This window comes from Drosophila elegans, unplaced genomic scaffold, assembly GCF_018152505.1.
Source record: "Drosophila elegans isolate 14027-0461.03 unplaced genomic scaffold, ASM1815250v1 contig_119, whole genome shotgun sequence".
Lineage (NCBI taxonomy): Eukaryota > Metazoa > Arthropoda > Insecta > Diptera > Drosophilidae > Drosophila > Drosophila elegans.
Genome location: NW_024545483.1, coordinates 381,128 through 436,472, shown reverse-complemented (window position 1 = coordinate 436,472; position 55,345 = coordinate 381,128). Strand labels below are relative to the sequence as shown.

At 37.5% G+C, this 55,345-nt stretch overlaps 1 protein-coding gene and 2 long non-coding RNA genes across 10 annotated transcripts; 1 reads left to right on the top strand and 2 right to left on the bottom strand.

Annotated features, from left to right (window-relative positions):
• Nucleotides 1-8,497: 8,497 nt before the first annotated feature.
• Nucleotides 8,498-30,105, bottom strand: LOC108140340. Of its 4 annotated transcripts, XM_041708438.1 has the most exons (5): nucleotides 29,952-30,105; nucleotides 27,206-27,468; nucleotides 19,699-22,093; nucleotides 16,750-17,315; nucleotides 10,998-11,107 (listed from the first exon to the last, which is right to left on the bottom strand). In XM_041708438.1, the coding sequence occupies exons 3-4, from the start codon at nucleotides 21,957-21,959 to the stop codon at nucleotides 16,805-16,807; spliced, it is 2,772 nt and encodes a 923-aa protein (XP_041564372.1). In that variant the 5' UTR covers nucleotides 21,960-22,093; nucleotides 27,206-27,468; nucleotides 29,952-30,105; the 3' UTR covers nucleotides 10,998-11,107; nucleotides 16,750-16,804. The 4 variants fall into 4 exon arrangements, with proteins under 4 accessions (XP_017118522.1, XP_017118521.1, XP_041564372.1 ...); XM_017263030.2 differs by lacking the exon at nucleotides 27,206-27,468; XM_017263033.2 differs by lacking the exons at nucleotides 19,699-22,093; nucleotides 27,206-27,468; nucleotides 29,952-30,105 and adding an exon at nucleotides 8,498-10,805 and having other exon boundaries at nucleotides 10,867-11,107; nucleotides 16,750-16,849.
• Nucleotides 30,106-31,456: 1,351 nt separating this feature from the next.
• On the top strand, nucleotides 31,457-34,309 carry LOC121467127. Of its 5 annotated transcripts, none has more exons than XR_005977270.1 (6): nucleotides 31,457-31,473; nucleotides 31,539-31,616; nucleotides 31,680-32,005; nucleotides 32,068-33,201; nucleotides 33,268-33,709; nucleotides 33,768-34,309. It is a non-coding gene; the product is annotated as an uncharacterized LOC121467127 (long non-coding RNA). The 5 variants fall into 5 exon arrangements; XR_005977271.1 differs by lacking the exon at nucleotides 31,457-31,473 and having other exon boundaries at nucleotides 31,484-31,616; nucleotides 32,068-32,355; nucleotides 32,418-33,201; XR_005977274.1 differs by lacking the exon at nucleotides 31,457-31,473 and having other exon boundaries at nucleotides 31,484-31,616; nucleotides 31,702-32,005.
• Nucleotides 34,310-36,394: 2,085 nt separating this feature from the next.
• On the bottom strand, nucleotides 36,395-37,089 carry LOC121467124. Its single transcript, XR_005977261.1, has 3 exons — nucleotides 36,820-37,089; nucleotides 36,600-36,754; nucleotides 36,395-36,517 (listed from the first exon to the last, which is right to left on the bottom strand). It is a non-coding gene; the product is annotated as an uncharacterized LOC121467124 (long non-coding RNA).
• Nucleotides 37,090-55,345: the final 18,256 nt, after the last annotated feature.

Genomic DNA, 55,345 nt, shown 5'->3' with positions numbered 1-55,345 from the left:
AGAAGTACTGAGGTAAAAAATTAAATTGGCATAAAAACTGGTAAAAAAAATGGGAACATATAAACCTTTTTGATTGTAATAATAATGTTGCTCGTGACGCCGAGTGCAGGAGTGTGTGGAAGTGTGTAGTTAAATCAAGTCTAAAAGGGCTTGCGCGCTGAGTGCATGTCCTTCCGTCGAACACTTTTAGTACAGGTCCCCTCACCGCGCACTGCGCTAGCCAGCTTACAGTCTCTCTTCGGTCCTCGGCCCCATATCCAACCCCTCGTATCTGAAAACTAGGACAAGAAACGAAAGTGCATAAGCGCTTAACATTTGCGTACACAGATTATGTATTTTATAGCCTAGTTACACACACGAAAGTTACCTATCGATATCGGACTAGACGCAATGACGCAGAACTGCCTTTTACACTTGGTACATATACATATACGAGAATATGCGTCTGCCTGAGAAAAAAAGCCGTTATTTGTTTTGATATGTAAATGAAAACTAACAAAATCTGGGAACGCAACAATAAAGCTAACAAAAATGACGATTTATAGCAATGAAAACCTTGGCAATGATGAATTTCATTATTTAATGGGGTATTCTGGTCTAAAAGCCTGAATTTTAAGCATTTTTTAAGTAAAGCCTAGTACTCAGATCGACGAACAGGTTCGCCAGCGAAAAAACTTTATTTTTTCAAGTAAGACCAAAGTTTTCTGTGGCTTATCATAAAAACATAAGCCTAGTACTCAGATCGATGAACAAGCGAAAAATCTTTATTCTTTCTAGTGAGACCAAAGTTTCTGAATATACTATCAGATTCACCCACATTCATTCGTGTGCTTTGGTCATACTGTCAATCAGCTGTGTTTGTTAGCAAACAAATTATTGAGAAACCACAATCAAAGATGTTGAATATAAACGACGCCAGAGGTTAATTTGGTATTGGAATGGTGGCAGATACGCGGCTTTTTCGTGTTTTTGTCGTTTTTCGCTTGCAAGTTCAAATCCAACAACGCTAGGGCCTGACAAACATTCATCGAAAGTTCATCACAGACGTCTGGCAACACTCTGCACTTTTTTAGTATTCCATCGATCTGAGTACCGACGTGCAAAAAGGCACTGACGAAAAGTGTTTGCCGGTTATTTGCCTCTCGCTCTCTCCAATAGGCGGCCAACGGTTATCGTCGCTCTGAGTACTAGGCCTTGCCGGGGTCTGGCGTACGTTCACCCAAAGAAATCTGGCGACGCTTTGCAATTTTCTGGTAATTTTTCGGTCTATTTGAGCACCGGGGTGAAAAATGGCGAAAAGTGTACGCTCATAGCTGGCATACGGATTTCGTCGATCTGAGTACTAGGCTTTAATAATACGGGTATGACTTTACATTGATCGCCCCATTCATTGACGAATTAATTGAAGCTCAAAGACAGAGACAACTATATGGATACGGCTTGAGATTTTTTTGGTTGTTATAATAACGGTCACCCTGTCTTTTTAACGTTAAATTCAAACTTTATGGTTTTGTTTATTATATTGTGTTTATCCCGCTTATTTTAACTTTTAAAGGTTTTCAGTTGTAACCTTTTAATGGTAAAAAATATTTCGTATACATTTATCTCGAATCGCTTTTTTATTTCGCTTTTTCGCCAACTCCAAAAAATAACCATAATTGTACTTTTTAAATACAATTTTGCTCATTGATGTATCGGTCCGCTGGTATTTCATCGAATGGTATTTTTATACCAAAATCCGGTTCATATTTCTAACTATCGGGTATCGGTTCTGACAAGTTTCCTCATTCATTGCTCATTGGAATCGTCATAGGTTGTCTTGCTTGCACTTACGTAAAATCGTATGGCTAAAACAAAAAATGAGCAATGAATGAGGCGATCAATGTAATGTCATACCCGTATTATTAAAGCCTAGTAGTGCCATTAACAAAACCAGGTTGATAGGGTAATATTATTTATTTATTTATTCATTTATTCGCCAATGGATATATCCTTATCTGGCTATCAGCTAATAGCCTGATTCCATTGCCGCATTAGTGGACTTTTTAAATGTGCCTGATTCCATTGGCGCATTAGCATTTAGCAAATGCTACTCCGACATCTGATTGGCACTAACAGCTGATCTGGGCTTGTATACTTTTGAATTTTGGCAAATCCAAACGAAAATAATTAAAATTATTGAACATGAGTGAGTTTACTAAACTCTGTAATGCTCAGCAGGACATCCATATTGCGACCGAGACATTTGCCAACTTGGACGACAAAGAAGAGAAACTGATTGTGTTGTTATGACGGGCTTGCAATGGAGACCACCACAGTTTCTAAGAAGGGCAAGGATCTCCGTATATGTGAGAGTTATTTAATGCCAAAAATCCAGCAGTATTCCATTGTGGTACTGCGAGTAGAATTTGAAGCGTGCGCTCTAGGTTTCAGTCATTTTTATACAAAATAGATTTTATATTCAAAAGACATTAAAAATTGCGCCAACCTTGCTTATAGAAAACAGCTGTTGTAGTGGTGGCACGAAGAAAATATCGTTAAACATCGGTATTTTCCGGTATTTTTTCTAAAAACTTTCGGGGCGAATGGTTTTTAATCGCATTTAAAAATCGCATTTATTTTAAATGCGGCATTTAGCCTTATGGGATTCCCTGTGTAAATAAATGCGCATTTGGCTAAATGCGTTTTAATGCGGCTATAACTTAACTTAAAACTAAGTATTAATTAAAAAATATTCCCTAAGTAACTGCCTAAGCACATCCTTCTTGGATCCCCAAACCAATCGAATACTTAGTGGCAAGGAGTTAAAAAGTCTTAAAGTTCTTAATGAGCCATCATTACGCGCATAATTAGTCCTCGCAGCACTTTCAAAAAATGGGATGATGGTACGGAGACTCCTGACAGGGATATTAAATTTAATTGAGCTTAATATTAATGGACTATATATATTACCAATTATAACATCATTAATAAAGAGCAAGCTCGCTATCGAACGGCGATCTTCTAGACTGCAGGTATGCAGAAGGCAACATTGGCTAGAGTAAGCTGGCAAAGGTACCGAAAAGTTTAACGGCTGAAGTGCAAATTTTAGGTACTTTTTCTGCAGCCTCTCAATTCTATTGATATGGACAGCACTTGACGGGTTCCAAATAAAGGAAGCATATTCCACTCTTGAACGCACAAAAGCTGAGAACACTATCAGTCGTGAGTACGGGTCCTTAAAAAGTATGGTGTTTTTTTTTGACAAATCCGAACATTGCATATGCCTTCGGCAGAACATGGTTCATATGGTTAATAAACAAAAATGTACTGTCGAAAATGACCCCAAGATCCATAATCTCAGTAAGTGCAGAGAGTGAACGGTTATTGATAACATATGTAGAAAGAATATTTAAGATACATTTACTATAGCGAACAACATAACATTAATTTAGGTTGAGAGGTAAATAGTTCTGAATACACCATAAACTGATTTTGTTCAAGTCCGATTGTAGCAAATAGCTGTCATTTAAGGAATTCACTCGCATGTATATTTTAAGGTCATCCGCATAAAGAAGATACTTGGCAGATTGAATGCAGAAACAAATATCATTAATGAAAATAATGAAAAGCAAAGGACCAAGAGAACTGCCTTGAGGAAGACCAGAGGTTGCTTCAAAGAGGTTAGAAACAAACCCGCTCACCTCAACATGATAGGATCGGTTTGCCAAATAAGAAGAGATCCAATTTAGAAAAGAGCCGTGAATACCAAGCTTAGAAAGTTTTGCTTGCAAGGCAGAGTGAGAAACCTTATCAAAATCCTTGGCGAAATCAGTATAAACTGTGTCCACTTGGGAATGTAACTCAAAGGCTTGTATGCAATGTTTAGCGAAAATAGCTAAATTCGAGGTAGTAGAACGACCAGGCATGAACCCGTGCTGATTAGGGTCAATATAAGTACGTATCAGTAAGGATAATTTTTTAACTACAATTCTCTCGAATAGCTTGGCAATATTGCTTATTTTAGCAATCGGCCTGTAATTAGAAACCTCAGACTTGCTTTCGCCTTTATGAACCGGTAAAATTTTGGCAATTTTCCATCTAAAAATAAATTTACCCTGAAGTAGCGAAGACGAGAAGATCATCTTAAGGGGTTGAAGAAGACTGTGATAAAATTTTTTAAGAAAAAATGAAGAAACTCCATCAATGTCCATTAAGTCGTCAAATTGTGAAATAGCTTCAGAAATGTCATCATCATTAATTTCAAGGGAACCAATATTACACATTTCTGGAATGTTATTTAGAATTTGCTGGTCATTCCAGTCACAAGCAGGCTCAAAATTGGCCGAAAAAAGGAAGCAAATAAGTTTGCAATAGTTGTACCAGAATTAGCTGTAGTATTGTTATATGACGCAGTTGACGGTATGGAAGAGTAAGATTTCTTCGAATTAATAAAACGCCAGAACACATTTGGATTTGACTTTAAGCTATTTTCAATGTCGGAAATGTATTGATTATAAAGAAATTTATTAAGAAACTCAAATTCCCGCTTATGCTGTCTATATCTATCACGATCCAATGGATTACCCCATCTAATGAACCGCTTATAGAACTTATTTCTTAGATTTTTATATTTCTGGAGACCTTTTGTATACCAAGGAAGCCTATAGGAACCCCGTATCTTGATTGAACACGTGCTGTCATGAATATTTTTTAAAGCGACAAGAAAGTTATTGTAATTGGCCTTAATGCAAGCATTTGATAGCAAGGAAACCCAATCCATAGACATGAGGCAATCACTTACGGCAACCAAGTTGGCATGATCAAAATTATACATAGGAATAAAGTTAACAACTGGTAAGTAATTATAAAATTCAATATTAAAGCATAAGGGCTTATGATGAACATCACAACTAGAAATACTAAATTCAGCAAGATTTACCGAGGAATGAACAATAGAATTGATGAATATTAAATCTAGTAGCCTATGCAAATCATTAAAGATGTAATTTATCTGGGTGAGGCCCATACTATAACAATCATCGATAACAATAATTTCATGTGGTGGCTGGTGTACATTGCCAGGCACCATAGCAAGGAATTGCGGATCACATGACCATACAACTGATCCCAAATTAAAATCTCCTGCCACAACAAGACCAACAGTGTCATCTATGCTGGCATGTAGGCAGGCAATGTTATTCATATGCGCCTGATAAAGCGTAAAGTCACTTCCAGGGGTAATATAAGAAGCAACTATTTCAGTCTTCCCAGACAATCCAGATACCTCAACAGCCAACTGGTCCAGAACAGAGTCCTCGTTTGAAAGTACAGCTGCGCAGCAGGAGAAGGTACGACGAACAGCCACAATGACGCCTCCACCTCTCTCGCACTTCATTCTGCTGAAGTATCTATCCTTGCGATAGACATGGAATAAATTAGTATCGAAGAACTCATTTGAGTTGAAGTTGAGGTTGAGCCAGGTTTCAACCAATATTATTATGTCGTAACCACTGTTGGAAGTGCTCATGAAGACAGACTGAGTTTTAGTTCTCATTCCAGATATGTTTTGAAAATAAATTTTAAGGCAATTAGTTCCAATTCTTTTGACTGATGAATTCTCAGAAACTTTTGCCATAGTTTCATAACGGAAGTCATGAAATGGTATCGAAAAATCCACATGCGGCCTTTTCCTCGCAAGTCCAAAAAAGCCATTCAGAGCCGTACGCAATATTCCAGTCCGGATACGTATTGGTAGTGGAAGATTATCATTACGAAGGTTATAGTTGCAATCCATTCGTCCAATCGTAGAAGACCAACTTGCAGATACTTCCAGAGTCGATGAGTGCCCTTGGGAGCGCAATGCAGAAAGCGCCTCATCAAAGAGAGGCAACAGAAGAGAAACTTGTGGAGAGAGCAAGCGTCCGTTAAAATGTAAGATTTTAAAATCCCCCGTTGGCAACCATGAGGAAGTGAGCGGAACTCCAAAAACACCAGTAAACCATCCAAACGTCAGCCGAAGCGCCGATGCAGCGGGAGGTGAAGGGAGCGCAACGCGGAAGAGAGCGCTATATAGCAGCGGACTCTTTCAAGTAAGGAGCTGCATAAGGAAAAGGGCAATGTCATCCGAATTTGTTGTTGTTGCAAATATGGGTGCGAAGAGAGTGATAATTCAACGCAATCGCTCAGCCATCCACGAGTAAAGCGAAGCAGCGAGGCAGCAGGAAATGGATAGAGCGCCAACATGAAGAGCGCGCTACTATCATATGCATTGGGTACATCAGAAGAAACAGCCGTCAAGAGCGACTGAGCGTATGAAGCTGCATGATGATGAGAGAACGAAACTCAGAAAAGAGCGCCGTATTGTTGCTTAAGCATTTGTTGTTGGTGAAGAGGTTGAGAACTGCAGTTATAAATGATGCACAAAAGTGAACCAATAATGACGTCAGAGCCAGTGACGTCGATTACTGGGGGTTTTTTGATTGAAGCTTGGCAGGGGTAGATGTACGCAATGGTTCACCACGCAATGTGTTCACCACGGTCGACTCCAAGTGCTCTCTCTCCCTGTGGATGAATCGGCTCACCTTAACTGATTGTGGCCAGAAATCACCGCTGAAGACAGTCTGATAATACTGCTCCGGGACTCCAAGCTTAAAGTTAATGAACTTCAGTGTGCTGAGATCTACATCTTTTTTTGTTAATGAATAGCATGATATGGTGTCAGAATTTACTTTTAACTTGTCAGAAACAAACTTGCACAGCGCCTCTGGCTTTGTGTTTACAGCGAATTTGCCAATATGCAAAAATCTTTTGCTGGGCAATACTGCAAGTTGATCACAAGCGAGCGCCGAATCAATAATATGCTTCTTATTGTTATTATTTCTCTTGAAGACAACCGTAAAGCCCTCATTGGGAGGGTTATGGTCTGACACAACGGTATTGGTATGATGGGAAGTAGATGAAGCCGGAGGTTTATTGGCAACTTTTTCCTTCTTCCGCTTGTTGGTGTTAACATTAGCCGGGGCATCCACAGATTCAGGAAAAGTGATTTGAAACAATGTATTTAAGTGCAAGTATAGGCTTTTAAGTTCACGAAGTTCTTCAATGATTTCGTCTGTTTTTGAGTGCGAATTATTGCTCACTACACAGCTATCACATTGCCATAACAGATTTGGCATAATAGTTAGCAATTTTATTGCCTCTTCAGGCAAATTAACACAAGAAGTGTGGAAAGTGCGATGACAAAGCGATGAACATTAAACCGCCTCAAAACCACGAAGTTGCGCATGCGTAACGGCAACATTGCACTCAGAGCACGTAAATGGGGTCATAACGAAATGAAAAACGCGTCTGCTCGCAACGAAAGCTGATCAGAGACTGAAGCGAGGAACACAAATGTTTCAAGCGAAAAGTAAAAATGGGCTCAAATGAACTTCGGCTTGCCGTAGAAGTACGCTGCGGATTTATAAAAAAAATAATATGTCACCCACTTTTAATTACATTCTTAAAAATAGTTGTAGCTGATCGAGAAAATTATGGATTAAGAAAAGGTTAGCATAACGAAGAGATTTTGTTAAAATTTTTTTCGATATTATTCTTAGTTCTTTAATTTTTCCCTGATATTATCTGATAGTATTTCGGCGGCAAAGCTTTTACGATTCCTTTCCTTCAAGGACGAATGATGGTGTATTGAAGGGGAGAGAAGGGTTTTTAATTTTTTTTTGTTTTTAAAGAATCTGAAGAACAACTGCACCCCAATCGCATTGACACTTTAGACACTATTTCTGTACACTAGCTACGAGTTGTTAAGTTTTTTAAATCTGGTTAATATTTTTATACCGATGCATAGGGAATAATTTGTCCAGTCAGAAACTTACAACGCAGTCAAGGAGAAATTTCCGACCCTATTAAGTATATACATTATTTATCAGCATCACCAGGAGAGTCGATCAAACTAGTCACTCAGTTTTTAAGCTATATGGATGAAACTTTCCCAAAAAATGTCTTCCTGTTGCAGGTAGAATATAAGTCGGAAGGAGCCGAATCGGATTGTTTATATTTTTCACCCTTATTAAATTCTTTAAGATGGTAATGGATTAATAATTACGCCTTTAATTTTATTATAATCCGAAAACGTCAAAATATATATTCCATAGAAAATCGAATAACTGAGCTGAAAATCATTATAGCTTCAATGTTTTTGAACATATGCGTATATAAATCAAAATTTAGATGCTTAAACAATATTTAATTTTTGCAATAACTGCAAGGGTATATGATCTTCGGCTTGGCGAAACTTGCTCCTTCTCTTGTTATTTTAAAAATTGAAAAGTAGCTTATTAACACTTATTAGAAAACCAATCTGATGAAATATATATCGACAAATTCTACATTTTGTAATCAACTGGATGTGACTATATGTACCCTTCCTTGCTGTCTATTACAAGAAACACTTTTTACATATTCTTTCCCTTGACCACTTGATGTGAATTGAAATAAATTTCGAAAAAACGTTTAATTATAATTTAAACGTTAATTTAATCGCAAAACATTTTGGGTACACATTTATACATTTATGTATATATACGCTTAGGTTTTAAACAAACATGCATACAAAAATATTGATTTTTGTTCCTTTAAATTTCCTTTTTTTGAATTGGCTTTCCAGAAATACCTAATATGATAAAATAATTTATTTTTCTAGACTAAAAAAAATATTAGTATAGGTATCACATATATTTATGTATATATCAATACATAATTTTAGCGAAATATACGGTTTCAAAAGAATCATTGATAACTCATTTAAATGAAATTGATTTTGCTTTCTTGACGGACTGTGCCAAGTGTATCCGTACTTGGGTCGGCCTGTCTCTTAGGTTGAGCTGGAACTTAGCAAAAGAATCACATTCTTAAGTGGCAGGAACCGATACCATACAAAGACATCGCTCGCATTTAACTTAAATTTTACTTGTAATCCAATTTTTTTGATTTTAATTCTCAATTGTTTTCAACTGCTGCTAACTACTAGTCAAAACTATTGTTTCTGAACCGTATTTAAAATATTCAAATCGAAAATCTGATAAAGTAAATATTTGATTTAACGTTGAGCCACTAGTTTAGTGAGTTAAATGTGTGCGATATGTACGACGTTTCCATTAAAATTGCCTAGTGTATCGCATTTAACATCGTATTTAACATTGATCATTGAAACTGTATATGTACATACATTGCGAAATCGTGATACAAGGATAATACAAGATTTGACGCAGCTATTCGTAGACAAAAATAAATAAATATTATGCACGAGTATCGCTCGATGCGCGTTAAGCTCCTGTTCCCAAAGTGTGTTTCAAAACCGCAATCCTGTTACTGTCTCGAAACTTCTTGTAGAAACAATGTCGAAATATGGTAAACACACATGAATAGTTAGGAACCAGCGCAGTTCGGTGCGCGCTTACTAGCACACGTTGTCCTTAAGTATACTTTGGGATTAAAATATATGTGACCTCAGGCGAAAGTTCAAATCCTCTTTGGATAATGATCAGGGTCATCGTCTTGATGAATTTCACGGATGCAGCTCCACTCAGCACTGGGTCTCGCCGGAACGCAACTGCTCGCGACTATCGCCCCGCTCTATGTACCAGTTATTGTTGTTGCGCTTCTGGGCGTGCTTGTGGCGCGCGTTTTCCCGCTGCTGCATCATCCGCTCGTGCCACTCACCGCTTCCGCTGTCATTGTTGAGGTCGCGCTGCTTGCTGTTTTCGTCGGAGTGGTCGATGGGCTTTTTGGCGTTCTTGTTGTAGCGGCCCCGGCTGGACTGGTCGTAGTACTTATTTTTGGCGTGCTCCTTAGAATGCTCCTCCTGCCGGCTTCTGCGATCGTGAACCTGCTTCTGTCGGCGCTGCTTCCTCTCGTGCGAGTGCTCCTGCTTGTATCTTGGCTTGAAGCGCTCTTTCGAACCATCCGCCAGCTTTGGCTGGCCGTGGGAAGTGGCTGCTTCTGGCCCATCATCTGACTTAAAGTCCTTCGCACCCGGAGCGGCACCAACGTCTTCGTTGTCGCTGGCAAAGGTGCGCAGCTTCTCGGTGACCTTTTCAAACTCTTGAAAGGCTCCAGACTGCTGTAGCACGTCGTTTACTTCATTTCCGATCTCATCTGTCAGAGCATCTAAAGGCACCCGGTTGTTCTCCAAGCACATGCCAGCGATCTCAACGAACTGGCCGTCTGGACACTGGAACGGCTGCTTTAAGTCAGCCTTGGTTATGTCCACTGGACTCACAGTGTCGCCGTTGCCAGGCCATGCCTTAAACGTTTTGCCCTTTAAACGCCCTTGCCGCTGCACCGCATCCTGGCCAGATCCGAGGTACTGCAATTTCTTGGACATAATATCGATCTCGGCCCGCAGTAGGTTATTCTGTAGCTCCAGCTCACCCACCCGGCGCTCTAACTCGGCCAGGGGCTTGTACTCGCCCAGGACCTGCCATTCTGGGTGACGCAATTTGCCTACAAAGGCCAGGACTGCCAGGGTGGCGGCTACATAGAAGAAGGCGGTCAGACCGTTCTGCACCAAAGGGAAAAGTTGCAGTTCCAGCTTGGAACGCACCACTGTCGCAGAATCCTCCTGCTCCTGCTCGGGGTACTCCTTCAGCTGCTGCCCACTGCAGACGGGGCTCGGCGGCAGCTCGCCGAAGCCCAAGTCGACGAGGGGCTCGCGCAGAAAAAGATTGGGCGAAATACGATCTGTACTCTCGCAGTCGCTGATTATCGAAATTCCATCGGAAATGTCGTCCGCATGTGGATCCTCTGCAGCAGGCCTGTTGCATCTAATGAAGAAACATATTCTGTTTGAGTACCGGGAAGTGAGATGCCATCAGGCTGTCTCACCTCTCGTTTTTTTGCTTGTCCGCTTGACTGCTGGTCCTCAAATCCGTCAAATCTTCGTTCTTCTCTAGCCCGCCTTCCTTCTCCTTTTCCTTGTCCTTTGTTACCGGCAAAATAGTCCACGAGTTAAGTACTGACGACGACGAACTGCTCCCAAGAGAGTCCTCGCTGCAAGTGTTCCTGGTTTCAGATCGCCCCATGTCTTCTCTCCTTCTGCCCTCCGTCTCCATCTCTGCGATGTCGTCTGCAAATTAGAAGACCATTAATACGTATTTTACACCAACTCTCCAAGCATAGAAACATAGGCAGCTTTTAAAAATATTTAATATTTTATAAAACGACTCTTTTTTGGTGAACACTGATCTGCTATCATAAGCCTAACCTAACCATATATATATAACCAAGTCGGAAAGCGCGAAGGACGTGTAAATCTGGGAGGGACGGTAAAACTGAAGTGTAAAAAAGTAACTACGAATTCTTTGGTGGTGAAGAGAAGTTAAGAATTGCTTTTAGACTAAAACAATTTGGATTTTAGTGCGTATATGTGTAAAAACAACGAAGCTATGTCGGTTTTCTGCTGAATTGGTTGTCCGATTTTAATGCGATTAATACCATTATTCTGAAATATTCGTATAAATTACAGCTATAAATTTTCATCATTTATTTTTCAGATTGTTCCTATGGGAATCAAATAACAGAAAAACGGACATGGCTATTTAGATCGACACTCCTTCACTGCGTTGCAAACCTTTGACTAAAAATATAACACCTGCAATAGTAAAAAAACCATTGATAAACCAATATAATTTTTGACCAAATCACTATTATGACTGCTAGTTCAATCAAGGAATATTCCGTAAAAGTGCAAAATAATTTTTGTTTGTATTTATAAAGCATACAAGTCAAGTTATATGGTACATTCGTTCTTCATAAATTGAACTGAAATACTTTGGACTTTAAAGTTATTTATTCTATAAAGTTTCATATTCATATGTTTTTCTTTTTGAAATTAAATTAATTAAACAAATGCTTAAGCTGGGATGGCTAAAAATGGTCTTAAGATTGGGGCCCATTGGAGTTAACTCTGAACACTGGGTTCGATATAATAATAGTTTTTAGGTGTTGTTTAGAACTTTGACGAAAAAAAAAGGAAAAACAATATGTTAAACATATTTTCTGGTTCCCAACTTTTGAAAATTAAAGAACATTTGATAAATACTCATGCGAAGCAAATTGGTTGGTTTTATATTGGCATTAACTTGAGTCGGCCGGCAATTTAGCCTCCCTTCTCCCAATGTGCGCAGTTTGCCCGGTGCTCGGCTATCAATATACTAAAGTAGCGGGTCATGTTGATATTCTACTTTTGATGAGTATTTTGCAGGTTCTAAACATTTTAAAATAGAAATAGGTATCACTATGGACGGCAGTGCAAGTAGTGACAATGAGCACCGGTAAGCGTGCGCAAGGAGATTACTATATATGTATGTACATATGTACATATGGCCGCATTATTCGAAATCAGCTCAGAATAGTCAAGTCTTAAATAATGATATTGCAATCAAAAGGTATCACTTTAATAGGAGTTTGTGCATACTAATAGTTTTGGAAAGTCACTGGTTTGTAAAATAAGAAATAGTTGTTACAATTTGTGATATCAGAAGTTTTTTAAGTGGAAGGTCTCGTTAAATTTACCTCGTCAAGAGATGTTTTTGTTTGATTTAATTATAGGCACAAAAAACGAAATCATTTACATACATATGTACGTTGTTGTTATTATTAGGACTTGTTAAAAAAAACCCCACATAATAATTTGCTTGGTAGCACGATAATGCAATGTAAGAGATTCAGATAGAACACAGACAACAATTATTGCGGGGATAGCTTAGAATTTTCCCGTCATTCTGGCACTGACCTAGAGAAGAAAACCGTGCAGCCCCGGACTTGCACGCAAAAAAAAGCGAGAGAGCAGTATAATAGTAGTTTTTACATGTTCAATTTCCCGTGAGTGTAAGCAAGATAGCTGTACCAAAGGAAATTTTGATAAAAATTGAAAGGCTCCATATCGACCTTAAAACGTATACATATATGTTTGCGAGTGTGCTGGTGTATTTATGGACGCAGCTGTGTGAATATCTATTACGGAAAGATAAAGTTGAAAACAACGCATATGTATGTATGTATATGTAAACACATCTTGGTTTTTGTGTGTTAACTTCATTCGATTTATTGCAAATTTGGATGGGATCTAGGACACATTAAATGCGCTACATACCTAGATTTTCAGCTATTGGTGGCACCTATCGTTAATGCCGCATAACTATTATAAGTATTAAAAAACAACTTGCAGCAGCTGTTAGAGGTGGAGAAACGTCGTTGCCAAATTCGGTTTTATCGATGTTTTTAAAAAGACGTTCAAATCGATATTTGGAAAGGAATATCTATGTTTATCCACCTCCAACGAGGCTGATATCGATAAGCAAGGCAGTACTAATAGTTAATTCACATTATTTTTGGGGGAACGATGAGTATACGGTGAAAAAGTTAAATTCCAATCCACACTACCACCGTCTACCGTCAACGACTTCTTCCTCCGAGTGCTCAAAACAAAGTGAAATTTGACCAAATATTAGTAAAAAAAAAGAATGGAAAATTTACACGTGGCTAAAATAATAATAACAGCCTATAAATTATCCATTTTTTTGTATTAATTTTTTTATTGAATTTCACTTTAATACAAGTTTATAAAAGTATTTATTCAAATAACTTACAGCAAGTCTCAAATGTGTAAGTGGCTTTTTTAGTTGGTGAACTTGTTTTTAATTTATTGTAATATATAAAAAAGTCCCCACTCTTTTGTTAACTGCTATTAATGTGTTATTTGGTTCCAGAGTGAGAGTGCGAAATACTGTATCCTTATATTGGATCTGTTGGAGGAGCAAAAAACTGACTTTTGGCTTTAATTACAGGTCCAATGATACCTCGGTCATCTCAAAATTTTTGAAATTTTTTATTTAGGCTTTCACTTTTTACTGTATTAAACAGCTCGCGCTGAAGAACGTTTGTTATACCACTTTTTGAAAATCCCGCTTATTTAGCGGGAAAACAGATAGAGAAGCTAGATTTCAAACGACCACAACTTCCAATCGACTAAAGCTACTGGGAACTACATATATATCGTATTTATTGGTAGTTCGTATTGGTATAATTTCTTCAAGTTAAATAACTTCGAAATTGTAGCTAAACATTTTTTTTATTCATTTTGAGACTTAAAATTATTAAGCATTTAAGTTAATAAGAACCTATTTTCAGTTTTAGCACGCTGCTAAAAAAATATGACTGGGTAGATAAATAGCTTTGTTTGTCGCAAAAATTTTTTGATATTAAATTTTGTGACGAAAAATTATTCAGCGTTCAATTTAATAAGTACACATTTAACATTTTTTTATTTAGTTTTTTTTTTGTTTGATAAAATAAATTCAGGAAAAAGTACTTCTAAAAGAGTTTGATAGAGTTTAAGACCCATCCATGGTGGATGGCGGAAGTGGCTCTGTGGGAACACCAGTCCACCATCCATGAAAAATTCCAATCGTTTCGCGTGATTGGGCTCTGTGGGACTAGGCTATAAGATAGGTACAGCAGAGGTTGACGGTGGAATATTTTGGGAAAATTCGGGACGGCATGTTTATATGTACTGTGCGTCAATTTAACGTCGGTTAGCTCACCGGCGATCGGGAAACAATGGAACTTGGAAAACGTGGGCTGTTTTTATTTATTTATTTTCTCGTTATTTAGGCACGTAAATAAAAATTAGTAAATGCAAATTAAGAAATAAATCCCTGAAAACCGTTGGGATTTTTGAAAAAAGTCATAGAGTAAGAACTATATAGAGGCAGCATTTGCTATGCCGCTCACGCGAGTGACTTTTCCAGTGATGCCACCTAGACCAAAAAAGGGGTTCACGGTTCGATTCGAACTTGTAATTTGGTCCCGAGGTGAGTGTCTGCAGCTGAACTGCTCACTCTCATTGCTAAGGGTTGGTGCGAGCTGTGCGGTTGTAAGTTCGCCGCGGGACCGAATTGCAAGTTCGAACCAAATACTGAAAAGTGGGGTGGGAAATCAAGTTTAGCTTCGAACATGGCTCTCAGCAGAGCATGTGCAAAGGTTCGGGCAGAGCAAATGGTGCCTCTATACATTTCTTACTCTATGCATACATATATGTAATAAACTAGCTGAAAATATAATATTTCCGATAGATATGACCGAAAAACACATATACAGCCCATTAAGCAGCCTCTTCCATGTGTCAGAGTGAGTTGACAGACTTTTCGATTGCGGGCGTTAGAGTGGTCGAGGGCACGTTTTGACAAACAAACTTGCTCTGCTTAGGCATAACTAAAATCGGCATGTCAAATTCTAAATCTCTCGCTTTTATAGTTTCCGAGATCTTGACGTCATACTGACATGGCTAGATTGACTCGGCTATTGATGCTGATTAAGAATAGGGTCGGAAACGTTTTCTTCTTCATGTTACATACTATCTCATAAGTACAATATAAAAGGAAGCGTAAATAAAGTTTTTTTTTAAACAGGGCAATTATTGCCTTAAGAGTCTTTTTAGGTCATGTTTTCCTACATTTTGTTTGGGAGGCTCAAATTTAAGGAAATGATTCCTAAAATTAAGGACAATTTTGTTTTCTGATAATGAATTATAATTCAATAATCATATATTTTTTAGGTAACAATAGCCATAAAATTAATTTTAAAATATTTGTTTTATTAGAAAAAAAAAGAAATATTTGTGGATGTGGTGGAATTATTGACCAAAAATTGTAGAACAATTGTAAAATAATGGTAATTTTGGCAATTTTAATGCACAAGATGGAGCTTTGTTCGGCATTATTTTTCTCACATTTGATACCTACAAGTTTACTGAAGACACAAGAAAAAATATTTCTCTCGACTATTATTAACAAAGTTTCCAAATGCCTGTTTAAGCTAAAAAAAATGTATTTTAGCATAAAATCCAAACCCGAACCAACGGACTAATATATCCGATAGTAAGTAACCTAACCTTTCAAAATTGGTTCAGAATTTATGAGTTGTACATTTAATTTTAAGTTTTACTGTTTTTTTTTTTTGGCCAAAACGAGATAGGCTATTATAGCCTGATTCCATTGGCGCATTAAAGCGCATTTAGCCTAATGACCATTTATTTACACAGGGAATCCCATAAGGATAAATGCCGCATTTAAAATAAATGCAATTATTAAATGCGATTAAAAACGTTTTTAGAATAAATACCGGAAAATACCGATATTTTGTTCGTGCCACCACTACAACAGCTGTTTTCTATATGCAAGGTTGGCGCAATTTTTGATGCCTTTTGACTATAAAATCTATTTTGTATACAAATGACTGAAACCTAGAGCGCACGCTGCAAATTCTGCTCGCAGTACCACAATGCATTACTGCTGGATCTCTGGCATAAAATAACTCCCAAATATACAGGGATCCTTGCCCTTTTTAGGAACTGTGGTGGTCTTCATTGCAAACCCGTCAAATCAGCTTCCCTTCCTTGTCGTCCAAGTTGGCAAATGCCTCGGTCGCATTATGCATGTCCTGCTGAGCATTAAAGAGTTGAGTAAACTCACTCATATTCATTATTTTTAATTAATTTCTTTTGGATTTGCTAAAATTCAAAAGTAAACAAACCCAGATCAGCTATTCGTTCCACTCATATGTCGGAGTAGCATTAGCTAAATGCTTATGCACCAATGAAAAAGTCCACTAATGCGGCAATGGAATGAGGCTATTACGCAAAAGAGAAGCATTTCGCATTTGGCTTTGGTTTAATTCTCCCTGGGATCTTTAGTCCACCCCACTCACCTTATAATTGTTTCTCCGTGATCCGCCGCACCTCGCCAGCCTCCGAGCTGAGTAATCAGTCGGAGGCGTTCCCGTTCCCATTGCCCATCCTAGCCTCCAAGTGGCGGCTTATGGTGCTGTTCCTGGATGAGGGCATAGCCTTGATGAAACGTGGTGTCTGTATTGGGTGGGAGATCCGCTGGCGGTGCTGTGGCGTCCAGTAGATTTGGCTGTCCTGCTGGGCCGAGTGGTCCAGGATGAGAGGCGTGGCCCGGCCGTCCTGCATCAAGTAGCTCTGGGACTGGACTGGAGCAGGGCGCACGTAGGGCAGGTAGTCCACCAGCTGGGCCACCTGGACACCCGCGCCCGTGTCCACCAGCACCAGTTGATTGAGGGGTACGGGCCTGGTCAGGGTGCCGAGCTGCTGGCTGGACAAGTACTGCTCGGAGACGTTGGAAAGCAGGCTGTTCCGCTTGCTGACGTGGGCGTAGATGGGCGAGGCTCCGCCTAGGGCATTGCCCCCTGGAATATAGTTCCCCTGGGAGACGGGTAGGCTCTGGACCCGGTGCGGCACTTGCGGACGGGCACTTTACAAATAAAATATGGAAAATATATTTATTATGATACGCTTAAATTAGAAACTAGCTTCGACAAGCCGAAGTTTTAATAGACTTGCAAATAGGGATGTATTCGATGATATAATTATTAAACTTATTATGATTGACTTATTAAACTTAGTAAAAAATCTATTTTTCGTTTGTCTTCGTTTATTCAATTAATTAAGAGATACTCTAAAAGAACAACTCTAATAGGGTATTTCCAAAGAGATCCATCCACCTTCCATCCGCTGAAGGGATGGTCCATAAGGTTTTGCCGTTCCAAAACCTTCCCAGTTAGTCCGCCGTTAAAATTTGACGGATTTTGACGGACTAATTTATGCGATAGTAAGCCGATGTTTCTGCGGTGCAACCCTCTTTCCACGCAGTCCATCCCTGAAAAACCGTTGGTACCTTCCACCTCCACCTTCCGATTTCAGCTGATCTCAACAGCAGTGCTCATCAAAACATAAGCAAAGATGGTTGACCTGTTGACTTTGTTTACGTTTTGACGAGCTACAGCCTTTAAAGTATTTCTTTATACTCAAAATGTTTTTCCAAAATAAATATTACAATTTTAGTCAGAAGTTTGCAACGCAGTGAAGGAGACGTTTCCGACCCTATAAAGTATATATATTCTTGATCAGCATCACTAGGCGAGTCGATCTAGCCATGTCCGTCTGTCCGTCCGTCTGTCCGTCCGTTTCTACGCAAACTAGTCTCTCAGTTTAAAGGCTATCTGCATGAAACTTTCCCAAAAGTTGTCTTTCTATTGCAGGTAGTATATAAGTCGGAACGAGCCGAATCGGACGACTATATCATATAGCTCCCATAGAAATAATAAAAACATATAAAAAACTATCTAATAATTGAGCTGCAAATCATCATAGCTTCAATGTTTTTTAACACATACGCAAGTAAATCATAATTTTAACGTTTTCAAGAGTATTTAGTTTTTGAAATAGCTGCAAGGGTATATGAACTTCGGCTTGCCGAAGTTTGCTTCCTTTCTTGTTTATTTTTTTTTTAGTTCTTCGAGATATAGTAATGGTTAAATATTTCAGAATTACGTTTAAAATTTCATCAAAATCGGACGACTATAGCATATAGCTCCCATAGGAAGAATCATAAAAATGAATATAAAAAATTATAACTTTGGTGTTTTTTAATTTTTTTTTTAGTTTTTCGAGATATAGTAATGGTTAAATATTTCAAAAGTAAGGTTTAAATTTCATCAAAATCGGACGACTATAGCATTAAGCTCCCATAGGAACAATCGGAAAAATGAATAAAAAAAAATTAAAACTTCATTTCATAAAAACCGGACGACTATATCATATAGCTCCCATGGAAACAATAAAAATATATATATATATTTTATATGTAACTTTTCTATTTTGTAATTTTTATACCCTTGCAGAGGGTATTATAATTTCAGTCAGAAGTTTGCACCGCAGTGAAGGAGACATCTCTGACCCTAAAGAGTATATATATTCTTGATCAGCATCACTAGGAGAGTCGATCTAGCCATGTCCGTCTGTCCGTCCGTTTCTACGCAAACTAGTCTCTCAGTTTTAAAGCTATCTGCATGAAACTTTCCCAAAAGTTGTTAAAAAACAGAAAGTTATAATTTTTTTTAGCTATATGGCATAGTCGTCCGATCCGTCTCTTTCCGACTTATATACTACCTGGTATAGAAATACAACTTTTGGAAAAGTTTCATGCAGATAGCTTTAAAACTGAGGGACCGGACGGACAAAAGGACTCTCATAGTGAGGCTGATCAAGAATATATATACTTTATAGGGTCGGAAACGTCTCCTTCACTGCGTTGCAAGCTTCTGACTAAAATTATAATATTATTTATTTTGCAAGGGTATAAAAATAAACTATGGAGCGTATTTTTGGAAAAACATGTATACACTTTGAGTACAAAGAAATACTTTAAAGGATGTAGCTCGTCAAAACGTAAACAAAGTCAACAGGTTAACCATCTTTGTTTATGTTTTATGAGCGACAGCTGTTCAGATCAGCTGTTCTAGTCCGCTACAGGTTCGCCTAATCATTGGTCGGCACGGCCATATCTAATGAGCATAGGATATTGTTTTGCAGGCTGAGCAGCAGCAGAACTCCGGTAAAACGCGACACAAACATTATAAAACCGCAGTCGAGACAAGCACATTGACAAGTTGCGCGTGCAAAATACTGTTATAGTATGTATGTGTGCCGACCACTGCCCTAAATAAATGGAAATAAAAGCAACGACTATTATTCCTTACTCAGAATATCAATTGCAAAATAAATATTCTCCCAGAAATCAATCGGTTTCTCGGTTTTACTCTACAAATTACGGGTATTAATGTATTCAAAATTACCACTGGTCGTCCACGGAGGCGTAAGACACGGGCGAGACATCGGCGTTCGGGGGCGTGAGGTGTCGCTTGTAGAAGGGCTGCATCTGCATCTGGGCCTTAGACTCCGGCAGCGGGGTTCTGGTGATGCTCTTGCGGCAGAACTCCTTGACCTTCTCAAGGATCTCCTCGCGGGTGAGGAGTCCCCCGATCCTTCGTGCCTGTCCGTGCTCGACCCTTTGCCGCATTACGACTGGCGTAGGAGTCCCGTTGGCGTGGTGCATTCCAGGTTGCTGCCCACCACCCGGCACCAGGTTGTCCATCACGCTCTGGCAGCGTGGCGGCTGCACCTGTCTCATTGGGGTGTCGTTCAGAACCACCATCTGCCGATTGTGGCGACCACTGGTGACTCCGGAAAAGGTGTTGCGCTGCAGCGAGCCGCGCACGAATCCGACCTGCTCCGGCTGGACTACCACTTGGGAGTAGATGTCTTCGCCCTTACTCTGCCTCACCTGGAGTTGCTGCTGCTGGTGCAGCTTGTGGTAGAGCTGGCGGTCCGTCACCTCCTTGATGGCCCGCAGGTGGTCCCACTGGTTCTGGCCACGCACAGGTGTCGAAGTGGCCACCGGACTGGTTGGTATCGATTGTTCGAGGAACTGGCTGCGATCCACCGAGGTGGAGCGGCTGATCCGGCCCAGCTGTGCCTCAGGCCACTTCCTCCTGGGGCTGAGTCCACGTCGCTCCAGAGTGGATCTCTGCAGAGTGGCGACACTGACCGGAGTCTGCTCCTGGGCCACCTGGTTCTGGCGCTCCAGCAGAATGCGTCGGATCTCGGGCGGCTCGTCCTTGCGGTGTAGCTCCTCCTTCTTCTCCTCATTTTCGTGAAAGAGGCGACGTGGCAAGGGACCCTCCAATTTAGGCGTGGTCTTCCTCCGGGCCGGAAAGAGGCTGTTTGAGAGCCTCTGCAGCACAGACAGTTTCTTGGTGTTGCTCTTTCGAAGCGCGGCCAGAGACTCGGCCACCTGCTGGCGACGCTCCTCGGCGGTAGCACTGCCAAATCTCACTTGTGGCGATGACCTGGCCGTCGAAGGAGATGCCATCTCCCGGCGGGGCATGAGTGCCAGGCCCTTGCGGTCCAGGTAGGCCTGGAACTCCTCAGAACTAACGGTGTTGGTAAAGGTGCCCAGCGAAGGCTCAACTGCATTTCCACTCATAGCAGGCTTCAGGGGACTTGGTGGCACGGAGGAGCTGGTGACCAGATCGTCGCTTGACTCGCTCTTTGTCAGCGGTCCATCGATCTCGTCCAGGTCGTCGTCCGAGGTGATTTGTAGCTTCTTCACCCGTTCGTCGAACTTGCGCGCGTTCTTGGTCACCTCGGCGGGATTGAGCAGGGCACTGCTGATCTCGGGATCAGAGTGGGTGCCGGTGCGGATCTTCAGGTTGGCCAGCTCTGGGTAGTTGGGCTTGGAGCACTTCTTAAAGGTTGGCTGCTCCAGATGCTTCTGCGGTTGGTGGCGGGGTTGTTTGTTGCCCTGGTTCCTTGGCTCCTTGGGGGGCTGCTTCCGCTTGGGCAGCTTACCCGTCAACTCCTGCAACTCCTCGAACTTCAGCCGCGCCAGCACCGTGGGATCGTAGACGAAGACGGCGTCCGGGTTCTTTATATATGTCTTCACGTACTTGGACTGCTTGAGCACCTCCTCGGTGGTCACATAATCATCGGCCTGGTGAGACTGGAACGCCCTGTTTCTGCGGTTGTTAGAATCGTTCTTCTGCTGCTCCCTTTCCTTTTCCTTTTGTTTTTCTTTTTCTTTTTCTCGTTCCCGTTCCCTCATCTGCTGGGTCACTGTTTTCCGCACACTCAAAGTCGATCGCTTTGTTGGCACCGGAGGAGGCGTCTTCTTGTTGTGGCCAGTGGCCACGCTACCATTGCGGAAGGGATTTATCTGGTCGACAATCGGCTCGCCAGTGGTAAACTTGCGGATCTCCTCGTCGTTGGGATTGAAGCTGACTGACTTTTTTGCTTTGGCAGTGGTGCCTTCGATCTCGGCCGACTTAGTTGGACTGTCCTCCTCCTTCTCCTTGTCACCCTCCTCCTTTTCCACCTGGCACTTTTCGAAGGGCTCAACGATCTTCAGGGGTGCAGTGATGTAGGCCTCGAATGCGATATGCTCTTTTTCCTTTACCGCTCGCTGGGGGTCGTGGTCCACTGCGCTATTCCTTTCTGGGTGATTGGTGGCTTGGATTAGAGGATGGATTCCTTCTTGGGGTGAAATAGTGTCAGACATCTTTTGGGGCACTGGTCGGGGGAGAGTGGGAGAGGGGAGACCGAGAAAAGGGCTTGGAGTGGAAGAGAATCGGGAGTGAAAGTCTTCTGTGCGCCCACCATCTAAAATGCTGTCTGGCGCCCGCACAAGGAGATCTGCAAGAAGTTGTGAGAAATTGTAGACAAAAATTAAAAAAAAAAACAAGAATGGAAATAAACTTCGGCAAGCCGAAGTTTATATGCTCTTGCAGCTTTTAAAAAAAAATTAATATATTTTACAACATCTAAATTTCTATTTAGAAATTTAAAAACATTGAAGTTATGATGGATTTAAGCTCAATTATTCGGTCATCCCTATGGCAGCTATATACCGTTTTCGGATATTAATAAAATTAAAAGCATAATTCAGCATTATTAAACTATTACTATGTCTAAAGGAATTTAAAAAAAATTCATAAATAGAAAAATTACAATTTTATTTCCCTTTTTTTAGTATTTTGATTGTTCCCATGGGATCTATATGTTATAGTCGGTCGATATTAATAAAATAAAAAGCGCTATTCTGAAATATTAAACCATTTTTATTTGTCAAGGAATTAAAAATATAAATAAAGTTGTATTTTTTTTATTTTATTTTCTGATTGTTTCTATGGGAGCTATATGACTGAAATTATAATACCCTCTGCAAAGGTATGAAAACGCTTTGTTTTTATTCAAAAACAAGAAATAATGAAAACTTTGACATGCCGAAGTTTATATACCCTTGCAGCTATTACAAAAAATAAACAATTATATTTTGATTTCTATGCGTATATAATTTAAAATGTACAATGTAATTTTTCGATTGCTCCTGTGGCCGCTGTACGATATCGTTGTTCCATTTAAATAAAATTCAAACCTATAATATTATAATATTTAATTAACGACAACTATTTGTATTAAAGTATTTTTAAAACAAAGCGAAATTGTAATTTTCTAATTTATTAAAATTTTAATTTTTTTCATTCAGCTAGCTTTAAAACTGAGAGACTAGTTTGCGTTGAATCGGACAGACGGACGGACGGGCAGACGGACGGACGGGCAGACGGACGGACGGGCAGACGGACGGACGGGCAGACGGACGGACGGGCAGACGGACAGACGGACAGACGGACATGGCTATACCGACTCTCCTAATGATGCTGATCAACAATATATGTTCTTTTTAGGGTTGGAAATGTCTCCTTCTTTGCATTGCAAACTTGTGTCTGAAATTATAATACCCTAAAAATCCCACTATGAAGACAAATAAACCCGATGCTGAAGCGTTGTTATTATTAGCTTGCAGCAAAATGATTAAAATCGTACATTCAGACTGACTATTTTTAAGAAAATTGATTATTAGTGTATTTATACCGTCATCGAGTTTGAAAAAATTAGTTGTCATTCGATCCAAATTGGTTCTTGAATAAAGTCATTGGTAGACCCATTTTCTCCGAAATAATCGTACTTAAATCAAGTAGGCTTCAACTTAAAGAAACAAATCCTGGACTGTATTTAAGGTACTGATTAATTTTGTCTAAAAAAAAATATTTAAAAACATATAAATTTACGAAAACAAAATAAATCTATAATATTAGACAATCCTATGAGCGACTGTGATGATGATTAGAGCACAAAGGCGGGGAAGCACAGACGAGTGCTAGTCCAGGGGCTGCATGGATACCCAGAAAAGTGTCACTTTGAATGTGGATTCCAAGGACTCGCGTCATAGGCTAAAAATCGGAAGACCAAGGTCAGGAACCGTTGAGTGTACAAAGTGCAGTCATCGATAGCAGCCCGTGGTTTGCGGATACACATTTTTGGGCATTGACCTGCACTTTCATCAAAGAAAAAAAGGATCTAGACAATTTAAGCACATTAAAGAAGGGCAGAGATATCTTGCTGGGCACCAAAATAATTTGTATCAAAAACAAAGTGTTAACACATGGATTTTAATTGCAGAAGCGATGCCCAAAAGCCAACCATCATTCAGTTTACGGATACCAAACGGGCGTATTGCAGAATGTCCGGCATATGGACATCCGTGTTGAATATGTGGATGAAGATATAGTGACGACCGTGTCGCTGAACATAATCTTTTCGGTGAAAAGTCTATGGCGGCAGAACATTGCTAGACAGTTCAGAAATCGGAGATTATCTACGTGTATACATGTGTGCGCCTTCTTACAGAGAGATTGCGGGTTTTGGATCTGCCAGGCCTGAAAGACCGTCGAACCTGTTATATTGTGATCTTCATTCACAAGCTTATCATTGGCACTGTCGACTTTGTTCATCTGCTAACCTCGCCCAATTAAAATGTTCCTTGCTGACCAACTCGCCGATTCCGTCCATTAGCACTACCAGTGTGCAGGTCAAACTACTCCCGTTTTGATCCCTTTCGAGTCCTATGCCATAAATACAATTAACTTTATTACTTATACCCTTTTGAGTGCTCCAAATAGTAGAACTCATGTAATGTTATTGTATTCCTATAATTGTTGCGTTATGTTCCATGTTGTGAAAAAAAAAAATTAAAAATCGGCCAGTCGTCTATTTGAATCTTTATGCGGCCTATTCTTCCAGAAAGCGAATATTGGGAAACAAAACGATGGTACGCCGCTTTGCTGATTCTGGCTAATGTCTAATTAGGGAAAAAAACATCTTCAGATGGTAGGAACCCGGAGAATTGTGTGATTGGGAAATCCCAGGGGCCATGGAGCCCTGGTGGGATCTCTGATTTGGCTGTATACTGCGGCCGGGGATTTGTAATGAATGGCGTAGACGTAAACAAATTGAGAGGGAATGTGTAAAAACAACAAAACTTGCACGCAGGCCACCTGATGACTGACATTGACGATAAATGAACAATCGACCTCAATAAAGCCAGACACACATAAATGTAAATGTAGGTACGATCGAGAGTATACGTATGCAAGCAGATATCTACTTCACGGGAATTTTACTTGAGTTGATCATTTCATTAAGGCCCCCTCGGCCTACCTCTCCCTCCAGTCCCCACGCTAAAATAAAGGTCAAAAAGCTCCAATAGAATTTTATTACGCTTTAAAGTCAAGTCAAGTCTCTTAAAGTCAAAAAATGTGTACCACAGATACTCACAACTTACTTTAGTCTTAGACAAAGTTCTTGATTTTAAAAAAATAATAAATTGTTTCCTATTTTATGGATAAGTTCAACAACGAGTTTACATTTTTTTATTGCGGTGTAGAGCCGACAATAAAAGTTCAAAAGTTGTATATTTAAACTTTTGTTACCGTTTTTATTAAAAAGTAAATTATCACTTAAGATTTTGATAATCTTGGACCATCGGTTTTCCCTTTCTCTCATTTTTCTGTATTTGTATATGTATGTATGAAAGACTGAAGATTATTAATGCATTTTTTTGTAACCAATTTCAAAATAAAATTTTTATTATTGTATTTTTTAATAGGCAATCGTTAAGAGAATAACGTCAAAAAAATGTTTTCTGTTTTAGTTTATAAATTTAAAATAATAAGAGCGATTTAAATGATAATAAAAGAAGCCAAAGTTTATATACATATATATACTTATATGTATTCTTGAAAACATTAAAATTTCGTTTAATCAGCGTATATGTTTGAAAATACTGAAGCAATTAGTATTTTCAGCTCAATTATTCCATCGTTTCTAGGGCAGCATATCGTTTTCCGTTTTGAATAAAATAAAAAGCGTAAATCTGAACTATCAAATTATTACTATGCCCAAAAGAATTTTTAAAAATAATTCTAAAATAGAGAAGTTACTTCCGTTCGTTTTTACGCAAGCTAGTCTCTCAGTTTTAAAGCTATCTTCATCAAAATTTCCCAAAAGTTGTCTTTCTATTGCAGGTAGTATATAAGTCGGAACGAGCCGGATCGGACGACTACAGCATATAGCTCCCATTGGAACAATCGGAAAAATGAATCAACAAGAAAGAAAGTAAACTTCGGCAAGCCGAAGTTCATATACCCTTGCAGCTATTGCAAATATAAAATATTCTTGAAAACATTAAAATTATGATTTACATGAAGCTGTGATGATTTGCAGCTCAATTATATAATAGTTCCTATGACAGCTACATGATATCGTTTTCCGATTTTAATAAAATTAAAAGCGTAATTCTGAACAGTCAAATTATTAATTAATCAAAAAGAATTTCTAAAAAAATTACAAAATAAAAAAGTTAAATTTTAAATTTGTTAAATTTCATCAAAATCGGCTATAGCATATAGCTCCCATTGGAACAATCAGAAAAATAAACAAAAAAAATTATAACTTTGGTGTATTTTATTTTTTTTTAGTTCTTCGAGATATAGTAATGGTTAAATATTTCAGAATTATTGTTAAAATTTCATCAAAATCGGACGACTATAGCATATAGCTCCCATAGGAACAATCGAAAAAATAAACAAAAAAAATTATAACTTTAGTGTATTTTAATTTTTTTTTGTTCTTCGAGATATAGTAATGGTTAAATATTTCAAAATTATGTTTTAAATTTCATCAAAATCGGACGACTATAACTTAAAGCTCCTATGGGAACAATAAAAATATTAAAAAAAAAAATATTTAACTTTTTTATTTTGTAATTTTTTTCGAAATTCTTTATGATTAATTAAATATTTGATAGTTCAGAATTACGCTTTTAATTTTATTAAAATCGGAAAACGATATCATATAACTGCCATAGGAACTATCAAATAAGCATCAAATAGCTTCAATGTAAACATACACGCAAGTCAATCATAATTTTAATGCTTTCAAAAATATTTTTTTGTGCAATAATTGCAAGGGTATATAAACTTCGGCTTGCCGAAGTTTGCTTCCTTTCTTGTTTTAAAATTCTTTTTGAATTATTAATAATTTGACAGTTCAGAATTACGCTTTTAATTTTATTAAAATCTTCCGATTTTAACGATATCATATAGTTGCCATAGGAACTATCGAATAATTGAGCTGCAAATCATCATAGCTTCAATGTTTTTAAGCATGCGCAAGTAAATTATTATTTTTATGTGTTTAAGAATATTTTATTTTTGCAATAGCTGCAAGGGTATCAGAACTTCGGCTTGCCGAAATTTTCTTCCTTTCTTGTTTTTAATTTTAAATGTAAGACCTTACTGTCACTGATAAAAACTCACATGCTAAATGCTAGTCTATTTTTATTAGACTTTTTTACGAGTTTTCCCCACTGGAAAATCATTTGTTTGGCACTAGCAACCTACTTACCTCTTGCCTAGTATCAAATTCCCAAAAGTGCGGTTTGTTGGTCCGAATAAGTATGTCAACCAATAACCCACTAACAATTGCCGTCTCGTGTCAAATGCATGTGGAGTCAGTAACTTGTAAATTCAGTTGCAATTCCGTGACATCTCAGTGCGGGGGCAATCGGCAGCCGACTGTGAGTATTTGAATACGTCGCAGATCGACCGCAATGTCGGAGTCTAACAAGGCCTGAAAAGGGTTGCTTCATCGGTAACTTGAGCAACACTCTACAAAAAACAAAGCCAAAGTGAAGAAAGAAGTCACAAAAAGCAAAGACGCATTTGACTTTTATAAAAGACGACCGATCTACACTGATCTACTCTTATGAAGTAGTTATATAAAGTAGGTTACTTGTTTTAATTTTAAAATTATCTAATAAATCACTCAACGCCACTTAAAGACATTCTACAAAAATATCCGATCAAACAAAAGCATAAGTTTTTAGTTAGTTATTCGAAATACACAAATCATGTAAGAGTATTGTTTTGCTGGTTCTTTACCATAAATAAGTACTAGATGTTGGAAATAATTTGTAGCGTTTTAAAAAAGCTGAAGAAAAGTGCCGCGGAAAGTCATCGTATATTATTATTGACTGTTTACGGTATATATGCTCTGGCTTGCATAGAGTGGTTTGAAAACCCTGGCCAAACACTTCTTTAGTGGATAACGATGAACAATATATTGAAAAACGCTACAGTAATGAATTATAAACGACCATGCTAATTTTTTGTGTGTAGGCAGACAACACATTTTGTGTCGGTGCTGTGACTAGAGGATATCCAGCAGTCGGGGCGCTTGGGCATAATTTCTCCTGTTTTTCGCTGAGCAAGGGCCTCGTCATCGTCTTGCCAAGCTCGCATGTTGGCAAGATACAGACGTAAGGCGACCAGGCTGGGCCTCTGCTATAGCCGTGAGTAATGCCCAAGGTTGAGGCATACTAAATGCACATTCGATCGGTGTTTTTTGGGGAAGTGAGCCTGTTGGTTCGTTACCCGGGCAGCTGCTCGAACGAAATCGCTTTTTTGGTTCCAGCTTGCAAAAGATTAAGCCCTCCGATAAGATAGTCGCCGTTATCTAAGCGAAAACATACTCAACTCAACAAACAAACTCTTTTTAGTATTCGGTCACAATTTGACTTCTAATCAGAGCGGACGGTGGGGAGGTACACCCCTTATTCACATTTATCAGTACGAAAAGTGTACAATTTTCATATGGGATTGCGATTCGGGAACAACACGAGCTTTTCTAAAAGTTCTCGTTCTTTTTTTTTATATATTCGGCAGGGGTTATTAACGTCTAAAAGCATACACGGCAAAAAATTTAATGTAGATTCCAAATATAATTTTGAAGTACTTTGATTCTAGTTGGAATTTGAAAAGATTTCATTTATTTCTGACTGCGATTCCTTTAGATTAAAACAAAAACTTATTCTCTGAAAAAACTATGTTTTTTTTATAATAATGTAACAAAATAATTAAACTTCAATAGCAAAAATAACAATAATATTAACAATATTTTATCTTGGTCTTTTCATTTCAAAAGAACACATAAAAACACTTACTCAAATCAAATATATTAAAAAGGAAATACACCCTTGAATAAATTACAAGAAAATTCCACACTCAAAAAAGAAGTGGGACAAAGCTCAATTTTTCAAAATAAAAAACTTTTTTTTTTTCTGGAAACTATGACAAACTTTTCAAGCATCAGAAATTTGTATCCAAAAATATGTTTTTCATTAAAAACCAATAAACCAATATTTAAACAAAATGAAACATTGTTTTAAGTGTGTATAGCTCAGAGCAGCGGCCGATTTATAGCTACCACCACGGAATCGAATTTGGGGGTGCATTCTCTAATTCTAATTGCGCATTGATTTACAGCAGACTTTTTCGTAACTCGAACTAAGGTCCAATTGGAAAGAGCCGCTATAAAGCAGAGGCAACTGGGAAAGACAATAATCTACAGCCTCGGTTCCTATTTGTCTTTACTTTTTCTGGTTAAACCCGGGTAGTCTGTTTTTCGCTTTATGCTTTCGTCGTTGTTATGGTTATTGCTGTTGCTATTGCCGTTGCGAACAGTTGGCTAATATTTCGAAAATAAGCAGTAATTGTGTGTCTCTGCCACCATTTTGTGGTTTGTGTTAAGTTGTGCTTGCTTGGGTTTTTAGTGCTTAATGCGCTGAGTTTTTCCGATTTCCGTTTTTCGTTTTCCGTCGTTTTGGCAGTGGCAACTCTCTCAAGTTGGAGTTGGAGTTCATTCACCGCCCAGCCACTGAAAGACGCCAATAAGAACATCCCAATTCCACTCCCAGTACCAATCATAGTTGGTCTGGAAGAAAGCTCCCAACGTTTCAACAAACTCTTGGCTTATCCCGCACAAACATCGCACACACAAAAAAAAAGATACAAAATCGTACGGATACAGATACACATACTCGCATTTACGTTCGGCTACCCACACATATACTGTAAACAATCGGTGGTTGAGACCCCCAAAAACCCCTCCACCATTGAATCCATCCACCGAACACCATCCACCACTGTTCTGTGTTATTAATTTCGCCGTACATTGTTACAAAACGCAGTCCAATATTTTGACGAGCGTACGTAGTTGGAGAAACAAATAACACAGATACAAAGGCTGTCACACAATCCGTATCCACACTGTGCGAGTGTGTTAGCGTTTGACTTTGTTTCACTACAATTACCTAAACAAACGTGAGCAATACAATAGCGCGGTACGAGTACGAAGACGCGCACTTAACAACAAGTACAAGTAAGTACGCCGGCGGCACCAACGGTAGACCAATCGAGAACACGTCCGCTCACCACAAGAGTTCAAAGCGTTTTGATTGCCGCTCGTCGCCTCGTTCAGCTTGGAAGCAAACAACACGAAACGAATCCGAATCCGAATCCGACTTCGAATTCAATCCAAAACCAAAAGTCAGACGTAAGCGGCAAAAACGTGCTCTCAGAGAAGAGAGCATGCGCAGAGAGGCAGTATATTGTTACACGGAAAAAAGTTTCTTAGTAAGAAAACCCAATTATGCAGCTCGAACATTTAGAATAAAACAATAAAGTATTTGCCTCGGCAAGTTCAAGTTTATATACCCTTGCTGCTTTTCCAAAATTTAAATTTTTTGTAAACAAGAATATTCCGATTTTAATGCCTATCACTATGGACGGCAGTATATGTAGACGATGAGCACTGGTAAGCCTGCGCAAGGAGACTACTATATATGTATAGACGCAATATTCGAAGTCAGCTAGGAATAGTCCGATTTTAATAAGTGATATAGCAATCAAAAGGTATCAGTTTGATAAGACTTTGTGCATACTAAGTATTTTAGAAAATCATTTGGTTTCGGGGAAATGGGGGTGAAAGTGAGACAAAAGTTTGGTCTTATACTGGAGCTGTTGGGGCTGGTTGAACAAAAAGTCCTACTTATATGGCATCGTTGTATTCTGACATTAAATACGCATCCCACGGCACCACAAGATATTCGATGCTCGAACTGAAAAACTTTTGTCCTACCACTTTTTGGAAAACCCGCTAGTTTAGCGGGAAAACGGATAAAAAAGCTAGATTTCACTCGCACACAACTTCTAAACGACTAAAGCTACGGTTACGTGTTATATATCTTTAAAAATCTATTTTTAGGTGGAATTTACGTTTCCTTAATATATTTTCTTCAAGTAAAACAATTACGGCATTTTATCCATAATTTGGTATTTGTGTTCACATTTTACCGATTTTTTAGAAAACGCCAGTATAGATTACTTTTTATTTTCAAATCCACTTAGCTTTTATATATATAACACATTTTTCTCTAAGAATTTGCTCTTCGGAGTTATTTAGTTAAATGCGTTAATGCAAACCATTTAATGTTTTTTTAATTAGCATTTTATGCTTATTTGAATGAGCAGAAATTTATGCAAGTCAAATTCGATTATAAAATATTGGTAATGGAATTAACAGTGATTTTATATTATTATTAATGTAAGCAAGTTTAATACATACATAATTATTTTGTGATCAGAGGACAGACCTCTGTTCTTCGGTTTTTTAATATTGTTACGAACTGCATTTACCTCGGTGGCAGTGCCGCTAGCTCATCGGCATCTCAGGGTCAGAGTACGAGTACCCCCAATGCCACAGCTCGCAACATAAATCATCGATAACAAATCGTCGCCTCACTACACAATAGGGTACCATCTCTGGGCAAAAAGGTAAACAAACACTAATCTATTAACGAAGTTTAATTGCGCGGAATATATTTGTTGGTGGCTTTTAGATATCCTAGCCATTGCACACCCGCCCAACCAATTATGCCCTGAAGGACATTTTGTCTGCTTACTTATATTTAATTCTGGTAAGTTAAGTTACAATGGTTCATTCCCATTTAATACATTAATAAGCATTTCCCCTTTATCAGAACCTGCAAATACCCATTTCAGACCGCCGTTTGATTTTTACGGAGCTCAAAGCGGTAACCTTTTGGCAAGTGTTTAACTTTAGGTGTGCTTACAAAAATAATTGGCCAGATTGGCCAGCGCTGATTACGGCACCAATTTCGGATGTCGAAGTCACCCGGGTCACTAATCCTGGGGAGCTCCACGGGAATAGAAAGGACGTGCACAAGGGCAAGTACAATTAAACAATTTCCACTTATAGTTAAATTTTGCGACCCAAATCAAATTTAGTTGGACATGCGGCAAAAAGGGGATTTCATTTCGGGCTAGCTGTACAGTGATACCGCTGGTGAGTTGTAATACATTATTTGTGTTCTTTTAAGAAGAAATAATTGATTTATACAATTTCAGAAGCACTAAAGGTGCCTGCTGGATAAGAACGTCTGCAGGACATCAGTGGTTGAAGACAGCCCTGAGGCAGTGCGTCGATGGCGAAAATGGCCTGGATGCTGTGCGTCAACTGCCGAAAGTGTATCGGAAGTAGTGCGTCATCACGGTGTCGGTGGCCGCAGGAGTGAGCTAGTTGGGCGGACTCATCGTGGGACTGTTGCTGCGATTGGCTTGCTTCTCCGCGTTCGTCGGTGGGTAGCTTGTTGCTCGACGACCAGGTGGTATCAGGCGACCAGGCTGTTCGACGAGGTTAGGACCGCCAGATAATTACGTTCCGCACGTACTCAAAACTTCCGTGTCCCTCTATATAGGGTCTTCGGTGGCACTATTTAACAAAATCTGTTTATAACAAGTATTTTTAGAATTATAAACTGCATACTTTAATTCTGTTAAAAGAAAGAATGACTATGACTTTTCTCGAGAGATTTCGAGAGGCGCTACCCGAAGCTGCAGCAGAACATAGAAATAATTTGTAGCTTTGGAGACCCGGTAACTGACATCAAGGCGGCACTGAAATTGAGATGCAGTTCCAACAGCGCCTTGCGCGGGGCCCACGCTTGCCGGGAAGTATTACTATTAATATCCTGCGCTCGTATACTTTGTCTGCTTTTCCTTGCAGGTAATAAACGGATGTCTATGGCGTGGTAAACCGATATTGCGTCTTTGCAAGTCCTCCAACAGGTACGCGTTGTTGCCAACTGACTTCACGTTTGGCGTTGAGAGATTTGCTGAAGTTGCTCAGTGCAAAGTTTCGCCTGACCACCTCCTGATCAGGCCTAGCAAGTAGTGACTTGTCGTGCTTCTGGACCTTTTCGTGGATTTACACGGGGTTTGTCGGAAGCCTGCATCTCTGCCATTTCATGGTCACACAGCGATCTTAGCTTCCTCGCCAGTTTATAACTCGCCCCCTTGAGGAACATATGTATCCAAATACAATAAAGAACGGAGCTTCTCCGGTGGCTGAGTAACCAGTATTTCGGATAGCCACTTCAATCTCCGTCAGATGCACGTCCCACTCCCAATGATCCTCGTCCAAGAAGCTGCGAATCGCGGCCAGAACATTTCTATTCACCTGTTCCGCCGCATTACTCTGGGGTGAGTGTACCGGCGTCCTGATGTTGTTGATTCCGAAGTTGTCTATAATTTCTCCGAAAAACTTAGAGGTGAACTGTCTTCCGTTATTCTTATTGAACACCTCGTTCACAACGTTCGACGCGGACGCATCCTTTAGGAACGTATATTTTGAAAAATGATCCACCTTCATGAAAATCCACGCTTGACCACGTTTGGACCTAGGATATTTTCCAAGAAAGTCAATGTAGAGTTTCTGGAATGGCCTCTACGTCTCGACCCTTTTACCTATGACGACCTGCACTCAAAATGTTGGTGCTTTCGACTCCTTACATATATCGCAATCTGGCACGAACGCATGCACCTGGATAGTCATCCCTGGCCAATAGAACTAACGTCGCAGCATTTCCAGCGTTTTCGCCATCCCAGCATGAGCTGCCGTGATGTCCGAATGTGCTTCTTTAATCAGGCTGTGGATGAGGCTCTGCGGAATCCACAACTTCCATTCGGATTCTTCGAGCTCATCGTCCAGGTTCGGTGTTCCATGTTGGCTTCCACATCACGCACTAATTTCAGATATTCCTCTGCAGCAAATTCGGTCGTCTCGAAACCTAACAACTCCGTCGGATCTATCCGGAGTTCTTCAACGCATCGAGACAATGTATCAGCAACTACGTTTTGGCTGCCATTACGGTGTTCGATATCAAAATTGTACCCTTGCAGCTGCAGGGACCATCTCGCAAGACGTCCGAAAAAGTCTTTCATCGTCATTAACCATGTCAGACTGGCGTGATCGGTTATGCACGTAAACAGGATTCCTTCAACGTATGCCCTGAATTTACGAATGGCTAAGATGCCCGCCAGGCACTTCTTTTCCATGACAGAGTAGTTCACCTGGTGCCGGTTCATCTTGGCCGAGAAGAACGCTATCGGTTGCTCCTCCCCATCCTGGTTTCTTTGAATCAACACCGCACCGACCCCCAAATGGGAAGCGTCGCACTGGTTATCGAAATGTTTCTTAATATCCGCATGTACCAGGACCGGTGCGCTCGTCAAGGCCAACTTTTTGAAGGAGACATCTCCGACCCTATAAAGTATATATATTCTTGATCAGCATCACTAGGAGAGTCGACCTAGCCATGTCCGTCTGTCCGTCCGTCCGTTTCTACGCAAAGTAGTCCTCAGTTTTATTTATATTTCCGATTGTTCCTATGGGTGCTATATGTTATAGTCGTCCGATCCGGCTCGTTCCGACATATGTAATACCTGCAATAGAAAGACAACTTTTGGGAAAGCTTCATGCAGTTTGCGTAGCAACGGACGGACATGGCTAGATCGACTCTTCTAGTGATGCTGATCAAGAATATATATGTATACTTTATAGGGTCCGAAATGTCCTCTTCACTGCCTTGCAAACTTCGGACTGAAATTATAATACCCTCTGCAAGGGTATAAACATCTGTCATAACTGCAAGCTCCCACACAGTTTGTCAATCATTGTTCAGTGCTTTTAACATAACTATGACTACACTCAGAAATGTAATTATAAATGGAAATTTAAACATTCATACATTATTTGTTAATAAAATGAAAAGAAGAACTAAATAATTAAATGTTAATTATTAGCAATAAAATAATTTGTTGTTTTATTAATTTCAATCATGAATATTGTTTAAATTTCGTATTGATTTCATTTCTTATTCTCTTCGATAAATTTATTATTCCCAATATCTAATGCATTTATAAAGAAACGGGATAAACATCTGAATAAAATCGAATACATAGAGAACCCCACCTTCTACCGATCTACAGCCGGAACCAGCGACTATCCTTGAATGCACCGCCCATCAGCTCGTCTTGCAAGAACCGGCAACCATGTTTCAGGTTATATGCTACACTACTCAACATTTGTGCGCTCTAAAATAGAGTATACGGCTTTTATCTATAATCCCTCAGACGATATCCATTTTATAGAATAGAAAGGCTACAAAAAAACTTTTTAACATTCGCTCTCTTACCCTTCAGAATTTCTGAACATTTCCCTCCTTTTCAGCAGCAGTGCCCCCTTGTTCACCCTCCCACACTTGCCAATCACCGAATAATTATCTTTATCTGTTTCATCGACGACCTGGTGGCTGGAATCATTGACTGTCCAGACCTTCTTTCAAAAGTAGGCCTTAATGATCCTGCTAGGCACCTTCGAGATTTTGCTCGCTTTATTGTTGAGTTACCCAGAACTAATTGCTCCCAAAACGAGCCACTTTATAGAGCCTTGTGTGAGTGCAATAAACTTCATACTAACATGCGATATAATTATTTTACAAGCAAATCTGATCTCAAACATACTTTGATCCTTTTTTCAATATTAGTGCGTAAGAATTATGTTTAATATATAAGTAACCAGCTAGGGAATGAATACCATTGGCGAAATAAATAATTAAAACTCGTTTTTAAAACTTATTGGGCGTTTTAATGTAGATAGTAGAATATCTTTTTGTGCTTTTCCATGGTTTGTGTAACCGATAATCTGTTAGGCTTATGTCTTTGGCAATCCCACAACAGATGGCGTCAAAGAAGTAAGCAAAACTTTAAACTTTAAACTTTTAAAACGTTATTTTCTCGCTGGCTGGCGCTAAAAAGGTTGCATACTTATAAGCGAAGCACTTCTCAACAGCCCAGCAAGCCATTTGAGCGTTTTCTGACGGTTTTCTGATGCTTTTTTCTGAGCATTTACAGTCATAAAGTGTGCAAAAAAGTGTCCGGAAAGAGTGTTTTTTTCTTTGAAACGGTCGCACTTTAAGAGGCAGATTTCTGAGTCCGATCTGACTCTTTTCTGACACAGAAATAAGTGCTTTCACCCTCCGATGGAAGCATAGAAAACCCTCAGAAAAGGTACAAAAAAGTACCATTTTTAGGCACTTAAATTTCTACGAAAAAGACTCAGACTCTTTTTCGTTTGAACAAGAATTGAAATATATTAATTTTTACATTTTTTATAATTTATATTTATTTTACTCAAAAATTAACAAGATACTTAGGAATAAAAATTTAAAAAAAAATCATATGCTTAAGATGATAAAATAGATAATCTTATTTCGAACTCGAACTCACAGTGACATGTTTGAATTATGAAATATAGGAAACTTAAACATTGATTTTTAAATTTAAATTATGAAATAGTAGAAACTTAAACATTAATTCTTTAATTTGCATATATTTTGTTTTACTTTTTTGTCTGTTTTGTTATAATATTTAATTCTGTCATTGGCTGTTTGGAACCATTTGCTGCATATTAATGAGAATTGCTTCTCGTCGACAGCAAATTTTTTATTGAAAGAATCTAAAAAAGAGTAATAAAATAAAGAATTCAATAAAAAATATTAAAATCGATTAAAGTCAAAATTCTAAAATGTAATATTTACTTCTAACTGCTGGTGTAATTGCCAAGCTTAGGACACAGATTTTGGTGTTGGTCCCACGAATACTTGGTAACATCATCATCCGTAAACATTTTTTTCCAAATAGTGCGCAGAAATTTAGCAGGATCGGAAATGTTATAGTTTATCATTTTTGTCTCCTACAAAATAAAAATAGATTGTATTATTTTATTGAAAATTTAATCACAATTTTAATTAGTCTTACCAGTTGTTCACACAATTCAGCTGAATCGTTTAGGTCCTCTTTAAATTATTTAAGGTCTTCTAATTTATCAAAGGACTTAGGTAGTAGCAGCATTCGAGTCTTATTTCCTTTTACAAGCTTTCTTTGTGCTATCACTTCCGTTTGTAGGCGAGTTTGAATCTTTGTGTTTTAGCTTCCAATTTAACTAAGCTTTCCTTAAGATCTGTTGCTCGTAAATTGCAAAAAAATTATTATCTACCTTCTACATTTTTATTCAATATTTGCATCTGGTTGAAACTTAATTGCAACATAGCTGAAAAAATACAAATTTACTTTATAGTCTTTGAAAATAACTTTTTATAATTATACTTATATGAGGTAGAAGGATATTCAAAGTTAGAAGTTAAGGAAACGTTGGCGTAGGAAACGTTGGACATATCGACTGTATTTGTCGAAGTTGTCGATTCCGTTTCGTTTCCGTTTCAAAATTGCTCGGTAAAGTTATTCATTGTGTATGATGGGAATGACAACTATACAAGCTGTAGACGAAATATTAAAAACAATGGACTTTTGGGTAACGTCTGTTACTTTATGAACTGTCGGTATGTCGTTAAGAAGAAGAATATTTTATGCCTAAAAGGCAAAGTGAACAGATATTCGTTGAATAAAATTTCATTTGATTTCCAATCACTTCATTATTTTCTTCAGAAAATCGATCAATTTTATAAACTCTGTAATCCACAATGTAAATATGGTCAGGAGCATTTATGGACATACATATGTATTTATTTCTTATTGACAGAATGTTTCCTTTTTGACATCTTTTTACAATTTTTGTAGCGCTCTCTCCAATTGATATTGTATTATGGTTTGCTCAACAAGGCGATTATATATTTGCGTAGCAACTTGAGATCCTTTTTTTACCATTTGCTTTATTTTGTATAAATAACTTTCATATTTAAAAGCACTAATGGAATGTAGATTATCTTGGTAAAGTACACATTCTTCTGCCAAATGCGACAGGCAATGAAAACTATATTTCATATTACAAAGCTCTGGTAATTTACTTATAAAACTACAAATTATTTCTTTAGCACATACATTTTTAGTCAAGCAATATTTGTTACTTAGGAGAATTCTAATTGCAACGCTAAGTTGAATAAAGTGTTCATATCTGCTTTCTGTTAAAACTCCTCTCAAAACTACTGGTCCTTTATACAGTAGGAATTGCCTAAATTCAACGGCTTTCCATCTATCCATATCAAAAATACTCCTCGGTTTTCTGGCAAACTCCTTAAAAATATCTGCCTTTAAGGACATAAACTTGTTGTTTAAATAATCAATTTTTCTCTTGATAGGGAGTAATCCTTTCCTCTTATTTTAATCCATCCTTTCAGCATACTTTTCATAACTCCTATGCATATAATCAAATGGGAATTGACGCACTATATCTAATGGAAGCTCTTCAATTTTTATTGGAGAAAGAATATTGTGATGCTCGACCTGTGCTCTATTTCTAAATTGATCTGTTCTTGGTAAACTGTCTTGAAGTTTGTATATTATTCTTCTTTCCAAGTTCTCACCGCGTGATGGCACTTGATGCAACCAAAATAGGCGCTGAGAATTTTAATTCCAAGAACAAAAACTCTTGCAGACGAGTCGCAAATAAAGGCTCTAACTTTTATATCAAAATGATTCGATTTATACAAATAACCAGTGGAAATAAGAGAACGAAGCTCAGAAATAAATAAATTAAGATATTCGTTAACATCTTTCGGTTTGCTGTCTCCATAAAAAATGGCAGCTAACAATACAGGGGAAGTTTTATAAATATTTATTAATATCGGACATGCCTGCATATTAGAGCTTTTAAATAGTGGCAGGCCATCAATATTTATATTGATAAATATTGTCTTTTCTTTAAAAGTATATTTTTCAAAAAAATCTGTCATGCAATTAGCGATTCCATAATGTATATACTCGCCGCCATCCATTGGGACACAATAACCATCTTTAGGTGTTCTCTTTAAAGTTCTGGAATCGCATGGCAAATCAGGTGGAACACGGCGCAGGATGTGCAGAAGCTCGTTTAAAGCAGAGCACGATATATTGAATGCAATTGCCCAGTTTGACAATTCCTCGCGCAGGGATTTGATCTCATGCTCTTCGGAGTCTTCAGAAAGGTTACCTTCATCACTTAAATATCCATCGTTTTAATATGGTTTTGCTCCAAATAAGGCCCTGAATCCAATGTTGGTTCATTCACTTCGCCGTGCTCCGGTGGCAGAGACTCACAGCAACGTAGATTACTGGTCTTCAGGGCACTTAATATTTTCTTACATTCATTACGACTTGATCTTTGCACACTCATAATTTATAATTTATCAAATTTAAAATGAAGTTTGCACACATTTTTTTTGTACTCACTGAACACGTCAGACTTTCACTTGCGTATTGCACTAACTGAGTAATTTTGTGCACTTTAAATCATCTTTCTTATCACAAGAATCTGCATTCCGTTATTTTAATCGCGATTTTTACTTTGATTTTACTTACCATCGTTCAGAATATACTCGGACATAAGAGCGTTTTATGAGCCTAAGCTTAGAGAGCACCAAATGTGCTCCGAAAACTCTCTTATTTATGTGCCGACTCAGAAAACAGTCTGAAACGAGGCTCTTTTCAGACACACAATTAAGAGTGCTCCTAACTTTGCTTGCTGGGAAGAAACACTTCTCAATCGCTCTCTCTCGAATAAGCTGCACGCACGCTTTGTAACTCCTTATTGTCAAGCTTAAACATATATGTATTAATAAATATAATGGTAACACCAATACGTGTTTCCATACCTTATTGGTATGGTATTTATGTTTTCTTAAATTCTTATTAAATTACGACATACAAATGCCTGCAACAACTTCACAGGCACACACAGATTCTCGTATGTACAAAGTATGTAAATTGTACATTTTTCATACATACTTTGAAGCAGCGTCACTTAAATTGCTACATATTTCACAACTTGTGTTAAAACTTTCGTTTTACTTAAGCACGTGGTAAATAGTAAATTTAAACATTTGTAACACGATTTTTATTTACATATTTACAAATAAATGAATATATTTTACATCACACTTTCTAAAGTGGAACTTAAATTATAATATAAAGATTTATTTCTACTTATACTATATAGTTATTATTATCTACATATAATTTTTATTTTATAATATACATATTAGAAATCTGGCATTTCTTTTCCTGTAAAGCTAGGAAGCTGAAATAAAGCAGACCATCTTCTTAAGAGATTAATCTTTTCAACCAACTTAAAATAAAATTTTAAAGAATTTTAAAAATATTTAGTTTATCCAAACCAAAGTCGGAAAATATTTCTAATTTTTGCTTATTTTATATCTAGAAAAAAAATTAGGAAACGGATTCGATTCATTTTAACACACATTAAAGTATAATATACAACAAATTAAAAAAAAAAAAAAATTAAACCATTAAAATATATTAAGTGGTTTAAGATTTATTTAACTTTTAAAAATGGAATCTTTTGGTGCACTAGCTGCCAATATTAGTAAAATAATTGTACCAACAAAAAATTTTTTTGTTTGCTTACAATTATTTATTTTTTAAATATTTAAAATTCTTTATGATGACATCTTTTGCGTATGTATTTTATGAGTATGTGAAGATGCAGCATACTTTTGGGCTTCAGTGGGCTTCATAAAATATTCAGAACTGCCTCTTGAGAGGACAGGAGAGCTCTCCTTCAAATTACGTTTATACTTAAAACCGTGATTCTCGAAATGTTAAGCAAAACCGCGGGAAATCGGCGGGTGATTTTGGTAGTTAATTGATGAAATAACTTATTTTTAAAGGAATCACTTCATTTCCAGAGGGTACCTGAAAGTAATTCTAATGTGAAATGTTTATTAAAAAGGGCCCCATAATTTTTATAAATATTCTGTATTACAATTATACAATTATTACAATTATCCATCACTGATGAATCAGTGTCCAGTTTGTTCTGTTTGTTTTTTATTTTTGTTTTGTTTACATTCTGATTTTTCTGTTTATTCGTATTGATATTTACACCATCGATATATGTATGCTAGCAGATATGTATCCTGTGTCACTATTTATATGCTCCTTTTTTGCTGATCATGATGATCATGTAGATGTAAGAATTTTTGCACCATGACCAGTGATCGTACGCATTTAGCAGAACTATCGTAAGAAATCCATCAGTGATCAGTGATCATGTTGTTCTGCTGAATACGACCACTGATTTATGGTCACAAGTAATTATGAACGCGTGTTGACACATATATGTATATAGATACATAAATACACGTACATCTGATGGCGTAGCATATACAAACATTTACATACATATCTGCGATTACGCAAATTGCTTGTACACTGCACCTTTTTGTTTGAGACTCTTATTACTATGTTTTTGTTTTATTTTCACAGCATTATTATAACGTTGACATACGTTTTTTATTTACAACTAACAAAATAGGAAACAAATTGGTTTATCGCACGTCCGAATTTCAGCAGAACAACACAATGACTGCATCAAGGCACTAACGCGACGATAAAGCGCTTATATGTGGTTTTATCCTGGTTTCACAGGAGAGACAAAAGCCGCAACTTAGCTAAGTTTAGTTTAGATTTTAAACTTTAGAGCATAGGCATTATATTATTTAGTATGGAATAAATACTTCTGGGTATAGGTTTTATACTATTTGTATTGAATTTTTGTATACTATTAAAATATAACCAAAAACACTTCTTAACGAGGAAAAAAGTCGTGACGAGCGCACCTTCAACATATAAAATATATGACATCAAAAATGAATAAGCATTCGACTAAATAAATACAGTTTTTTAAATGTTTTCAGTCGACTACTTCATCCAGGTATTTTGCCTACACAAGCAATTTTTATTTCAGCATGACAAATGGGAACATTTAAAAAGTGGCCAATAATGCCATCCCATGTCGCGCAGACTATCGACCGCGTTTGGCTGGACGGCCTAATTCATAAAATTAAAATTATATTTCCACAGAACACCCACAAAACACTGGCCTCATACCTACAGCAAAGAAGCTTTGCAGTACGATGCTAAGAGTTTCTCTCTGACATCGTATATCACTTACACAGCAGATTTTCCGACAGTCAATTTTACAAAAAAACATTAACATATGCGGATGATACTGCTATTTTAAGACGGTGGAAGTGCCCTGCAAGAGCAACGAAAAACTTATCAGCTTTTGTGCTTATGTGCTTTTGGAAAAATGGCTAGCAGATTGGCAGAGTGCACGCACGTCACCTTTATAGCCAAATTCCATTGGCTCATTAAAACTCATTTAGCCTACTGCGCATTTATTAATAGCCTGATTCTATTGGCGCATTAAAACGTATTTAGCCAAATGCGCATTTATTTACACAGGGAATGCCATAAGGCTAAATGCCGTATTTAAAATAAATGCGATTTTTAAATGCGATTAAAACCATTCGCCCCGAAAGTTTTTAGAATAAATACTGGAAAATACCGATGTTTAACGATATTTTGTTCGTGCCACCACTACAACAGCTGTTTTCTATAATCAAGGTTGGCGCAATTTTTGATGTCTTTTGAATATAAAGTCTATTCCGTATAAAAATGACTGAAACCTAGAGCGCACGCTGCAAATTCTGCTCGCAGTACCATAATGCATTACTGCTGGATCTCTGGCATAAAATTACTCCCACATATACGGGGATCCTTGCCTTTTTTAGAAACTGTGGTGGCCTCCATTGCAAACCCGTCATAACAACGCAATCAGCTTCTCTTCTTTGTCGTCCAAGTTGGCAAATGTCTCGGTTGCAATATGGATGTCCCGCTGGGCATTACAGAGTTTAGTAAACTCACTCATGTTCATTAATTTTAATTAATTTCTTTTGTTTTTGCCAAAATTCAAAAGTAAACAAGCCCAGATCAGCTGTTCGTGCCACTCACACGTCGGAGTCGCATTAACTAAATGCTAATGCGCCAATGGAATCAGGCACATTTAAAAAGTCCACTAATGCGGCAATGGAATCAGGCATAAAATAAATGCGATTTTTAAATGCGATTAAAAACCATTCACACCGAACGTTTTTAAAAAAAAATACCGGAAAATACCGATGTTTAACGATATTTTGTTCGTGCCATTACTACAACAGCTGTTTTCCATAAGCAAGGTTGGCGCAATTTTTGATGTCTTTTGAATACAAAATCTATCTAGCGTAATGCATTACTGCTGGATCTCTGGCAAAAAATAACTCCCACATATACGGGGATCCTTTCCCTTTTTAGAAACTGTGGTGGTCTCCATTGCAAACCCGTCATAACAACGCAATCAGCTTCTCTTCTTTGTCGTCCAAGTCAAGGCAAATGTCTCGGTCGCCCGCTCCTGCTGAAAGTAAACTCACTCATGTTCATTAATTTTAATTCATTTCTTTTGGATTTGCCAAAATTCAAAAGTAAACAAGCCCAGATCAGCTGTTCGTGCCACTCACATGTCGGAGTAGCATTAACTAAATGCTAATGCGCCAATGGAATCAGGCACATTTAAAAAGTCCACTAATGCGGCATTGGAATCAGGCTATTAGAAATTATCCAAAGAGCTTAATCAAAAATTAGAACTATAGCTGGTACATACGGAATGAAAAAATCCAAAATAATTTAAATGTGGGATCTGTAAAAGACGAAATCGAGAAGAGGAAAGTCAAGAACACGGCCAAGCTTCTGGCCCAGACTTGCGCAGTCTTTAATCTGGAACTCTAGCCATACACGACTCTCCCGAAGAGACCTCCCCACCCACCAATAATAGTAGGGCCGCTTTTAAATTAAATTAATTGCAATTAACTAAATAAATATACTAGATTAAGATTTGTCTTCTTGTCGTTAGTCTCTAATAGACTAATTATACTTACGGACGACTACTATCGATATCGGAATAGGCGCAATAAAGCAGAATAGGCTGTTACACTTGACAGACGTGCTTTATTGCGTCTGAGCAGCTGATCTGTGTCTTGATTTGTCATGGAAAATACTCCCGCCATTTTTAACCGGCTATTTTTGTTGTTGTTTTCGGTCGTTAGTGGTGATAGTTCCCCACAATAGGATATCGATATGCCATATATCGGTTAAATATCTAGTAACATCGAGTAAACATCAAAAAATCAAAATTTTGTAGACTAATGCACTTTGACGCAGTTTTTCCCTATCTCCATCTGCCTATACAAAACCTATCTGACGCAATGAAGCAACCCAAGTGTTATGGGGGTTATGAAACTACATTGTTGGCCTCATTCATTGCTCATTTTTTGTTTTAACTATACAATTTTACGTAAGTGCGAGCAAGACATCCTATGACGATTACAATGGACAATGAATAAGGAAAATTGTCAGAACCGATAGTAAACAAGAAAGGAAGCAAACTTCGGCAAGCCGAATAATCGTCCGATTTTGATGAAATTTAAACCGTAATTCTGAAATATTAAACCATTACTATTTGTCGAAGAACTAGAAGAAAAAAACAACAAAGTTATAATTTATTTTCATTTATTTTTCGGATTGTTCCTATGGGAGCTATATGCTAAAGTCGTCCGATCCGGCTCGTTCCGACTTATATACTACCTGCAATAGAAAGACAACTTTTGGGAAAGTTTCATGCAGATAGCTTTAAAACTGAGAGACTTGTTTGAGTGGAAACGGACAGACAGACGGATGGGCAAACGGACATGGCTAGATCGACTCTCCTAGTTATGCTGATCAAGAATATATATACTTTATAGGGTCGGACACGTCTCCTTCACTGTGTTGCAAATTTCTGACTGAAAGGGTATAAAAATATGAACCGGATTTTGGTATAAAAATAGCATTTGATGAAATACCATCGGGGCCGATACATTAATGATCAAAATTGTATTTAAAAAGGACAAGCAAATTGTATTTTAAAAGCAAAATTGTATTTAAAAAGGACAATTTTGCTCATATATTGGAGTAGACGACAAAACGAAATAAAAAGGCGAAGCTTAAATGTATACAAAATATTTTTTACCATTGAGAGGTAACAACTGAAAACCTTTAAAAGTTAAAATTAGCGGGATAAACACAAATAAAAAACAAAACCATAAAGTTTGAATTTAACGTTTAAAAGGCATTGTGACCGTGATTTTATAACCAAAAAAATCTCAAGCCGTATCCATATAGTTGTCTCTGAGCTTCAATGAATTTGTCAATGAATGAGGCGAACAATGTAATGTCATACCCTCATAAATAAAATACGGTATAAACAAAAATATAATAATAATGATGATGTTAGGGTCGGGAATGAAACCTGAAAACTGAGAAAAGTAGCCGTTTTCGTTGCTCTAATAATTTTTAAATATTTGCAAAAAAAAAAATAAATAAAAAAAATAAAATAATTTTGAAACTATTTTATTTAGACGAATTATGTTAAGGTTCGTGATTAACTTTTGACAATACCTGTCCAACACAAAAAAAATTATTCCGGTATCCTAAAATAAGTCCTTAAAAATTTTTAAAACTGACAAACGGGAAGAAAAACTTTTGTATATGTTAAATATAAGAAAAAGTATTTTTTGAATAACTTTTGAACGGAGCATCAGATCTAACAAAATTTGGTGCCATTCGACGCGTATTTTAAGTAAAATTTTAACTGTGTTAAAAAAAATTTTACCAACCCAAGCTGAAGAACTCATCTCTAAAAAATGTGTAATATGTCACTTCCACCACCCTTTCTCCTGAACCAATTAATTTTCCTAGTTTTGGTATGCAATTTAGCGATAACAGGATAGTGCAAAATTCTTAAAACTAATTTATAGCGTCATTCGTATTTGTTTGTGCGTACTATAACGACATGCATTTTTTACGACATAACGGATTCTTGAAAGCAACGATTTCCTGGAATAAGCCCAAGTAACTGTAGTCAAACAATACACACATAAATGTATGTGTGCTTTTTGTAAAGCGTGTGTGATAAGTAGAGATGGAAAAACATCGATAGTCGGTATTTAATTTTAGTTTTATTTTGTTCGTAGCCCCAACATAAACAAAAACTAAAACTTTTACCAACCCAAGCTGAAGAACTCATCTCTAAAAAATGTGTAATATGTCACTTCCACCACCCTTTCTCCTGAACCAATTAATTTTCCTAGTCTTGGTATGCAATTTAGCGATACCTTTCGATTAGTGTATTACCCGTCACGATCGGACCATCACAGCAGGTTTTCAACTCTGCGGCTATATAATAGTGGTCTCCTATGCACACGCTCTTGGTGCGCATCGTCATCGTGTACTGTTGTCCATAGTGATAAGTTATAAGTTAAAAAATATAGGGTATTCATGACCATACATTGAGGATAAAAGAATGACCTACATCTTAGGTTATTGGCGGCTTGCAATTTGAGAAAACTCCCAGTCCTAATTTAGATCGCTTACTACCTAAAAAATCGATCAAATCTCAGGACACATATGCCTTAAAACTTACATTTGAATTTGTTTTATTTTTATTATTTTGTAATGTTTTTAATTGTGTTCAAATAAGAGTGTTCATGAGAACTGGAGGGTCTTCAAAACGCACACGCTCTCCAAAAACTTTTTTCCTTAAGGTGTTCCCCCTTTATTCGTTTCCACGAACTAAACTTATTGCGCAATATGAAATGCACGCCTCACTGAGTTAGCGACCAAAAAAATATCTTGTTTAATAATTTTTTAATAAATTTAGAAACCAGCAGTGCACAATTAAATGCGTATAAACATATCTTAAAACTATGTTATTTTAAACTGCTTACTTGCAGATTTAATTTGCTACAAAACTCTTCACTTGCACTTGAAATTAAACTTTACGAAATGCGCGTTATTTCTGTAAATAATGGCTTGTCACCGATTCTATGGCGATAAAGTAGCATTAAATTTTCCGTAAATTGGTTTTCCTTATCGATATTTCGTACACCTCTAGCAAAAACCTTACGGCGCAAAATTTCAGAGAAAGTAAACTTAAATTAGTTGCCTGAATTATAAATTGTATAACGATAAGCAACTAATTAATACATTGTATTCTTCACCATCAATATTTTATCGAACTGTTTCACTGAAATGGTTTGAAAACCAAATATTCCACGCCTAATTTTAAAGGTAGGAAAATAGTCCATATTTTGAAAGATTTTGGTAATGTGATACCTAAAGCTGAAACTTTCGTCCATATTGAAATTTTTAGGGAATGCGTAACCTAAAAATAGTCTACGTAAAAAGTTAAAAAAAAATTTACAATTTGTAATAATTTGCAAAAGAGTAATAAAAAAAATGTTTAAATTTGTGCAATTTATTATGTAGACTAATTGTGTTAGAGCAGCGTGTAGCTTTACTAGTTTAGAAGTTATAGCCGTGCAAAGGTTAGCTATTTCACGCTAAATAAGCTATTATTTCAGAAAGTCGTAGAACGAACTTTTTTGTATCGACCTGCCCAACACATAAAAATGTATTCCAGAATTCTAAAATAAGGCCTTAAAAATTTTTGAAACTAACGGACACCGAAAAATTTTAATTTTGAGATATACCAAAATTAAATTTTTTTTTATAACTTTTGAACCGATCCAACCAAATTAAGTGTCATTCGACGCGTGTTTTCAACAAAATTTTAACAGTGCTAAATGTGGAATATTTTCCGAACCCGGGGACAAGAACTACACCTAAAAAAATGTTTAGTATTCCACTTTCACTGCCCTTTCTCCTGAACCAATTAATTGTCCTAAGTCTTAGTATGGAATCCCTATTCTTTTACACTCAGACGACGCTCTAAAATTAAGTACGATAGTACTTGATTTTTGATATTCTTGTTTTGAGTATTTTTTTTCCTATTCTGCTTAAATTAAGAAAAAATAATTCTTAAACTACAATTAATCCTTAATAATACTTGATTCAAGTATAAAATTCTTAAAACAAGTAGAAAATTCTTATTTTAAGTATGATTTCGATTTATATTAAGAACCAATTCCAAGAGAATATTCCTCATAATAAGTAGAAAATGTTCTTATATTAATCTATCGCAGCTCATGCTTTCAGAAAATCAAGTATAGGAAATTCTTAAATTAAGGAAGGCATGTACTCCAATGTAGTGAACAAATTTAAGAAAAAACATTTCTTTAATCAAGCTAATATCTTTCTAAGATCGGTCATTCTTTTCTCTCATTATTTTTAACAGGATAGTGCAAAATTCTTAAAACTAATTTATAGCGTCATTCGTATTTGTTTGTACATACAAGTTTGTGCGTACTATAACGACATGCATTTTTTACGACATAACGGATTCTTGAAAGCAACGATTTCCTGGAATAAGCCCAAGTAACTGTAGTCAAACAATATACACATAAATGTATGTGTGCTTTTTGTAAAGCGTGTGTGATAAGTAGAGATGGAAAAACATCGATAGTCGGTATTTAATTTTTGTTTTATTTTGTTCGTAGCCCCAACATAAACAAAAACTAAAACATGTTGCTTAAATAATATTCCTGTTGGAAATCTACGCCTGGGAGGATATTTAGATTAGAGTTAAAACATGACCAAATCTGAGCGGTATGGCCAACTGCTGAAAAAAGCGTCTATCGACAATCGATATTATTCTAGGAAGAAGCTCCTCGTTTTTATACCCTTGCAGAGGGTATTATAATTTCAGTCAGAAGTTTGCAACGCAGTGAAGGAGACATCTCCGACCCTATAAAGTATATATATTCTTGATCAGCATCACTAGGCGAGTCGATCTAGCCATGTCCGTCTGTCCGTCCGTCTGTCCGTCTGTCCGTCCGTTTATATGCAAACTAGTCTCTCAGTTTTAAAGCTATCTGCATGAAACTTTCCCAAAAGCTGTCTTTCTATTGCAGTTAGTATATAAGTCGGAACGAGCCGGATCGGACGACTATAGCATATAGCTCCCATAGGAACAATCGGAAAAATAAATGAAAAAAAATTATAACTTTGCTGTTTTTTAATTTTTTGTTTAGTTCTTCGACATTTAGTAATGGTTAAATATTTCCGATTTACGGTTTAAATTTCATCAAAATCGGACGACTATAGCGTATAGCTCCCATAGGAACAATCGGAAAAATAAATAAAAAAAAATTTTAACTTTGCTGTTTTTTAATTTTTCGTTTAGTTCTTCGACATTTAGTAATGGTTAAATATTTCCGATTTACGTTTTAAATTTCATCAAAATCGGACGACTATAGCATATAGCTCCCATAGGAACAATCGGAAAAATAAATGAAAAAAAATTATTACTTTTCTGTTTTTTAATTTTTTGTTTAGTTCTTCGACATTTAGTAATGGTTAAATATTTTCGATTTACGGTTTAAATTTCATCAAAGTCGGACGACTATATCATATAGGTCCCATAGGAACAATCGGAGAAATAAATGAAAAAAAATTATAACTTTTCTGTTTTTTAATTTTTTGTTTAGTTCTTCGACATATGGCAATGTTTAATTATTTCAGAATTATGGTTTAAATTTTATCAAAATCGGACGTCTATATCATATAGCTCCCATAGAACTAATAAAAATATATAAAATAACTATCTAATAATTGAGCTGCAAATCATCATAGCTTCACTGTTTTTCAGTATATACTCAAGTAAATCATAATTTAAATGTTTTCAAAAGTATTTAATTCATGCAATAGCTGCAAGGGTATATGAACTTCGGCTTGCCGAAGTTTGCTTTCTTTCTTGTTAAGTTTGAAGTTAAGTGTGAAAATGAGTGCGGAAGACGAAAAGCTGGAGGAATTTCTCAAGGAAAACGAATGTGAAGACATTCGTGAATACTTTAAAGGTAAGTAATACAAGCCAATCGTAATAAAAAGTTTATTTAATAAAAGTGCGCGTCGGAGTTTTGTCTTATGTACTATTTATTTATATACTTAAAAGAACGTGTGTGCGCGACCGGCTTAAAAAACCTAACCTAATGCACCTGCAATCCTAAAAAAATAAATAATGCGTTGAAATCGGTTGCTTAAAAAAAACGCTTAGAGAATAGTTAGAAAACCAACTTAAAAGTGATCGTTCATACAAAACGTAAAAAAAGAGCGGTACGTAGCTTGTATAGAAAAGTTTCAACTCTTTTTTTTTCCTGGAACAAGCTACGTACCGCTCTTTTTTTACGTTTTATGTGTACGATCACTTTTAAGTTGGTTTTCTTACTATTTTAACATGCATTCCTATGATCTGCAAATTATTCTTGATTGCTCGTGCACGTGCACTAATTATGTGCACACATAGTATTTTACACATACATATACATGTTTACATACGTATACATTGTAGCGTGTAACGTTCGACTAAAGTGCAAAGTACTTTAATGTTTTCAAGGATCTGTATTGGCTGCGCACGCTAAATATTCCGGCTCTAGCTCGTCGGCTTGGGGGGTGGAGGTCTTGCTCGTACAGATCTTGACACTGTCTACGTATTACTATTAATAAAATCAGAATTGAGCGTGCATGCGACAAAATCAAAAGCTAGATACTTAACCGGAAGAAAAGATGCATAAATTAGAAAAGAAAAGTTTTGAGAAATTATTGAAAGGGGACAGTGTAAAAGAAAGAGAGAGAGAAATTTGTTGTTTGCGACGCCGTAGATGTAATTTGGCTCGCATGTTGCCCACCCTACCTATGACCACCTGCCGCTAGAGCATAACTCTGGTGATCCCTTGTGCCCCTACGACCGCAGAGACATCAGCGAGTTCAGTTATTTAGTTTTCTTTAAGCTTTCATTTTAATGATTATTTCAATTGATTTCAATAAGAACATTTTTTATCTTTCTTAGATACTTTACAAACGAGAAAACAATTTCGGCGAGAAAAGATAAAAATATAATACGCGTTAAACCTCATGGGTAAATACTGGGCTTCACAGGTGTATATAATTATTAATGTAAATACATATGTATAGTAAAAATAGTTAAAAATAATTATAGGGTATATTAAACAAAAATGATCTTTAAAAATAAATAAATAGTTATATGTTCAAAGGAAATTCAAAGATGTGTTCTTTCTTTATGATTACTAATATTCATTCTTAATTCAATATTCATCAGTGGTTCGCTAGTTAATTACTTTTAATTTTATTCAAAATTAAATTTTTTTTTCAAAGAAAAAAAAATTCTCAGTGTAAATTCATTTGTTTTGTAAATTTTTTTTTTTTCAAAGTTAATATTAGAAGTAATGGCTTTCTTAAATTTTCGGCATTGATATATTTATATATATATTTTTTTTTGTTTATAAGAATTTAATTGGCACTAATATTTTAATTTTTTAATAATTTGAAATAATGGTAAAACAACTCACACAGCTAGTTCCTCGGCGGACGATCGATCTTCCGACGCAGGTAGGCTGGAAAAGAAATCAAGGCGTTTCTGCTTTGACATGGTTATTATTTTATATAATAAAATAATATAATATAATATATATTATATTATATGTGCACTCAAAAACATTTTCTAATTAATTTTTTTTTTTGAATCAAAACGAATTTAAGAAAACTTTTGCCAGGAGATAGGAACCGTAAATTAATCGCGCACTAGATGAATCATAACTTAATTTAAATCTTATAATTATTTAATTAAATTAAATTTTTCATAACATAATTATAATCACTTCAATATTCAATTGCGTTCTCTTAATACAATTTCTTGATTTACGTTAACACAAGTTTAGGAATTTTTTTCCAGTGTAGCCTAGTTGGCTGATATGCACGTGTACATTTTCGCAAGCTGCATTTTTTTTTTTTGGTTCCAAATGAGGTTAAGATCGAGCCCTAGCGTAGTTTTAACATTTTTTTTATATAATAAAATAATATAATATAATATATATTATATTATATGTGCACTCAAAAACATTTTCTAATTAATTTTTTTTTTTGAATCAAAACGAATTTAAGAAAACTTTTGCCAGGAGATAGGAACCGTAAATTAATCGCGCACTAGATGAATCATAACTTAATTTAAATCTTATAATTATTTAATTAAATTAAATTTTTCATAACATAATTATAATCACTTCAATATTCAATTGCGTTCTCTTAATACAATTTCTTGATTTACGTTAACACAAGTTTAGGAATTTTTTTCCAGTGTAGCCTAGTTGGCTGATATGCACGTGTACATTTTCGCAAGCTGCATTTTTTTTTTTTTTTGGTTCCAAATGAGGTTAAGATCGAGCCCTAGCGTAGTTTTAACATTTTTTTTTTCTAAATTTGAATTCGGGTTAGGGCCGATCTAATTGTACATTTTTTTTTTTTTTTTTTTTTCTAGCCTACATTCTTATTTGGCCGAGGAAATTTCTCGTTAAATTATACGAGAGAGTGCTGCTTCAACTGCTGATCACTGAACAAAATTTGGGGGTGCTCCCTGCTCAACTGCTAATCACTGAACAAAATTTGGGGGTGCTCCCTGCTCAACTGCTAATCACTGAACAAAATTTGGGGGTGCTCCCTGCTCAACTGCTGCTAAGCTGGCCAAGGCGGGTGCTCCTCAGGGCGACTGCAGATCGCCGACAATGGGGTGCTCCTCCGGGAGGATCCGAATCGCGGGGCAGCGTGGGTGCTCCGCGGGACAGATCTAAATGCGGCCAAGGTGGGTGCTCCTCCGGGCGGATCCGAATCGCGGGCCAGCGTGGGTGCTCCGCGGGACAGATCTAAATGCGGCCAAGGTGGGTGCTCCTCCGGGCTGATCCAAAACGCTGGGCAGCGTGGGTGCTCCACAGGGCAGATCTAATTGCCGGCCGAGGGGGGTGCTCCCCGAAACGCAAAATTTCAGCCTTTTAAAAGGAATCAAAAAATTCAGCACTTGAAATTATATAGTGAGAAAACCCACACAACTCACTTTTTTGCTCGAATTATTGCGTAAAAAAAAAAAATCACTTTGAGAACTCCGAAATACCGCGTGTATATATATTTTCTCACTTTGCCGATTGGGAACGGATAAAATTGAACACGTCTGACGGCCACGACGGTTTAATTAAGAAGGAAGTTCAAAAATCAAGCGGCGTCGGTTGCGGCCTTTTCTAGAAATTTCTGACAGCTGAAAAGTCCGCCATTTCGGCTTAGGACAAGCTTGTCAGTAACAGCTGATCGTGGAACTATCTGGCATCACCCGCAAAAATACTAATTAGTATTTTTTTTGCTAAACACTAATTTCCGACACTACATTTGACTAGACATCTGGCTACTCTCCAAAAGTCGCTAAATAAAAAAATATCGCCAGTTTTCAAGCCAAAACAAACAAACGTTCTTCAGGCGCCGCTACAAAGCCCCCCCGGAAAATCTGGCTAGGGATACACTAGACAGATACCGACTGAAGACACGTTATTGTCGAATATCTTTTGCGTGATAGGTACCTATAATTCGACCCTGTAAATCTTCTAATTCGTAATAAGAGCTTCCTAACTTTCTTCGAACCCTCGCTTTCACAAAGGAAGGACCGAATTTTGCGTTGTAGCCAGTTTGAAAACAGCTTTGTTTAAAATTTCGATGGTAAATCTCTTGCCCTTCTTCAAAAGACACAACTCTAGAGCGAAGATTGTATCGCTTCTCGTTTATATCGTGCTTTTCCTGCATTAACTTGCAAGCTTTATCTCGAACTATTTCAAATGAATCCTGACGATTGAATTTTAAAGAACGATCATCTAGTAAATTTAACTTCCTTAATAAAGAATATGTACCACCGGATGTAATCATATGTTGTCCGAAGACCATGTAGTAGGGAGAGGTTCCCAAACTAGCATGAACGGACGATCTCAACGCGCAACATATTCTGTTGAGATACTCGTCCCAGTCCTTTTGGTCAGGTCGAAGATAAGCCCTAATTGCAGAAATTACAGAGCGGTTAACGCGCTCGGACGCATTAGCCTGAGGCGAATGGACAGCCGTCAGCGTATGCGTAATGCCGTATTGCTGCACTAATTTCTGAAAAGCGTAGGAGCGAAATTGTGAGCCGTTGTCGGACACTACCGTTTCAGGAGTCCCATATGCCATAAACAACTCCCCTTCTAGATATTTTATAACTGCACTTGTATCTATTTTCCTTACGGGTTTGAGAAAGACATATTTTTAAAAATGGTCGAGCACGATAAATATACCGATATTTCCACTTCTGGATCTGGGATAAGGTCCAAGGAAATCTATGAACAACCGTTGGAAAAATCGCTGACTTTCCGGCGCTTTTCCTAATGGCGGTCGCAATACACAATTCGGAGCTTTAGTGGTCTTGCACACTTCGCAGGCATTTATATAAGCCTTTACATCTGGAACAAGGCCAGGCCAAAAATAGTATCGCCTTACTCTCTCAATCGTCTTGTGTATGCCACCGTGAGAAGATAAAGGACTATCGTGAGCTCGTGAGAGGATTTCTGGAACCAGTTCTTTAGGTATCCAGAGCTTCCAAGCATACTCATCATGAACTTGCTCTCCCGTTAAATGTTCGGCTTTCCGATAAACATAACCGCTGTCAGACTTAAGATCAGGAAAATTTTCTTGGTTGGCTTTTACCTTTTCTACAAGAGAAACATACTCAGCTGATTGGAAATGCTCTGAGTTCATGTCCACTAAAAATCCTTCGCGTAAGTCTATAGCGGCTACCACGTCTTCGTTAACACGGGAAAGTGAGTCGGGAACAATATTTAGAGAACCCTTTCGATGTTCAATTGTGAAATCATATCTTTGTAAAGCTAAAGCCCATCGAGCAAGCCGTGAATTTAGGTCGTGATTTGACATTAGCCACTTCAATGAGGCATGATCGGTTATGATTTTAAATTTATGTCCCTCCACATACGCCCTAAAATTCTTAAGAGCTGCTACCGCCGCTAGACATTCTTGCTCGGTGACAGTATAATTACGCTGAGCTTTGTTCAGCTTCTTTGAAAAGAAAGCAACAGGCCGTTCGTCTCCTTCTTCCGACAGCTGTACTAGTACTGCACCTATCCCTGTTTTACTAGCGTCGCAATGTATCGCGAAAGGCTTTGTAAAGTCGGGGCTGCATAAGACTGGAGCCTTGCTGAGTGAAAGTTTTAAGACTTCGAAAGCTTTAATGGCTTCGTCGGTTAAACTAAACCTTCGTTTTGTAGTCATCAAGTCTGTTAAAGGAGATGAGAGTGAAGCGAAATTAGGAACAAACTTACGATACCACCCACACAAACCCATAAAACTTCGTAGACTGCGTAACGTCTTCGGTAACGGAAAATTAGTAATTGCGGCCACCCTTTCTGGGTCGGTGCGTATTCCACCATCGCCGATTATATGACCTAGATATCGCACACGAAGCATACAGAAGTGACTTTTGCCAATATTGATCGTCAAACCTGCACGCTTTATCTGCAGCGCGATTTCTCTGAGAACTTCAAGATGTCTCTCAAAGCTGGAAGATACTACCAATAAATCGTCAAGGTAAATGAACACCTCGTTTCTGAGATGAGCTGGCACAACCTTGTCCATTAAACGGGAC

Coding starts and splice junctions, on each gene's coding strand:
- LOC108140340 (XM_041708438.1), bottom strand. CDS start 21,959: ATGTCTGACACTATTTCACCCCAAGAAGGAATCCATCCTCTAATCCAA. Junction 17,316..19,698: donor GCCTCCGTGGACGACCAGTG/GTAATTTTGAAT, acceptor TTATTTGTAAAG/TGCCCGTCCGCAAGTGCCGC.